This window comes from Budorcas taxicolor, chromosome 24, assembly GCF_023091745.1.
Source record: "Budorcas taxicolor isolate Tak-1 chromosome 24, Takin1.1, whole genome shotgun sequence".
In the NCBI taxonomy this organism is placed as follows: Eukaryota; Metazoa; Chordata; class Mammalia; order Artiodactyla; family Bovidae; genus Budorcas; species Budorcas taxicolor.
This window is the reverse complement of record NC_068933.1, coordinates 13,288,739-13,360,478: the sequence shown is the minus strand read 5'-3', so window position 1 is coordinate 13,360,478 and position 71,740 is coordinate 13,288,739. Positions and strand designations below refer to the sequence as shown.

Here is a 71,740-nt window from a genome sequence, read left to right as displayed (position 1 = left end):
AGAGCATTTCCGTGAACTTCTGTCTTTGTCTTGAGGAAGGGAAAGGACTCTTCAGGGTTTTAAAATGCAAGATAAAGGAAGACTCCGTTAACGGTAGGAGGAAAGCCATGCATTTAGGTCACTCACTAACACACTTAGAGGAAAATGTCTCCAGTGACCATAAATAATTGGATTTCTTACAGGGGCACACAATGCTTCAGATAACTCCTTTCCCCTTTATCTGGGTTTTTGATACCTGGTAGGAGGGAGTGGGGGAGAGACACTTCATAGTGAATGGAGGCAGATAAAAGGGGGAGATCTGACAGTTGCGATTACTACGCTGCCGTATTATTTACCTCAGCCAGGAGTCACTAACGCGCTGGGTCACCCCCGAGGTCGGGGGCAAGATGGGGAGTTTACGTGGCCAAGCAGGGTAGCTTGCAGGCCGGGGGCACACATCAAAGTCTGACAACAAACATGAGAAGAAGATTTGTTCAGGTGCAGAGATCGAGCTGACAGTGCTTTCCTTGCAGTATTCAACCACTTTGGTGGAAGGGGTGCTTTAAATTTCAGCATCAGTTCTTTCTGATCTTTTGAGAAGGAGCAAACACAATTAAGGGTTTAGTGAAAGACCCTGTTGCTTTAGAAGCGGTCTCTTGCTAATAATGTATTGTTTCACTAACATCTTCCTCTGCACCGACTCCATTTTTGAAGTAGGAATCTCCCCCCCTTTATTTAACGTGGTAAAATACACATAACATAAAGTTGACCACTTGTAAGAGTACAGTTCAGCGGTATCAAGTACATTCTCATTGTTTTGCAGTCGTTGCTACCATCCCTTTCAAGCAATTTTCATTGTTTTCAGCTGAAACTCTGTACCCATTAAATGCCAACTCCACATTCCTCTCATCACCTCATAACCCCCCAGCCCCTGATGATCACTACTTTACGTTCTATTTCTATAAATTTGACTGACCTACTTATCTCATAAAAGTGGACTCATACAACACGTGCCCTTCTGTGTCTGGCTTTTTTCCCTAGCACAATGCCCTCTGGGTTCTTCCATCTTGTATCGTGTGTCAGAATTGCATTCCCTTAAAAAAATATTTATTTTTATGTATTTATTTATTTGGCTGCTCTGGGTCTTAGTTGCAGCAAACAGGATCGTTAGTTAGGGCATGCAAAGTCTTAGTTGTGGCATGTGGGATTTAGTTCCCTGACCAAGGATTGAACCCAAGTCCCCTACATTGGGAGAGTTTAGTCTTAGCCACTCACCAGCAGGGAAGTTCTTCCTTTTTTTTTTTTTTTTTTACAAGTGATTAATATTCCATTGTTGGAAAAGGCAATGGCACCCCACTCTGGTACTCTTGCCTGGAAAGAGTACTCCTCCCATGGATGGAGGAGCCTGGTAGGCTGCAGTCCATGGGGTTGCTAAGAGTCAGACACGACTGAGCGACTTCACTTTCACTTTTCACTTTCATGCATTGGAGAAGGAAATGGCAACCCACTCCAGTGTTCTTGCCTGGAGAATCTCAGGGACGGGGGAGTCTGGTGGGCTTCTGTCTATGGGGTCACACAGAGTTGGACACGACTGAAGCGACTTAGCAGCAGCCTCAGCAATATTCCATTGTATGTATAGACCACATTTTGTTTATCCAGTCATCTGCTGATGGACACTTGGATTCTTTCCATCCTTTGTCTATTGGGAATAATGCTGCTGAACCTGGGTGTATAAGTATCTGAGCCTCTGCTTTTGTCCTTTCGTGTGTAAACTCAGATGTGGAATAGCTGGATCACATGGTAATTCTGTTTAATTTTTTCAGGAACTACCATGCTGTTTTTCTCCACCGTCTCCATTGTTTTGCACCTTAAGCCTCTGTTTAAAGTTTATTTGTTTGTTGGGCATTCAGCGAAAGGGTTTCCTGACAGTAAATGGCTCTGTACACTAGAGAGTTTGAAATAGGTTGTATTTTCCACAGCGGCATTGGTGGCTTGTGTGTAGTCTCCAGACAGTAGGTCTCTGGACCATCAGGTAGCCGGTGAGAGATACCCAGTGAGCGTGGTTTCCCAGGAGACACTATTTCAGTGAGATAAGTGCTCAGTGTCAAATCAACAACAGCAGAGCAGATACCACTAACCCAGGGTGGCCGTTCTCCACTTGAGACCTGGGGTTTGCAGCCATGTAAGAAATGCCGTGAGCTCTGAATTCAGCTCACCAGTCCCCAGTCACAGAGTAGCGGCCGTTCAGGGAGATTTGGGAGACCTGGCTGCTCATTCTAATCCTCAGTTTGGTTCAGCTGCTCAGTTATGTCTGACTCTTTGCGACCCCATGAACTGCAGCACACCAGGCCTCCCTGTCCATTGCCAGCTCCTGGAGCTTACTCAAATTCACGTCCATCGAGTCAGTGATGCCATCCAACGATTTCATCCTCTGCTGTCCCCTTCTCTTCCCGCCTTCAATCTTTCCCAGCATCAGGGTCTTTCCCATGGAGTCAGTTCTTTGCATCAGGTGGCCAAAGGATTGGAGTTTCAGCTTCAGCCTCTGTCCTTCCAATGAATATTCAGGACTGATTTCCTTTAGGATGGACTGGTTGGATCTCCTTGCAGTCCAAGGGACTCTCAAGAGTCTTCTCCTACACCACAGTTCAAAAGCATCAGTTCTTCATCACTCAGCTTTCTTTATAGTCCAACTCTCACATCCATACATACATTATAATCCTGCCGTAAACAATATCTGACCTTGAAAAATACCCACAGCCTCTCAGACCTGTAGCTTCCCTGAAGACATTTGAGTTCAATGATCCCTAAGTTACTTGGAGTTTTTAAATCCTGTGATATAACAGTTACTTTAATACTGTGCTGATGAACAAACACTGGTGATTCCTTTTGAATCTGCCTTTTTTAATGAATCTGATAATTTTCAAACAATGTGTAATAATTCTTCACTTTTTGTTCCTGGTTATCGAAAGCATTCTGCTTGGTTATGGAGTATTTCTGGTAGCAGCTGCATTTCAGCAGCTCCGTTGGGTGTTTTGGTTTTGCCTGTTTGCTCAGCAGTTGTGAGTGTCCCTGGTGTCACCTCGCTCAACATTATGAGGCCTGAAAAACACCGCTGGGAAGAGGAAGATATCTGGGCCTCCTGAAGGCGGGCCGGGGCCAGCGAGTGTCTGTAATTGCCTGTACGAAGATACCAATTTCCCTGCAGTTGAAGTAAAATTAAGTGCAGAAAATAAGATTGTTTATCTGTACAGAGTCATAGGTTATTTTCCTCTCAAAGGCTACGATGAGATAAACGTGATTTCCCAGGTTTTCATGAAAAGGTGATTTGAATATTGGGCTTGGAGTTCCAAGTTCAAACTACTTGTGTATTATAGTTCTTCTTATAGCAGTGCTTGAAGTCTGACCAAAATGTCTAGGGCCATTGGGAAAACCTGCTGATAGGAGTTTTTGGTTTGCAAGAACGACAGACAATACCAACTTAGAGTGCACTTTCTTATTAGCTAAAATGTTGGTCACACTTGGAGAAGAAAGCCTGGAAAATCCCATAGACGGGGAACCTGGTGGGCTACAGCCCATGGGGTCAGAAAGAGTCAGATACAGCTGAACAACTAAGCACACGCAAGACATCCAGGAGAATGTTGAATAGACCTGGTGAAAGAGGACATCTTTGCCTGGTTACTAAAAAGGGGGCAAGTCTTCAGTCTTTTGCTAATAAGTATATTAGTGGTAATGTTTTTATAGATGTCGGGCCAAATAGAAAACCCATTCTATGGCATTGAAACATGTATAATATCATATATGAAACGAGTCGCCAGCCCAGGTTCGATGCATGATACTAGATGCTTGGGGCTGGTGCACTGAGACGACCCAGAGAGATGGTACGGGGAGGGAGGAGGGAGGGGCGTTCAGGATGGGGAACATGTGTATACCTGTGGTGGATTCATGTTGATGTATGGCAGAACCAATACAATATTGTAAAGTAATTAGCCTCCAATTAAATAAATTTATATTTAAAAAAAAAAGAAAACCCATTCTAGAGTTTTCCGTGTGGGGGAACTAGCGGTTGAATAACAGGACTTTACTAAGCCTTCTTAGTTGTATATACTGATGCTCACATTAATAGGAAGGGTATGGAGTTCTCACTTCAGAGTGAGGGTTGCATCATTCTTGTCAAATCTTTTCAAACATTACAAGATTGTAGAATGACTCTGATATCTTGTTATATAGAGACCTCTGGGCTAAGAGGATCCTGTCTGAACATCATGGGAAAGATTTTGATGATTAGCAAAGCAGCCCCAGTTACAAATTTATTCAGCTGTAGCCTCTCATGGCTCAGTGGTAAAGAATCCAACTGCTAATGCAGGAATGAGAGTTCAGTCCCTGGGTCGGGAAGATCCCCTGGAGAAGGAAATGGCACCCCACTCCAATATTCTTGCCTGGAGAATTCCAAGGACATTCCATGGACTGGTGGGCTACAGTCCGTGGAATTGCAAAAGAGTCTGACACGACTTACTGACTAAACAACAACAATAACAAAGCCACTCATACTTTGGCCTATAAATGCTATGTGTTCATTTGTTTTCACTCTTCTCTTCTTGGGCTTAATTTTTAACTTAACAGTGGGTTTCTGGTATGACTAACTAAAGACTATCTTTACAGTTCATGCACTTCACATATTACGTTTAAGACCAAATCTAGATCTTAAAAGAACAGTGTTAGTGTTGATAGACGTTATAAAAATTATTTCCTATACGTAATTTCCTTAAAACCCTAAAATAAAAACCAACAAAGCGGGGACTTCCCTGGCGGTCCAGTGGTTGAGACTTAGCCTTCCAGTGCAGGGGATATAGGTTCGATCCCTGGTCAGGAAGCTAAGATCCCACATGCCTCTTGGCTAAGAAACCAAACGTAAAAAACAAAAGCAATATTGTAGCAAATTAAATAAAGACTTTAAAAATGGTCTGGGTCCAAAAAAAAAAAAAAAAATCTTAGGGCCTCCGTGGTGGCTCAGTGGTTAAGAACCTACCTGCCAATGCAGCAGACACAGGTTTGATCCCTGGTCCGGGAAGATCCCATATGCCACAGAGCAGCTAAACCTGCGTACTACAGCTATCAAGTCTGTGCGCCCAGGAGCCAGAACTACTGAGCCACGTGGCAGCTGCTGAAGCACATGCAGTCTAGAGCCTTGCTCCACAACTGGAGAAGCCACTGCGATCAGACAGCCAAGCACTGCAACCAGAGGGGGTAGTCCCCGCTTGCTGCAAATAGAGAAAAGCCTGCGTGCCGCGGGGAAGGCCCAGCTCGGTCCAAAAACAAGTCTTAAAAAAGAAAACCAACAAAGCTCTAAGATGCATGACTTTTCCAATTATTCTTCATTTATTGTGGAAACTAGATTGAGTTTTGCTTTTAGCCAGGATATATGTAACATGTGTCCAGTGGATACAATATCACTTACCTTTATTGTGCTTATAGATCTTGGTTAGACAAAATAACTGGATTTATTGAATGTTACACAGAAGAGGAAATTATTAAATTATTGCTTGCCAGGGTTCTTCTTTCATACCTCTTCTGGAGGAAAATCGTCAATTCAGAATTTCTCTTATGGGTCTCAGAGGCTAGTAACTTATTGAATACAGAAAATGTCTTGTTTTAAACTTATATGCATGTGAAAAATCACCTCTTAAAAAGTCTCCAGTGTGATATAGTAGAGCTTATGCAATAGCTGTAGGTAGATTTAACTATATTTATAGAGATGCATAGATATATTTTCTCGGGCTTCTCCACACGTCTTTGAGGATTTTTCTTCTGAGGCTCATTCCCAGGGCTTTTTGTTTAGATGAAAGGAAAGATGACTCTCTAGCTTTCACTGACAGTCCCCATTATTTATGAATTTCAGTCTAAAATTTTGTCTAAAAAGCAAAACGTGCCTCCTTCACACATGAGCATTAGAAAACGCCTTTTGCTCTCAGGCGTTGAATATGTTTTAAGTTTTCAGAACTTGAACTGTATTTGTAGATTATTGCTTGAAACTGGTAAATTGAGAATTTAGTTTACCTTCATAATTTTGACGTATTTGATGGAATTCTACTGTCTGTGATAATGAATTCCTGATTCAAATTTCCTGTTTGTTTAGGGCACACAGGAAGAGGGGGAAAGATGGATCTTTGCTGTGTTTTTGATTTGCAGCCCTAAAGCTCTGCTGTGAAATTACAGAGTCAGGCATTCGTTTATGTAAAAACATGAATCTAGCAGGAACTAATCCCTCTCTAATGTCACCCTTTTCATGGAATATTAATATCAAGAAATATGATTGCATGTGGCTTTTGAAAAAAATCTGATTTTCTTTCTTTCTTTTTTTTTAAATCTGATTTTCTATCGGGGTGGCTCAGAGGATAAAGAATCTGCCTGCAATGTGGGAGACCCAGGTTCGACCCCTGGGTCAGGAAGATCCCCTCGAGAAGGGAATGGCAACCCACTCTGGTATTCTTGCCTGGAGAATCCATGGACAGTGGAGCTCGGCAGGCTACAGTCTGGTGTCATAGAGAGTCAAACACGGCTGAGCGAGTCTCTTGACTGTGTGTTAGCAGATTATTGATGTGATAGTTTTGGGTGAACAGCAAAGGGACTCAGCCATATACATACGTGTTGCATATTGCTTTATGTTGGATTCTGACTATCTAAGGCTTGCCTGCCAATGCAGGAGACCTGGGTTCGATCCCTGGATCAGTAAGATCCACTGGAGAAGGGAATAGCTACCCACTCCAGTATTCTTGCCTGGAGAATTCCTTGGACAGAGGAGCCTGGTGGGCTACAGTCCATAGAGTGCCAATGAGTTGGACACAACTGCGTAACTAATACTTTGACTTTTTTTGTACCTGCTATAGCAAAGCACGCACCCAGGAAAACATGGTGACTCATGCAAGATAGCAATTTAATTTTCATTCAGGTCATAGGGCACGTGTTCTGGGTTGGCAGGTGACTCTCCTCTACATGTATGTCCTTAGGGCACTCTGGCTGACGGTGGCTGTACCATCTTCAGGAGATGACTTCCAAGGTCAGGGTAGACTCTTCCATCTTAGCAGACGGGAATGATGGCATGCCACGTCCAAGGTTAGAGCCTGTCTTGTCTCTTAGGTAAAGAAAATGGTACCCAGTGCTCTGATCTCATTTCTTCAGCAAGACCTTGGGCACACCACACTAGGAGGGCTGGAAAACGCAGTCCCTGTCTCACACAGTCTTTTGAGAAAGTCCTTGTACTATATCTTAGATCTGTGTATGGAAGGGGTTTATGGAAGGTTGACTAAAACTGTGAAAGGTCTGAGGTGTTATGGACACACGCACACACCTTTCAAGGCATATCATCATGAAATGCCATATTTCCTCCTTTTTGTACAATTATTGTTATATTTATGAATATCACAACCCCAACAATACATGGTTAGAATTATTAATGTATATAGCTGTATATATTTTAAAGAAGCTGATTGAAGAAAGACCAAGTTTGTGATTATAGCATTTTCCATCTTACCATTCCTGGTTCTGTCAACTTGTTTTTGTGGATTGGAGTTGCCATCTGGTGTCATTTCCTTGGGCTTTCCCAAGTGGTAAGGAGTCTGCCTGCAATGTGGGAGATGTGGCTTCAATCTTTGGGTCAGGAAGATCCCCTGGGGAAGGAGATGGTAGCCCACCCAGTATTCTGGCCTGGAGAATCCCATGGACAAAGGAACCTGGCATGCTACACAGTCCATGGGGTTGTGTAGAGTTGGACACGACAGTGACTTTCACTTTCCTGGTGGTGCTAGTGGTAAAGAACTTGCCTGCCAATGCAGGGGACATAAAAGACTCAGGTTCGATCCCTGGGTGGGGAAGATCCCCTGGAGGAGGGCATGGCAACCCACTCTAGTCTTCTTGCCTGGAGAATCCCATGGGCCGAGGAGCCTTGTGGGCTACAGTCCATGGGGTCACAAAGAGTTGGACAGGACTGAAGCGACTTAGCACGCACACACCTCACTTTCTTAGTTTGATGTAGCCTTGCTCAGACACCTCCTTTGTTCTATTATTGGGAAATATACTGTATTTCTGTATGTTTTTGGCCCAACAATACATTAAGTACATTTGTTTTTGAAAACATATAATTGTTTTTGAAGTTAGTTTTTAAAAAAGAGAAGAAAGAAGAAAAATGCTTTTACAGTATCTTTCATAATTATACAATTAACGTTGCTGGTGCTTTTTGTCTTTTCATGTAGATTAGAATTACTGCCTGGGTCAGTTGCTTTCAGTCTGAAGAGCTTCTTTCTTGAAAGGCGGATCTACTTGCAGTGAAGTCACTCAGTTTTTGTTTATCTGGGAATGAGGCTGCTCTGCTTTCCTGTTTGAAGGCTAGTTTTGCTGTGTATAGGATTGTCGTTTGATACGGTTTGGGTTTTTTTTTGTTGTTGTTGTTAGGAGGGGTTTTGAGAACTTTGGATGTATCTTCCCACTGCATTTGGCTTCCATTGTTTCTGATAAGAAGTAGCTGTTAATCTTCTTGAGATTTCCTTGTGACAAGCTGATTTTCAGTTGCTGCTCTGCAGAGAATCTGTCTTTTTCCGCACTTTTACTAAACTATACCTGGGAGTGGCCCTCTCTGCCTTGATCCTGCGTGGAGTTTATGGAGATTTCTGAGTGAGCAGATTTACATTTTTCATTAAATTTGGAGACTCTCCAGCCACTGTTTCTTTGACGCTTTCCTGCTCTCTCCTGTCTCCGTTCTTCCTCTGGGGCTCCCATCGTGTGTGTCCTGGGACTTGGTGCTGTTCTGCGTGCTTCCGCGGCTCTGTTCATCTCTTTCTCTGTGTTTTTGCTGCACTCATCTGGGGATAGATTTCCTCATGCTGAGCTGGAAATGAGGCCAAAGGAAGAGATCTGTGGTTCACATGCCATAGACTCTTGCTGTTCTTGCTGAATTTGGGTAATTTTCTTAAATTTTCTTCACTTGCCTTTAGTACAAGTTTTAAAGACTTTACACTTTTTAATTTTCACCAGTTAGGCTTGGTTCACTAAGAAATGGGTCTGTAGAGCTCTTCACATTGCCATTTGGAAAGCAGAATTCTTATGATATACTTTTTTATAAATTTATTTTTTGAATTGCAGTATCGTATGCATGGGCCTCCCAAGTGGCTCAGTGGTAAAGAACCTGCCTGCCAAAGCAGGAGACACGAGTTCGATCCTTGGGTCGGGAAGATCCTCTGGAGAAGGAAATGGGGACCCACTCCACTGTTCTTGCCTGGAAAATCCTGTGGACAGAGGAGCCTGCAGTAGGCTACATAGAGACATACACTGACAGCAGGCTACAATATATGAGGTTGCAAAAGAGTTGGACTAAACCACTTTGTGACTGAACAACATAGTGTGCGTAACGTGAAATTTGCCATTCACACCATCTGTAAGTGTACAGTTCAGTGGCACCGAGTACACCTCAGTACAATGATGAAACCATCACTGCACACACCTCCAGAACACTGTTCATCTTGCAAAACAAACGCTATGCCCGTTACACAATAACCCCTCAGTCTTTCCTCCCTTTAACCCCTGGTAACTGTCCTTCTGCTTCCTGTCTCAATGTATTTGACTATGCTAGATGACTCAGATGAGTGAAATCATGTAATTTATGTTCTTTTGCCTCTACTAATTTCACCTTACAGCAGCTTAAAAAATTTAAAGGTTTTTTTAAAAATTACTTTTTTGTTTTTTAGGAATGAACCAACTTTTAAAGGTTGAATCTGCATACCTAAAGCAATGAAAAGATGACAGATGTCAAGGGTCTCCACTTCTGCTCTAACATTCAGACACAATGATAATTGAGAATTATCTCATATGAAGTTTCTTATCCTCCTTCCTCATTTTTTGAACTCTGTGTTACTTTTCAAATTTGCAAATTGCTGCTAAGCACATGCTAGCATTAAGTACATTAACATTCCTCAGAACAAATGTCACAGTGAATACAAAACCTGTCCTCTTACCTAGAACATATGGGTTTAACAACAGTGATAATTTTTCATGAACCAGAGTGAACAGTTTGGCTTGTGCCTTTTTTATGAATTCAATCTGTTCTGGTCCCCAGCTTGTAGTATGTCTCTTTCTCTCTGAATGGCTCTCAAAAATGAGATGACAATCTGTAGATGTTTCCCTTTACCACCAAGGGTCCTAATCTTTTGGAAGACACGGGAACAGATGAAAGTATTTGGTTCTGGGAATGGAAATTACAGATGGATAGAATCCCATCACAATGAGCTTCGCTGGCATTTTCTGTTGAGCAATTAGCTTTGTCCGAGAAGAGGCTTCCTGCCATGTCCAGAAGGAAATGCATAAGGCAAGGTGGGTTTTTATTTATTCCAGAAAAGCAAATACTCTTTATTTCTAGCTTCTTTAAATTCCAGGTAAATGCATTCTTTTGCCAAGAGGATGATTTTCCACACAAAGCCTAAGACTCTGTGTGTGTGTGTCTGTGTGTGCATAGTATGAATCACTCATCTTGTGACTGGAATATAAATGTAACTAAATAAAAGGTGTATTATAGGTACTTACTTATTCCATTAATTTGTTTTACACATATTTTAAAAATCTAATTAATTTTTAAAAGTAGAAGCTAAAGCCATAATGTTGCATGACATAGATGCTATCAATGATATAATAACTCACTGAAAGCAAGCTTTTGTCAAAATAACACAAGCACAGTAAAAAACCACCTCGTGTCTCTTAGTCGGGTAGACGCTGTCATTAGTCACAAGTAAGCACAAATGCAAGGAAAAATACTAAGAAAAACTGTTTTCTAGAACTGACCAAAACATTGACACACACCTCTTTTCTGTGGGTACTCTCAGACCTTTTAGAATAGAGCATGTCGAAACACCGCCCGTTATTCTGTGTACTTCTGTTACTAGTTTTTCCCAGTCTCTAAAAGGCTGTGTACTAGGACTCCGATGTGCCAGGAACGCGTGGCTTATTCCACTAGTCGATAGAATCTTGTTTCAGACCTTCAGTCTTTCAGACTCTTCAGGGGGAAGACGAAGGGCTTGCCAATGCGTGCTTTCTCTTCTGGTTTAAATCCACTTCTCCAGGCAGAGGCTCAGGTGTTCCTTGCTTTCTCCTCCTGCAGATGTTGGGCGTGTAGACAAGCCTCAGTGTCCTGCTGGTGGTCGGGGGAGAAGGCCGCAAGCCCTCAAGGTGAGGCCCTCCTGCCGCCCGCGGAGGTTGACGTCCCCATCGCCTGCCGCCTGAGCGTGGCCGCCCGCGGTCCCTGATGACCCCTGCGGTTGATGAGCGCGTGCTTTCTTGTCCTGTGGTCAGGGCGCTCCTGTCGTCCCTTGCTGCCTCGATCCTGCCTCCGATCTTGCTGCCGTTACCGACGCTGTGACTCTTGCTTCCACCTGGTGCCTCTGCTGCCTCCCTTCCCTCCTTCCTTTCTGCCCTTCTCCCTCCTCGCTCCCTCCTTCCCTTCTCTCTTTTCCTCCGCGAGTATTTGTTGAGTACCTGCCACGTGTCAGGCAGCTAGTCATTAGGCACGTGGAGTCCAGGAATGACCCTAAGACCCCTGATTCCTTGGAGCCTGCATCTAAGTGGAGGGGATCAGACAATAAACCACAAGCAGTGAATCGAGTAGAATGTTCAAAGGTGATGAGGGCAGCGGGGAGAAGAAAAGAAAAACTAAAGCAGCGTAAATGAGACCACGAAGGGCAGTGAAGTGAAACAGGGACTTCTCTGGTGGCCCAGTGACTAAGAGACTCCAAGTCCCCAATGCAAGTGGCCCAGGTTCAATCCCTGGTTGGGGAACTAGATCCCACAGGCAGCAACGAACAAAGATCCTGTGTCCCTCAGCTAAGACCTGGCACAGCGAAATAAATAAATAAACACAATATTTTTTAAAAAAGCAGATGCCGTTTTTAAAAAAAGTAGTGTAACAGTGGTTGGAAGAGGTGGGGACAGCCAGGTTTTGTGGTACTGAAAGCTTGTAAAGTTGGAGCCGGGGATCCACCTTAAGAAACAAATGCAAAATTGGGAATTAAAACTTAGTCCCCAAAGCGAATATCTATGGAATGAGAAAAGGTTACAAGAAATTATGGTCACATCGTAGTTATAGGTCCCTATCTCTTGATGAAGCCAATTACCAGAAATGTTGACATAGAAATACTACCTAATTGTAAACCCACATCCTTTTTTCCACACTCAAAGCAGTTTCCAGCCCATGCAGGGGATTGCGCGAGTGATGTGCCGGGCGACTTAAACGTCACTAGCCTCACACATCACTCCACCTCTGCAGGTGTGTCTAACTGAGAAGAAAATATTTGTCCAGGACTTGAAGGAGGGGAGTGCGTACGCCAAGGACATAGAAATCTGCAAAAGACTGCTCCAGGAAGAGGAAACAGCCAGAGCAAATTCCATAACAGTCTCCATCTGTGCCGCCTGGCTGTTTTGTTCACGAGCACTTTTGCAAGCACTGGGATGGCAAGGATAGAGGCTGGCTAACATCAGCTGGATGAGCCGTACCATCTGCCTGCTTGTTTAATGCCTTGCTTGTGGCAGAAGCTCTCTGATAGACACCATCGTGCCGTGGAAAGATTCTCGCGCTTTGTGTCCACTTCCGTAGGTTCATCCATATGTCTCTTCCCTAGACCTCCTTGTCCCCTTCCAGACCTACCTTTCTGATGCCCATAACAGACATGCCAAAACCATTCACCACTGCCCCAGAGCCCATATACATACTTACCTTGAGCCAGTTCTCTCTCGATATACAGGGATCACTAGGTACAGTGCCCACTGCTTTGCCCAGTGCAATCGCTGCCACCCAGGGGCACCTCTGAGCGGATTTGCAGGGTAGCAGCAGTCCACTGTAGCTAACTTCAGCGTACCCCATTGACTCATATTTGAACCAGGGCTTTTTTTTTTTTTTTTTTTTGACTGCGCTGGGTCTTGTTGCAGCTTGCGGGCTTTCTCTAGTTGCGGAGCATGGGCTCTGGAGCGAGGGTGAGGCATGCGGGCTTGGTTGCCCTGCAGCATGTGGGGTCTTAGTTCCCATCCACGGATCAAAGCCGCATCCCCTGTGCTGGAAGGCAAATTCTCAACCACTGGACCACCAGGGAAGTCCCTGGCCATTTTTTAAATTCTCAGTGAACTGGACATAGGTGCGAGACGATAGTTGATGGCACATGAATTCAAGTTCTAGGGCTGTTGTAAAGAGTATTGCAAACCAAGTGGCTATAAACAACAGAAGCTGTGTGCTGGGCATTGGTGTCTGGCGATGGTGAGAACAGAGACTGAAATGCACACTGATTTGGGGGCTGCCTCTACCCAAAGGGAGGACCTTTTTCTAGGTGCACAAAAGCTAGCTGCGGTTCCATGGGAGAAGTTTATGGTGTGCTGACGTCACGTAATTCAGCCCTGTTTTATCAAGGGCAGAGCCAAGGTTAAGCTGATTTGAAGGTTAAAAGATTTTATATCTTTCACATCCCAATTACTGTGTATCTTCTGGAGTCACAGTGGGATCCAAGAAACTAAGCAACATATCCAACTCAAAAATTAGGAAGGAATTTGGAGGACAAGTATCACTCAGTTCAGTTGCTCAGTCGTGTCTGACTCTTTGCGACCCCATGTACCGCAGCACGCCAGGCCTCCCTGTCCATCACCAACTCCCGGAGTTCACTCAAACTCATGTCCGTTGAGTCGGTCATGCCATCTAACCATCTCATCCTCTGTCATCCCCTTCTCCTCCTGCCTTCAATCTTTCCCAACATCAGGGTCTTTTCAAATGTATCACTAGCAGCCAGGAAATTCTTTATTATGTATTTGTCTAACAAAAAAAAACAAATTCCAAAGCACATCTGGAAAAAGGAAGAGGAAGTACCTGAAAAATTCCCAGTGTATTATAGCTGGAAAATGAGAATAATTCATAGTAATTATCATTACTAGTTACATATGTATGTACATTTTATGATGTTTCCTTAATTGATCGCTATTTCTTACCTAATATTTATTATTTTATGGATAGAAAATTACTCAGAGGGGTCTCAGTATTTATTGTTTTATTTTTCTGAACATAAAAATTCACAAGACTTCCATAAATTTGGGTACAATCGTTGCCTCCACAATTCTGTTTTTCTTTTTTCCCCCCTATAAGGTTTTAAGTTATTCAGCTATGTATCTTCTGCTGTGGACCTTTTCAGGATCCTAACTTTCCTCTTCAAGAAGATAATACTGTAGATCATGTATTATTTATGTGAGCTTTTTTGTCAGTGGCAGTTACAGTGTGGCTCCTGTCTCAAAACTGATTCCCTTTTTCCCTGTAGAAATCAAAATTCCACTTACTCTGACATTTTTTCACTCTTAACACTGAAGATTCTTCTTTTACAACATCTCTTACAAGTATGGCTTTCCGCTTCCCCAGTATCACCACCCTAGTTGATACTTAGATTCTTTCAATAGCCTCCTAAGCAGTCTTCCTAACTTCAACATCTACTCTTTCCCATCTAATCCCTATACTTCTCTTAGATTGTTCCCCCCGACCCCGCCTTTCAACATGTCATTCCCCTGGCCAAAATTTTCAGTAGTGCCTCATCATCTCTAGGAGCACTCTCAAAACTCATTTGATTGTGTACATACTAGTAAAGGTATTTTGAGCATGCACCCCGAATATATACATATGTATGTATGTTTACTTATAAATTATACATCAGTACTCACGTCTGTTCATCTACTTAATGCTAACTAAGCTGAACTTTACAATTTTTAAAATAAAAATAATTAGAAATGAAGTTATAATATTTTTCTCCTGGCATCCCAGAGGAACATTTAGTGCAACTCACTTTGGGTAATGATATGTAAGTAGAATATTTTAAAAAATCAGAGATGGGCCAGTGAGTGCTGTCCCACTGTCCATGGTGCTGAACTATGATCGCTATTACCGCATAATTGTATATATCTTTCTACCTACAGATACTGGGGATTCCTGTCTATTTTCCCCCTTATTTTTGAAACAGAAGGAAATGTTATAGGCTATCATCTCAATAAGATCCTAGTTCTTGACATGAGATTCCAGAGGAGTAAACATTCTCTTTCCTCCATATTGAGGAACAAAGTTATCATTTTTTTCCTTGAAAAGATGCAGACTGACATTAAAAAGAAATGGAGGGTTTAAGTAAGTCTCCATATTAGCTGAATAATTGCACTTTTCTGTTGAAAAAACAAAGACAAGAAAGATGTTGAAAGAAGATTCTAATACTGATGTTTTCTTAATTTTATAGCTTCATAACCGAGAATGATTGAAAACAGGAGAAAGCATTGCTGTCAAAGATTATACAGTACAATGAAGTTGTACAGTGGGGCTCAAGAATATAAATGTTAGCAGGTACATGAATACTTCTGTGACTGTTGGCTATTGGAAACAAGACTGTAAATTTCTGCCTTGAGGAAGATTCTGATGATCTATAAAATGTCAACTGATGTTGTCACAAATCAGTGGTTCATATGAAACTCATAAAGATTATAGAACCTGCAGCACTTGTTATATAAATGATGAAAGAGTATTTCCTCTCTAAATCTCCAGCTAGCTATAGTTCAGCTGAATGCAAATTAGAAAGCTTAAGAGAGATCCAAAGTATTGAAAAATGTTAGGTTTCTCATAAAAGTAAAAATATACTGAGAAGTTAGAAAAACAGAACAATATCTGTTATTAATGGGTCTACTGCAATGCCACTAGAGAATTTATAGCCATTATAGCAACTTCTAGTAGACCATCTTAAAACTTGCTTTTTCCTTTCTATTGCAGCAAATTTCTGGCCACTTGATAATGAGAAAAACTAGTGTTTGAATGTGGATATCACCACCAATGTTCCACTTCAATACTGACTATAATACTTGAATGACTCAATGCATTGAAACTCTTTTTTGATGAAAGTTTTAAATGTATATTTCCATTTAATAAATATTTGTTTGAGAATGTTATGTGCCAGGCCATGTGGATATAGAGATTAAAAAGAGACTGATATTTAGGACACCAGACCACCTTACCTGCCTCCTGAGAAATCTGTAAGCTGGTCCAGAAGCAACAGTTAGAACCAGACATGAAACAACGGATTGGTTTCAAATTGAGAAAGGAGTAGGTCAAGGCTGTATATGGTCACCCTGCCTATTTAACTTCTACACAGAGGACATCATGCGAAACTCTGGCTGGATGAAGCACAAGCTGGAATCAAGATTCCTGGGAGAAATATAACCTCAGATATGCAGATGACACCACCTTTATGGCAGAAAGTGAAGAGGAACTGAAGAGCCTCTTGATGAAAGTGAAAGAGGAGAGTGAAAAAGATGGCTTAAAACTCAATGCTCAGAAAACTAAGATCATGGCATCTGGTTCCATCACTTCCTTACAAATAGATGGGGAAACAGTGGAAACAGTGAGAGGCTTTGTTTTCTTGGGCTCTAAAATCACTGCAGATGGTGACTGCAGCCATGAAATTAAAGGACACTTGCTCCTTGGAAGAAAAGCTATGACAAACCTAGACAGTATATTAAAAAGCAGAGACATTACTTTGCCAAAAAGGTCTGTCTAGTCAAAGCTATGGTTTTTTCAGTAGTCATGTATGGATGTGAGAGTTGGAGCATAAAGAAAGCTGAGTGCCTAAGAATTGATGCTTTTAAACTGTGCTGTTGGAGAAGACCCTTGAGAGTCCCTTGGACTGCAAGGGTATCCAACCAGTCAGTCCTAAAGGGAATCAGTCCTGAATAGTCACTGGAAGGACTGATGCTAAAGCTGAAACTCCAATCCTCTGGCTATCTGATGCAAAGAACTGACATCTTAGAAAAGACTCTGATGCTGGGAAAGATTGAAGACAGGAGGAGAAGAGGACAACAGAGGATGAGATGGTTGGATGGCATCACAGAGTCGATGGACATGAGTGTGAGCAAGCTCTGGGAGTTGGTGATGGACAGAGAAGCCTGGCGTGCTGAGTCCATGGGGTTGACTGAGCGACTGAACTGAACTGATACTTAGGAATTTAATGATCCAGTGAAGGAATGGACAAGAAGATAAACTAATATCACTGTATTATATTTCTTGATAGTTATATAAACAGAATAGCCTGCCAGCACACAGAGAACTACCTAATCAGACTGGGACAGCTTTCCCAGATGAGATGATGCCTGAGCTCGCTCTTTCAAGGGCAGTAGGAGTCAGCTAGGAAAACAAACAAAAGAAAGTCATTCCAGAGAAAGAAAGCAGTGTGTGCAGAGGTGCAAGGCAATCAAGTAAGATTTTGAAATTAAATGCACTCACCATGGTGGCACAGTGGATATGAATGGACAAAAAACAAGATCAGAAAGAGCTATGGAGAGGATTCTAAGGACTTTAGATGTTCCCTGAGAATAAAGGGGAGATAAAGGAAAAAAGGATTCTGAACAGTGAAGGGACGTGATGCTGTTTTCATATTTTAAAAAGTCCTTCTGACAGTAATGTAAGGAGTAGATTCAGAAGTAGTGTCTAAAAGAGGGAGACGATTTTGGAATATGACAGAAATGCTGAGTTATCGGTCATTGAAAGGAAAGATGGAGAATAAGAGAACATTTTAAAGATATTTAAGCTGTAGTTTCAACAGGATATATTGAGCAATTACATTTAGGGAAAGAAAGAAGAGTCACAGATAACCCCAAAGTTTGGTGTGGGAAAAGGCTGTTTCATGCAGGAAAAGGATGTCACTTGCTGAGCACAAGGTTACAGAAGGGGGAACATGTCTCGGGGAGAGAGGTCCAGCAGGAAGAAATAGACTCGATTTTGAGGTTCCGAAGAAGAGTGCTGGCTCAAAGGAGATATTGGAGAGCCATCAGTGGTAGGTGAAACCCTGTGTAGGATCCTCAGAGTGTGTAGAGTGAAGAGAAAGCCAGATAAAGTCTGCAGGGAAAGATAATATTTAAGCAGTGACTTAAGGAAGAGGAACTATCAAAGGAAGAATAAATTTGAGTGAACTGAGAGGTCAGAAGAAAACAAGGAGAATGTGTATCATGGAAGCCAGTGGAGGGGCGGTTTCCAACAGGGGAAACAGTGAGTAAGACTGAAGTCTCTACGTGACTCACCCTTGTTGGTCATTTTTTTGACCAGTTGACCAATTGAAATTTATATTATTGGTACTGAGTTACTGAAGTCGAGAAACCTGTAGTAGGTTGCATGCAAAGTTCAGTCATGTCCGACTCTTTGCAACCCTGTGGACTGCAGCCCGCCAGGCTCCTCTGTCCATGAGATTCTCCAGGCAAGAATACTGGAATGGGTTGCCACTTCCTCTTCCAGGGGATCTTCCTGATCCAGGGGCCGAACCCGCATCTCTTATGTCTCCTGCATTGGCAGGCAGGTTCTTTACCACTAGTGCCATTCTATTCATACTAGATACTAAATATATTAATAAAATACTAGAAATTTAAATAAATTACTTAAAATATACATGTCAGATTATAGATATACAGCTAACAATCATGGCCAGGTCCGTGTATCTTCCCTCTTACATTCTTATGATTATGCCAGAGGTGTCATTTCTTATTGTGCTTGAAGCCAAGCCTGGAACCATATAGAGCAACTCTTCCTGAGATCCCCCAGTGTAAAAATGAAATTTTATGTTCTAGAAATGAACTCTAGTATACGGCTGAATGGATCCTTTTGAGAGATTCTTTATAAATGCCGTAATATAACTACTTTGCACTCGTAAGCTCAGCCATTCAGGCTTTTATATTTGTCATAATGTCAGAAATTACCCTGAGGTGTCCAGAGAATAGAAATACCTTGAATATGAGGGAAACGTACTCAGAGTTCTCAACACTGTCACGTAGATGTTCAGCCTAAATAGCTGAGTGAGAAAAATACATTTAGTAAGATTTATTCCAAGAGTTAGAGTCATAACAATTTATAATAATCTCAAAAAAGAATTCCCTGGTGGTTCAGATGGTAAAGCGTCTGCCTACAATGTGGGAGATGGGGGTTCAATCCCTGGGTGGGGAAGATCTCCTGGAGAAGAAAATGGCAACCCACTCCAGTATTCTTGCCTGGAAAATCCCATGGATGGAGGAACCTGGTTAGGCTACAGTCCATGGGGTCACAAAGAATCGGACACGACTGAGCGACTTCACTCTTCACTCAAAAAAGAATGCTGAAATCTAAATCTGGGATGCTCATCTTTAGGGCTAAAATACAAATTAGTTGCAAGTCAGTGCATCGGGTTTAAGGGATGTCTGTGCAAAGACACATCTAGAGTCAAGATTGCCTAAGAGGTGGGATGGCATAGATGAGTAGGAGCTGGTGCACACTTCCCAAAGGGATACACATTTTAGATGGGTCATCTGCTCAGTTTTCGCCTAGTTTCTCAAAGGAGATGCAGTCTTATATGTCTTAACATCTGCCCGCTTAACCAGGATGTGGATTGAACAAAAGTCGACCAGTTTGTTTACAACTAGTTACTTCGTTAGAAAAGAAGTGCAGGTATCATCTGTGTGAAGCAGTATTGGTTGCCATAAACCACCACCCACAAAAAATACAATAATTCCTTCAACTTACCACCTTGAAAATTTTCAGAACTAAAGAAAAGTTGAAAGAGTAGTGCATTTATTTACGTTTCATCCAGAATCACCAGTTGGTAACGTTTGGCTCCATTTGCTTGGGCAGTCTTTGTGTGGGGATGTGTGTGTGTGTGTGTGTGTGTGTGTGTGTAATGGTTTTATTTGAACCATTTGAAAATGAGTTGTAGACATCAAGAAACATTTTCCCCCCAAAGTGAAGAAATCTCCTGTATAACTATAGCAGCACTAACAAACCCAGGAAGTTTAATATAATGGCTCAGCCTGCAAAGAATCTGCCTGCAATGCAGGAGACACAGGAGACATGGGTTCAAGTTCAATCCCTGGGTTGGGAAGACCCCCTGGAGGAGGAAATGGCAACCCACTCCAGTATTCTTGCCTGAAAAATCCCAAGGACAGAGGACCCTGGCAGGCTATAGTCCATGGGGTCTCGAAGAGTTGGACCTGACTGGGCACAAAAACATAATCTTTTGTATCCATATTCAGATTTCCCCAGTTGTCCTTTTAATAGCCAGGGCCTAATCAAGTCACACAGTACATCTAATTATCATGTCTCCTTAGTCTCCTTCACTCTAGGACAACGTCCCACCTATAGTGTGTGTGTGTGTTGGTGTTGTTTATAACATGGATTTTTAAAAAATTATTTATTTGCCTGTGCAGGGTCTTGCATGAGGCACGTGGGATCTAGTTCCCCGGCCAGGGATCGAACCCAGGCCCCCTGCATTGGGAGCGGGAGTCTTAGCCACGGGACAACCAAGGAAGTCTCAACATGAATATTTTTAAAGAATCCAACTAGTTGTCCTGTAGAATATCCCACAATCTGTGTTTTGCATTATCAGTTTACTAGGGCTGCTGTAACAAAGAACCACAAATAGGTGGCTGGAACCAACAGGAATGTGTTGATTCACAGTTCTGGAGGTTAGCGGTTCAAGATCAAGGAGTTGGCAGGGTCACACTCCTTCCAAAGGCTCCAAGAAAGTATTCTCTCTTGCCTCTGCCAGCTCCTGCTTTCCCTCGGCCTTGGCCAACATAACTCCAGTCTCGACCTTTGTCTTCATATGATGGTCTTATAAGAAATACCACTCGTTGGATTTAGGGTCCACCCTACTCCAGCACGACCTTATTTTGACCAATTAATTACACATACAAAGACTCTATTTCCAAATAAGGTCACATTCTGAAATACTGGGGATAAGGCCTTCAACATATGAATTTTGTGGGATATTCTACAGGACGACTAGCTTGATTCTTTAAAAATATTCATGTTGGCACTTCCTTGGTTGTCCAGTGGCTAAGACTCCTGCTCCCGATGCAGGGGGCTTGGGTTCGATCCCTGGCCGGGGAACTAGATCCCACATGCCTCATCTAAGACCCTGCACAGGCAAATTTTGGGGGAGACACAATTCGACACGAAACAGTGTGATTGTTTCCTTATGATTGAATTGAGCTTGAAGTTTTTTTGTCGAGAATACTTTGTAGGTAGGTGATGCTGTGTTCACTTCCCATTGAATCTGTTTGTCCCATCATTGAGGATGTTAAATTTGTCCATTTAGTTAAGATGTGGTCTGCCAGACTTCTTTTGTTATTAATAAGTAATCTGTAAGAGTGGAAACAAAATGGAGACCGGATTCAAGGCAAGTTTTTATTTGGAAACTCTTCTAAAAGCACAAGTAGCGGAGGGGAAAGTGAGGCAGGGCAGGAAAGCAGCCCATGTGGGGTGCACATCAAGCCAACCACAGCTGTGGCCATGGAGCTCAACCCTTCTTGGAAAGAACCCTTCCCTGTCTTGGGTTGTGGACCGCTGGGGTGGGGCTGAGTTGCTTTGTTTAGCCAACAGTCATATCTCAACTATTTTCAACCTGCAGCACACCAGGGCTCCCTGTCCCTCACTGTCTCCCAGAGTTTGCTCAAACGCATGTCCATCGAGTCAGTGATGCCATCCAACCATCTCATTCTCTGCTGCCTCCTTCTCCTCCTGCCTTGACTCTTTCCCAGCATCAGAGTCTTTTCCAATGTGTCGGCTCTTAGCATCAGGTGGCCAGGATATTGGAGCTTCAGCTTCAGCATCAGTCCTTCCAATGATTTCCTTTAGGATTGACTGGTTTGATCTCCTGGCCGTCCCTTGGACTCTCAAGAGTCTTCTCCTGCACCACAGTTCTCTGGAATTTCCACCCTCCTCTGCTTGCAGGCCGGGCTGGTGCTGGGACCCTAGAAAGCCCTTAGACCTTTGTCTGCTTGTGCTTCTGTTAAGGCTGGAGTTGGGGGGTGAGGAGGGTAGGTAAATTATTTCCTTCCTTTCTCACTGGTTCCATCCAGGATCAGCTGAGTTCTATGTCTGGAAGAACTTCTTCACCCTGACTCTCTCTCTCCTTTTCTGCATCTCTGCCTTCCTGTTGGCGTTCATCCCACCAGACTTTTCTGAGTGGTCAAGGGCATGGAGAATTGGGTTTTGCCTTGGAGGGTCTTGGGAAGCTGCTAGTACTCTGGATTAGAAGGATTAAATATTTCAGATACCTCTGGCTGGAGCATCTATAAGACAGACCCCTCTCTCTCTTGCTGAGATTGATAGCCTGCCATGTTTGACTCTGGGATCAGTCTCACTTTTCTGAAACTCGTCCCTGGTCTCCTTCTTCATATCAGCCTCTCACAGGCAGTCAGACTGGCAACGTGTCAAACGAAGCTCAGGGCCAGGAACTTCACCATCTGTAATGGTAAGCGGGAGGGCAGAGAGGTTGGCAGAGATTCCTGGAACCCTTCAAGAGACTCAGAGCCTCAAGATCTACACAGTTTACTTCTGTAAACCCTCTCCAGGGAAGTGACTGTCCAGACAGCATGTTTTAGTCCATTGCCCAGTAATACACAAAAGGCTGACGGACGATAGTCACTACCTGCAGGTGTACTGAGAGTGCATGCCCAGGGGCATGGGTGGTACTCAGCTTCCCATCGTTACCTGGACAACAGCCTCTACCCCGTCTCTCACCTATCTCAGGAACACATATGTGACAGTTGGCCCCTAGTGGGGTCATCTTTGTGACACTGGAGTCCCCTACAACTATTGCAAATGGTTTAGAGTGCATATAAGAGATCACCAATGTCACCAGGGTGTTCCCCATGCCAGGGCACCCTATCTCAACGTGAAAACATCGTCCATCCAGAGCACCTGGTTTCCAGCAGAGGCGATGCAGGTGCCATTCCTGTTCTCTTGGATGACCAACAAGGTCAGTACTCCAGGGCGAAGGGGGTCCTTGCACGAGGTCAGGCTGCAGCAGATGCGGCTGAGTCTGCTCTGTAATCATGACACTAGCTGGTTGATTCCCCTAAAAAGTGGTTCCACCACTCACCCTGAGTCGACCTTGCCTATATGCTGAGATGCTGAGAGGCTAAAAGACGGAAGATTCAGGGTTTTTGCTTGTTTTTAAGAAATGCGTGTGTGTCGCTCAGTCATGTCCGACTCTCTGCAACCCCATGGACTGTAGCCCACCAGGCTCCTTTGTCCATGGGATTATTCAGGCAAGAATACTGGACTGGGTTGCCATTTCCTTCTCCATTTAAGAAATGAGGGAAGGGAAAATTGAAGATGAAATAAGGGAAAACTAAGGAGCAAAGTACTTGAGAAGGAATCACTTTTCAAGCAGGGATGAGATCCGGAAAACACAGGAAGGATTGCCCTTGACAGGAAAGGAAGCTGTTTGCTCAGCTGCCAAAGGAAAGGAAAAATGGACAACGGCACTGCTGCTGCTGCTGCTCAGTCGCTTCAGTCGTGTCTGACTCTGTGCGACCCCATAGACGGCAGCCCATCAGGCTCCCCCGTCCCTGGGATTCTCCAGGCAAGCACACTGGAGTGGGTTGCCATTTCCTTCTCCAGTGCATGAAAGTGAAGAGTGAAAGTGAAGTCGCTCAGTCGTGTCCGACTCTTAGCGACCCCATGAACTGCAGCCCACCAGGCTCCTCTGTCCATGGGATCTTCCAGGCAAGAGTACTGGAGTGGGGTGCCATTGCCTTCTCCAGCCAATGGCACAGGGGAAGGTAAATTTGTGAAGCAGATAGTGTGAAGGTCTTTCTTTCTCAGTCAAGTAAAAGGTAAAGGATCAGTAATGGAAGATGTAAGGAAGGCACTAGGTTAGGTAGAAGGTTTGAGAGGACAGAAGAGACAGTTCTGCTGGAGACGAGGACAGTAATCTTACCAGCAGACAAGCATCGGCATGACACCCCACATCTGGGGTGTGGGATAAAGAAGTTCACAGTAAAAAGTGCAGCTGTTAGTCACTCATTCAGGTCTGACTCTTTGCGACCCTGTGGACTGCAGCCCACCAGGCTTCTCTGTCCATGGAATTCTCCAGGCAACAATACTCTGGAGGGTAGCCATTCTCTTCTGCAGGGGATCTTCCCGACCCAGGGATTGAACCCACGTCTTCTGCATGGCAGGCAGGTTCTTTACTGTCTGAGCCACCAGGGAAGCCCAGTGAAGTTCAATGTGAAGCCCATTTGCCCAGTGACTGCTAGGGGCAGGCGTGGGTCTGTTCAGGCAGGTGTGATGGAGGGAAAGACAGGCGAGGTGATTAAAGGCCAAGCTGTGGAGTCTCATCTGGAGAATAAATGCGAAAAAAGGAAATCAACGTTGAAATGTTTGCTGGCTTTGCCATCTACTAGCTGTGCAATCTTGGCCAAGATTCTTAAATCTCTGACTCAATTTCCACATTTTAAAAATGGAGTTACAGCAGTTTTTGTTTCCAAGAAGCCAAAATTGTTTAGAATTTGCTTCCTATTTTGCACCAGCCTTTAAACACTTTTCGTGAAGAAATTTTGCACAGTGGTTTAAATCTTTTGTTAACACTCCTCTGGAGTTTTTCAGGGGGTAAAAGTAACATCAGTGGAGGGTATTATTTTAAATAGATTTAAATTGAGTTTGTTGCATTTTCAGTAAATTTTAAAACATTTCTAGGTTTTACAGAGATTTTAACCTTTAAACAACAGATCTTTAAAAAACAGGTGAATTACAAGTGAGCTTAACTAAGAAACATTTAAAATAGATCTGAATGTAAGAACTACAGAACTGTTTCAGAAATGAAACATACTACCTTGATGTGAAATTGAAAAAATAAAAATAAAAAAAAGTGGAGTTAATATTAATAGTAGAATGAATTATATTAGCAGTTAATAGGATTAAAAGAAACAGTTGTATACATAGCAACTTAACCGCAATGTCTGGCATACAGTAAGTACTCCAGAGAAAAGTTTTCTCTTTTCTTTAAGATACGATGAGCATTTCTCAACTATTACATATTTTTTTCAAATATAGGGTTCTTTCTGCTTGGGTCATATTCTTTATATTTGTGAACTCAATACCCATCCCTTGTTGATGATGGTGCAATGTAGAAACCGGGACAGTATAGCACAGCCGCAGGCTCCAGAGTCAAACAAAATGCTTGGAATCGACTCCTAGCTTCATCACTTACTATCTGTGTGGAATTGAGCAAGTTACTCAACTTCTGCAGTCTCAGTTTCCTAATCTGTGAAATGGGTATACTTCTATCTGGGAAACGGGTATAATTCTATTTCTCCAGGAATGCTCAGCAAGTTTTAAGTGCTGCTGCTGACGGTGGTAGTGGTGTTTCCAAACATTTAACACGTTTCCAGAGTATGTTGATTGCATTACTGTTTTTATGATTTCTAGAAAGCGGGTTAACTGAAAGGGCAGAGCTTACCAGAAAGTGTAAATCTGACCTCTGGTTGGACAAATTCTTCAAAATTCTGAAAAGTGCAGGTATTGATAAAATAGAACTTGTGCAGTGACAACTAATACGTCATTTTTTTTTTTAAGTAAAACTGTTGAATGAAAGTAAAAGTTCAGCCACTTTAAGAGGTCATGCAATTTGATTATAAAATAATGGACTCCACGACAGTCAGTCTTATTATTTTTGAGTTATAGCTAGAATGCTTACTCTCTTTTGGATATAGGAAGCTTTGGTGAGCCTAGTGACTATGTCACTGGATATTAGTTTACGATAAAAGTACACACACATCTATTAATATGTTCTGTCTGGCTTCAAGACTTGATACTAAAAATATGACTTAGCATATGTCATACTGGTTTTCATATAATCACTAAACTCATTATTTTCCCCAGATATCATCCTCTGTTTGATAACTCAAGTACTAATGAATTCCATGCAATATTTGCTATTGTCGGAGAAGAATCCTGGTAGATTTTCAGGTATTATCTCAGTTGATGATATAGGTCTGAATTCAGAAATATAATTCAAATTCTTTCGAAGCTGTGTGAGATCTGTTTGCTTCATTTTCTGCTCCATGTGTGAAGCAATTAACCTTGGTTATATTAATATAATACTTTCCTGTACTAAAAGAAAAACTATTCCAACTTTTTTCAAGCAAACCACTGTGGTTATTTTTTTAATGTTAAAATCACAGGCCTAAGAATACCAAAACTGGAAGGTAGAACCTGGCCAAGAACAATCCAGCAAAAATACTGAAAATTGCTGTTTACTAGCCAAATGCTATTGCCAAATTAAAGAGAGGAATGTGGGTCATGACCCTTTCTCACCTTTCCTTTGATCGGTCTTTTGACAGAAGTACTGATGGAAAGGAGCCCCTGGTGGCTCGGACAGTAAAGAGTCTGCCCGCAATGCGGGAGACCTGGGTTCGATCCCTGTGTCGGGAAGATTCTCTGGAGAAGGAAATGGCAACCCACTCCAGTATTCCTGCCTGGAGAGTCCCATGGCCGTGGGGTCGCAGAGTCGGACACGACTGAGTGACTCCACTTTCACTTTCAGATGTTTCAGGTGAGTGGAATTGTATGGGATTCATCCTTCTGTGACTGGCTTATTTCACATAGCATAATGTCCCAGAAGCTCTGAATTTTTATTAAGTACTCTTCCATGTCTGATTTTTAAGAATTTTTTTCCTAACGCACGGTCAGTTCAGTTCAGTTCAGTCGCTCAGTCGTGTCTGACTCTTTGTGACACCATGAATCAAAGCATGCCAGGCCTCCCTGTCCATCACCAACTCCCGGAGTTTACCCAAACTCATATCCATCAAGTTGGTGATGCCATCCAGCCATCTCATCCTCTGTCGTCCCCTTCTCCTCCTGCCCTCAATCCCTCCCAGCATCAGGGTCTTTTCCAATGAGTCAACTCTTTGCATGAGGTGGCCAAAGTATTGGAGTTTCAGCTTCAGCATTGGTCCTTCCAGTGAACACCCAAGACTGATCACCTTTAGGATGGACTGGTTGGATCTTTTTGCAGTCGAAGGGACTCTCAAAAGTCTTCTCCAACACCACAGTTCAAAAGCATCAGTTCTTTGGTGCTCAGCTTTCTTCACAGTCCAACTCTCACATCCATACATGACCACAGGAAAAACCACAGCCTTGACTGACGGACCTTAGTCGGCAAAGTAATGTCTCTGCTTTTGAATATGCTGTCTAAGTTGGTCATAACTTTCCTTCCAAGGAGTAAGTGTCTTTTAATTTCATGGCTGCAATCACCATCTGCAGTGATTTTAGAGCCCCCCAAAATAAAGTCTGACACTTTTTCCACTGTTTCCCCATCTATTTCCCATGAAGTGATGAGACCAGATGCCACGATCTTAGTTTTCTGAATGTTGAGATTTAAGCCAACTTTTTCACTCTCCACTTTCACTTTCCTCAAGAGGCTTTTTAGTTCCTCTTCACTTTCTGCCATAAGGGTGGTGTCATCTGCATATCTGAGGTTATTGATATTTCTCCCGGCAATCTTGATTCCAGCTTGGGCTTCTTCCACCCCAGCATTTCTCATGATGTACTCTGCATAGAAGTTAAATAAGCAGGGTGACAATATACACCCTTGATGTACTCCTCGTCCTATTTGGAACCAGTCTGTTGTTCCATGTCCAGTTCTGACTGTTGCTTCCTGACCTGCATACAGGTTTCTCAAGAGGCAGGTCAGATGATCTAGGATTCCCATCTCTTTCAGAATTTTCCAGTTTCTTGTGATCCACACAGTCAAAGGCTTTGGCATAGTCAATAAAGCAGAAATAGATGTTTTTCTGGAACTCTTGCTTTATCGATGATCCAGTGGATGTTGGCAATTTGATCTGTGGTTCCTCTGCCTTTTCTAAAACCAGCTTGAACATCAGGGAGTTCATGGTTCACATATTGCTGAAGCCTGGCTTGGAGAATTTTGAGCATTACTTTTACTAGCATCTGAGGTGAGTGCAATTGTGTGGTAGTTTGGGCATTCTTTGGCATTGCTTTTCTTTGGGATTGGAATGAAAACTGACTTTTCCAGTCCTGTGGCCGCTGCTGAGTTTTCCAAATTTGCTGGCATATTGAGTGCAGTACTTTCACAGCATCATCTTTCAAGATTTGAAACAGCTAAACTGGAATTCTATCACCTCCACTCTCTAAGGCCCACTTGACTTCACATTCCAGGATGTCTGGCTCTAGGTGAGTGATCACACCATCGTGATTATCTGGGTTGTGAAGCTCTTTTTTGTACAGTTCTTCTGTGTATTCTTGCCACCTCTTCTTAATACCTTCTGCTTCTGTTAGGTCTATACCATTTCTGTCCTTTATCGAGCTCATCTTTGCATGGAATGTTCCCTTGGTATCTCTAATTTTCTTAAAGAGATCTCTCGTCTTTCCCATTCTGTTGTTCTCCATTTTTTTGCATTGATCGCTGAGGAAGGCTTTCTTATCTCTCCTTGCTATTCTTTGGAACTCTGCATTCAGACACTTACATCTTTCCTTTTCTCCTTTGCTTTTCGCTTCTCTTCTTTTCACAGCCATTTGTAAGGCCTCCTCAGACAGCCATTTTGCCTTTTTTTTTTTAATTTTTATTTTTACTTTATTTTACTTTACAATACTGTATTGGTTTTGCCATACATTGACTTGAATCCACCATGGGTGTCATTTTGCTTTTTTGCATTTCTTTTTCTTGGGGATGGTCTTGATCCCTGTCTCCTGTACAATGTCACAAACCTCTGTCCATAGTTCATCAGGCACTCTGTCTATCAGATCTAGTCCTTTAAATCTGTTTCTCACTTCCACTGTATAATCATAAGAGATTTGATTTAGGTCATACCTGAATGGTCTAGTGGTTTTCTCCATTTTCTTCAATTTAAGCCTGAGTTTGGCAATAAAGAGTTCATGTTCTGAGCCATAGTCAGCTCCCGGTCTTGCTTTTGCTGACTGTATAGAGCTTCTCCATCTTTGGCTGCAAAGAATATAATCAATCTGATTTCAGTGTTGACCATCTGGTGATATCCATGTGTAGAGTCTTCTCTTGTGTTGTTGGAAGAGGGTGTTTGCTATGACCAGTGCATTGTCTTGGCAAAACTCTATTAGCCTTTGCCCTGCTTCATTCTGTATTCCAAGGCCAAATCTGTCTGTCACTCCAGGTGTTTCTTGACTTTCTACTTTTGCATTCCAGTCCCCTATAATGAAAAGGACATCTTTTTTTGGTGTTGGTTCTAAAAAGTCTTGTAGGTCTTCATAGAACCATTCAACTTCAGCTTCTTCAGCATTACTGGTTGGGGCATAGGCTTGGATCGCTGTGATATTGAATGGTTTGCCTTTAAACGAACAGAGATCATTCTGTCGTTTTTGAGATTGCATCCATGTACTGCATTTCAGACTCTTTTGATGACCATGATGGCTACTCCATTTCTTCTAAGGGATTCCTGCCCACAGCAGTAGATATTAATGGTCATCTGAGTTAAATTCACACATTCCAGACCATTTTAGTTTGCTGATTCCTAGAATGTCGACGTTCACTCTTGCCATCTCCTGTTTAACCACTTCCAATTTGCCTGGATTCATGGACCTAACATTCCAGGTTCCTATGCAATATTACTCTTTACAGCATCGGACCTTGCTTCTATTACCAGTCACATCCACAACTGGGTATTGTTTTTGCTTTGGCTCCATCCCTTCATTCTTTCTGGAGTTATTTCTCCACTGATCTCCAGTAGCATATTGGGCACCTACTGACCTGGGGAGTTCCTCTTTCATTATCCTATCATTTTGCCTTTTCCTACTGTCCATGGGGTTCTCAAGGCAAGAATACTGAAGTGGTTTGCCACTGAATGGCAAACCATCCTGACCCATGGTCAGGAAAGTATTATCTTGAATTTTCCTCCAAATCTGTGCCGATGTTGCAGTAGCCACTGGCCATGTGTGACGTGCATGCATGCTAGGTCGTTTCAGTCATGTCTGACTCTTGAGACCCTATGAACCCCACCAGGCTCCTCTGTCCTTGGCAAGAATACTGGAATGGGTTGCCATGCCCTCCTCCAAGGGATCTTCCCCACCCAGGGAACTAACCTGGATCTCTTTTATCTCCCGCATTGGCAGGCATGTTCTTTTCCCACTAATGCCACCTGGGAAGCCACTGGCCATTTACAGCTCAGCTGATAAAGAATCTGCCTGCAATGTGGGAGACCTGGGTTTGATTCCTGGGTTGGGAAGATCCCCTGGAGAAGGAAAAGGCTACCCACTCCAGTATTCTGGCCTGGAGAATTCCATGGGCTGTATAAGCCATGGGGACGCAAAGAGTCAGACATAACTGAGTGACTTTCACTTTCACTTTTCAAACTTAAATTAACTAAAATTTAATTTAATTTAAAAGACAGTTTCTCAGTTGCAGTAGCCACATTTCAGGGGCTCAATAAGCACACGTAACTAGTGGCTAATGTATTGGGCAGTGCAGAATTATAGAACATTCTACCATCATAGAAAGTCCTCTTGGACAGCACTGATCTCCAAGTTTTATTGTTTACTTTTCACATTTGGATCTGCAGTCCACCTGGAATTAATTTTTGTGTTCATGTTTGGTAGTGGTCAAGTTTTAATTTTGTCCATATGGGCCTCCAACTATTCTGGTACTATGGATTTCCACCCCCACTGCTCTGCAGTTGCTAACATGGTAATTTATAAAGTCTCCGTTCATAAGTGAGCTTGTTTATGGATTCTCTTTTCTGTTCCAGTAACATATTTCTCTACCTTTGTGCTGATAAAGTGTGATTGTCTTACTTATTTATGTATGATTTTTAACTTGAAAAGACCAAGTCTACATTTCTTTTGCTAGACAGCATTATAGCCCAAAGTAAAAGTTAAATCTAAACTCTAGAAAAGATAAGAAATTTTTGTGTGTGTGTGCCTGGGTATTCTGACTTGAAATTCTTCAGACTACAAGTGAGTTAATGCCTGACACGCTTTTTTTTTTTTTTTAGACAATTGCTAGTCTTTTTTTTTTGTCTGCTCTGGATCTTAGTTGCAGCGTGAGAAGTCTTAGTTGTGGCTTGTGGGCTATATTTCCCTGACCTGGAATAGAACCAGGGCTTTCTGCATTGGGAGCTCAGAGGCTTAGCTCCTGGGCTACCAGGGAAGACCCGCCTGACACTTGAAAGTAGGAGGCCTGGGTTCCCGGGAGGGCTGTCTCCTAGCAGCCCCTCTTGTCATGTGTTTTGCCCTCCAGCTAAAGGTGATTGGATAGACACTTGCAAATTTTAAAATGTGTTTTGATGATTTCCTCATATGCTCCTTCTATGATACCAAGTCTTTTGAATTCAAGGGCTGTGCCTTCCATCTGATTTAGAAATCTCCACAACATCTTGGTCTTCCAGGAAGGGCGCTGTGCGTCACTCTTAATGCTTAATTGGCTACCTTCAGTGCTTGTTTTCTTTTCCCCTGTCTTTGTCTTGGCTCTTTCTGGAGAAGTTCTCTTTTGAATTTTCTCTTTCGTAACAAATAAAAACCAAATTTACTCCGATGCTGAAAGCAGGAGCGGGAGGAGGTCTGATGTACTAGAAATGAAGGCCCAGCTTGTGACGCACAATTCAGCCGGGACCACAGTCAGGCTGGCTTGACTGCCGATGCCACCACTTACAGAATTGTGGACTGAGATTCAGTTTTCTTATCGCAGGACTCAGCAAACTCTGGCTGGTGGCCACTACAGCCCACTGTTTTTGTACAGCTTTGTTACCTATTTTTGTATGGCCCATGAGACAGGAATGGTTTTTACATTGTTAAATGGCTGAAACCAAACCAAAAGAAGAACAGTATTTGGAGACATGCGAAAGTTACATGAAATTCACATTTCATTGCCCACAAATAAAGTTTTTTTTGGGATACAGCTTCTCCCATTTGTTTGTCTATCGTCCTTAACTGTATTCACGCTGTAACTGCAGAGTTCAGTGGATACACAGAGGTGACAGAGGCCAGGTGGCCCTCAAAGCCTGAAATATTTACTCACTGGTCCTTTCCAGGAAAAGTTTGTCAACCTCCACCTTATCTCTGGAAAAAAGAAAAATCCAGACAGTGATTCCTCCATCAGAGGAGTCTTTGTGAGGATTAAACAAAGGTGCTAGTGGTAAAGAATCCACCTGCCGATGCAGGAGACACAGGAGAGTTGGGTTTGATCCTTGGGTTGGGAAGATCCCCTGGAGGAGGAAATGCAATTCGCTCCAGTATTCTTGCCTGGAAAATTCCACGGGCAGAGGAACCTGGCAGGCTACAGTCCATGGGGTCGCAAAGAGTCAGACACGACTGAACAACTGAGCATGCACACAGAGATAAAATATGGGACTGTGCTTGGAATATACAGGTGCTGAGAAATGATTTTCTTTCAGCCAAGCCCGACGCCTAACCTCATCACATTCCCTAAAACAGTGACTTACGCTTACGAAGCAGACCGCAATGACTCAGGCTTATGAAGCAGAGCAGAGAGCACTGGCACAGTCAGATAAATGGACAAGCTCAATGTACTTTGTATTCTGTTTCGACACAGCTTTCACTAATGAGCCCCCTACAAGTGCTTCCCCCTATGAATTTGATAAGCCTCTAGCACACAGTATAGAAATTATACTGCTGAGGGTAATGATTTATCGGTGTTTTACAGGTAGCAACACAGTCGTTGGAAATGGCAAGTTTGCTCATAAAAGGTTCCCACAGACCCAGGATAGAGGAGCCTGGTGGGCTACAGTCCATGCGGTCGCAAAGAGTCGGATGCGACTGAGCGTCCAGACCCAGGCGATGCAGACTGCGTTAGACAGCGTCTCCACCCTGCCGGTCCGAGACCTCTCCCTAGTTCTCAATCATCCCCCGAAGTGCTTTCCAAGTGTCAGATAATTTTCTGTTCCTCTGGCCACTAGAGAGCACTTTGAGACTAACAAACCTGGGTCTGAGCACCCAGGCCTCCGTTTGAACCCTGCTCGCCTGCGATCGCGGGGTGTGTGGTTGCTCACTGCGCCATCTAGCTACCAGCGGCGGCTTCCAAATGGCTATCCAGGCTGATGGATGCATGGTGTGAAGTTTACTGACCTGTGGTAATGATAATGAAGTATTCTGAAGTCCAGATCACATTTGATTCTGTCACTGTGGTTTTCTGCTTCTGGTGACATCACCTCATTTGGACTGCTTTACAGCGTATTTTCTAAGGCAAGTGTTTAGCCAGGGTCCCGGTTTCCTTACGGCTCCTTCTCTTTTCTGTCGGGTTGAATTTCTCTCAAAGAGAAAATACTGCTTGATATTGATTCCAGTGCACGAGATAATTTCAGGTTCTCACTCTGCAGTTCATCCAGAGCCCTGCTTAAAATCTCGAAGAGGTTTTCCAAGGCTAAGAGGCGCAGTTCAAAAGAACAGTTCTTAAATGGGTTTAAAAGACCCTTGGCTACATTTTCTGATGTTTCATCAGCAGTTTGCACTGATACAGTTTCTATTGTTATTACAACTGAACCATATCATAGGGAGTTGTACCAGCAAGACCAGCAAGTTTTCTCAAAAGCTATAAAGCTTTGATGTTTTCTGGCCTATTTCTTACTGTGCTCTTAAAAATGTTTAGCTTCTGCTGAGCCAAATGTGTACCTCTAAAGGCATACACGGTGAAAAAACTCTTCAAGCATCTTGGTTACTGCTGCAATCTCTGTATATACAGCAGGAGGATGTGATTCTGTTTGGATGAAGCAGGCGGGGGAAGAGCTTTGTCGTGTGCATTGTGAATGAATAACGCCAACCATCAACTGGGCTTCAGCGCATCAGCGCGGGGGTCTGGCTGGTAACATAGAAAAATCCACTTTCCTGACCACTGCTTATGAGCATTTCCCAAAGCCATTCCATCCTGTATTATGGTTTGCATCAAAGAGAAATCAAAGCCATCGGCTCTGGCCCTGATTGCTAAACTGATCGAGGCGTTTATGGCGATGGTTTTCGGGGGATTCCTTTGATGTTTTCAGAAATCCCAAATAATTTCTCCGTCTTTTGAAGGACACTTGACTTTCAAGTAGAGAATATGTCTGCATGTGAAATGTTGATTCTGTCTAGTACTAACCGGCTTAATGTGCCACTGAAATCAGTGATAGAATTTGCCCCCATTTTTAGAAAATGAAGTTCTTTCCTCTGTCCCAGAGCCTGGCGTACTGCATCTGGCTGGAACAGTGGCAGGCTGTTGCAAACAAAACGAATTGCTTCCTAGTGAAATTACACTCTAAAATGTAAACTTGCTATCTCACCTTTTGCCAGCACATAGCATTTGTGATGTTGCGTGAGAATAGCAAGGGAGTGAATAGGCTATTAACAAAGACTTTCAAGAAAGGGAATTCCTCTGGGTCTCACAGGGAGACATGCATACAAAAACATAAAGGAGTGGAAGGCAAAGATAAGGAGTTTACATGGGGGTCTCTGCATTATTGTGGAGATATTGTTGGTTTCCAGCAGCCAGACTTAGTTTTTTAAGCTATCAGCCTCCAAGCCAGATCCAGGCATCTTCTCCAATCCGCGAGGGTGTGCTCCCTGCCTGCTCTTATTTATGTATTTCATATGATGCTTTTTGTATAGGAGCAAAGATAGTGGGATTCTATCTAAAAAAGCAATGTTATCCCTGGAATTTCAACAAGGCTTGAATTAAATAGAACAAAGCGGAAAGACCTTGTATATGTGTGTTGTATACTTATTTGTCTGAAAGTCCATGGTTTTGGAGGGAGGGGGCTGTGAATATGTTAGGGACATAGTAACAGTTAATATTCAGTGAATACAAGAAGAGGGCATGCAGTCTTCCTTATCTGGGCTTAAGCACATGTCTAGTGGCTCAGATTGGAAAGAATCTGCCTGCAATGCTGAAGACCCAGGTTCGATCCTTGGGTCGGGAAGATCCCCTGGAGAAGGGAGTGGCAACCCACTCCAGTATTCTTGCCTGGAGAATCCCATGGACAGAGGAGCCTGGCTGTCTACAGTCCATAGGGTCACACAGAGTCCGACACGACTGAGCAACTCACACAGAAACACAAGACGATTCCCTAAGATGGGATCTTGTCCCCAGGTTGTGAATGGCTACAGTTAGGGCAACTTCTGGTACTGATGGTTGAGATGCGTGTGATCCTTATTATGTCGCAGGCTCTCATCCTTTGCATCTTGTGTATTTTGCCCTCCTTCTGAAAAAGGAACTGGGTTATAAACAGAATATTATATCTACTGGCAGTGATGACAAAGAGAGCAGGGGTAACTCTGTCTATAAACTACTTCCTGGGTGGGCAGAAAAGGCTATTTTTCTGTAGAAGACACACACCAAATCGTGTTCTACTCTGGACAGCTCACGAAAATTGTTTTTTTTTTCCCCCTAGCCATGCTGTGTGGAATGTGGGATCTTAGTTTCCCTGACCAGGGATCAAACCTGTGCTTCCTGAGTTAGGATGTGTAGCCGTCACCCCTGGACCGCCGGGGAAGTCCCCTGGACACCTTTTTGATCGTCACTTTACATTGCAACCTAACCATTGAAAGTTGGTTACCCGTCATGTGGTTTTACCTTCTCTCAGGCGCTGAGTTGGGAGAAACTGATTCCGCTTTCTTTATGCTCCTGGAAGGCTGAGCAGAGTGCCTTCCTTCGAGGCTCTAAATGAAGAGCTGTGTGCTTTTGTTCATAGGCTCTAACACTGGGGACGGGCCTTGTGACGCCTGGAGGAAATCTCACCAGGTCAGCTGGGTGAATGGGAGGAAGCCAAGTCATCTTTCTGGGCCTCTATTTCCTCATCTGTAAAGAGAAGGGGCTGGACTCGGTGATTGTTGAGGTCACTTTCAACTTTGTAAATTCTGTGCTTTTCAAAAAAAAAAAACAAACTTGGATCCTAAAAGAAGAGCATCGTCTTGAATTTGCGGACAAAAGAGCCCAGGTTGTATTTGTGCTTGAACTCCCTGCACATCCTGACTTCCTGCTCTAATGAATCCGAGTTTCTTCTTCAGTGACAGGGCTCGGCTCCAGGACCCCTTGGTGTGATTCTAACACTGTGGAGATATTGATTTTTCTAGCAGGCTAGTGGTTACTGTAACCACCAAACTATTAAATCTCTCCTGTTCTCATAAGGATGATTTCGCGAGGATCCTTCCACTCCTTTCGGTGGATATTTAACTCAACCCAGGGCTAATTCGAAGATAGCATGATTAGCAGAGTGTCTCGGAATGCTCCGTGGCTGGCACTGGGCGTCATCTCTGGGTTGTCAGTCACAAGCTGCAGCAGACAGAGGCTGATCCCAAAGGGGCGTGACCTTGTCATTGCCACGTGTTCTCCATCACCTCCTGCATCCAAGCTTAGAATTTCTTACTGTGAACAGTGTCAGTAGCAACTCAGACAGGAGAGGCTTCCTGCTCTATTTTGCTGGTTCATGCCTGTAGAAGCTGACTTTTCACCTCATGGCCTTGACTGTTGCTGTCATTAGCAAGACCACAGATGTTACCCTCACTACACACATATGGAGGGAGCTGCAATGGGCTGTCCTGGTGGCTCAGAGGTAAACAATCCCCCTGCCAATGCGGGAGACTCGAGTTTGATCCCTGGGTGGGGAAGATCCCCTGGAGAAGGAAATGGCAACCCACTCCAGTATTCTTGCCTGGGAAATCCCATGGACAGAGGAGCCTGGTGGGCTACAGTCCTTGGGATGCCAAAGAGTGAGACGAGAATTAGCAACTGAAGAATAAGTGAACTGCAGTACTAAAACATTAATTTGATCCTTGCTTTCATTTTAGACGTTTACCCCTAGTGAGCGATCTGGTGAGCTGATGGAAGGCACAACACTCCAAGCAGATTATGATAGCCATTAACTTCCCAGTACAGTTTAACAGGGCCTCTCATTTATGCTGATTCTTGGGCACTCACCTTGTTACATCAGTTAAAAACACACTACAAAATGAGTGGTGACTTTGATGTCAGTAAAGATTTCTGTATCCAGAACTGTAATACCTTGTTGATTACCTTTCCATGATGACCCCAGAGCTGAGGGGATCATTTAATGAGGTCATTAATATTTTTCCCAAACCAACAATCTGCTAAATTCTCTTTTGGTAGGCAGGCACATCTGCAGAACTAATATAAGTGACTGTTTCACATGAAGCATTATCTTTTCTTGTACAACATTGAAAGCCTGCGTGCTGCTCGACAAATTTGAATTTTAAAAAAGTAAGAATGACTGGCACTTGGTAACTTACACAGAAATATAAAGTGGTACAAGAAAATTGCCCATTTCTTTTAGATTTACATTTTCTATATATTTTTTTCTTTTAAGAAGTGATAAGACATGTAATTTCCATCAACATCAACCAGTTATGTGTGAAAGAGGCTGCAAGTGCAGCTCTGTGAAGGAAAAGCAAGTTGTGGGGAGAACTGATATGCTACAGACAGCCTCCCAGCTGCCTGCAGCTCTGGCCCTGGAGATGGCTGGTTACTTAAAGGCCAAGACTCGGATCCTAAGACTAAGATACTTCAAGTCTTGAGAACAACTCAACTCCCCCTTGGCTCCTCAGCCACTTGCTCCAGGGTCTTACTTATTAATGTCTTTCCAGGTCCATCAAGCACAAGGAGAAAAAGGAAGCAGATAGAGGCGTATAATAAGAGTTTACAGAGGAAGACTTCCCCTTCTTTCTTTAAGCTACTAAATCTTCCTGTGCTCCCAGGGTTGCGACAAAACCCTCCTCATTTTCTTCCTTTCCTTTTAATATATTTATTTATGTAGGCTGCGCCGGGTCTTAGTGGCAACATGTGGGATCTTTAGTTGCAGCATGCAAATTCTGACTCGAGGCATGTGGGATCTAGTTCCCTGACCAGCAATTGAACTTGGGGCCCCTGTGTTGGGATCTTGGAGTCTTAGTCGCTGGACCTCCATAGTAGTCTCAAGGAATACTTGACACATGGGATAGATGTGCCGAAAAGTTTGGCATAAAGCAATTATTGTCTATTAATTCCTTTATTTAGGCTTCCCTGGTGGCTCAGTGGGCTTCCCTGGTAGCTCAGCTGGCAAAGAAACAGCCTGCAAAGCAGGAGACCCGGTTTGATTCCTGGGTTGGGAAGATCTGGAGAAGGGAAGGGATAGGCTACCCACTCCAGTATTCTTGGGCTTCCCTGGTGGCTCAGGTGGTAAAGAATCCACCTGCAATGTGGGAGACCTGGGTTCAATCCCTGGGTTGGGAAGACCCCTGGAGAAGGGAAAGGCTACCCACTCCAGCTCAGTGGCAAAGAATCTGCCTGCCAGTACGGGAGACGTGGGTTTGATCCCCGGGTCAGAAAGATCCCTTGGACAAGGAAATGGCAACCCACTCCAGTATTCTTGCCTGGTGAATCCCATGGACAGAGGAGCCTGACTACTGTCCAGGGGGTTGCAAAGAATCAGACATGACTAAGTGACTAAACAAAACAACAAAATTCCTTTATTTAGTCCACAAACATTTACTGATACACAATAGCAAAGCACCCAGCTTTGTGCACATGACAAGTTAACACTTCTTCACTGATCTTTGTTATCATTCTGAAGCTCTGTCATGATAAAAATAATTGGGGACCTCAACTCATAAACCCACATCTTGTTTAGGAATCTTGAAGTCAGTTTGCAGTCGGTCTGCCTTTCATTAACCAAGAACAACCGACTTCCTGCTCTAACACATGTATACAAATGTATATATTGACAAGAGCATATACTTAATTTTAATTTCCTATAATTTACATTGACTTCTCTTCTGGTCCACGCATCCCCTTACTTAAGGTTTAAACAGCTCTCTCTAGTGGTCCTTTGTGTCTAAGGGTTGTGGTTGAGCTATGGAAAGAAGTTTTTGGTCCTGACAATGACTGGATAAAGAACAAAAATATTCCGATGGGCGTGTTACCTAATAATAGCATTTGTTGCATTAACTGAGCCAGCAATGAGAGTCATTTATTTAGTATTTATTTTGGGGGGTGGCGGGTAAGCTCTGTGAAGGCAAGAATGGGTTTATCTTGTTTGTCACTGAGATTCACAGCACTTAATGCATGGGCTTCCCCTGTGGCTCAGCTGGTAAAGAATCTGCCTGCAACGCGGGAGACCTGGGTTTGATCCTTGGGTTGGGAAAGTTCCCTGGAGAAGGGGAACGACTACCCACTCCAGCATTCTGGCCCGGAGAATTCCATGGACTGTAGAGTCCAGGGGGTTGCAAAGAGTCGGACATGACTGAGTGACTTTCACTTCACCTAATGCATAGAGAATTACTTAAAAATGATTGAATGCATGAATGTTGTTGATTTTACAGATGAGGAAACAAAAGACTCTTGAAGATCACATGGTAAGAAGTGGAATTGGAGGTCACAGTCTCGTTAGACGCCAAGGCAGGTGCCCTTTTCCCATGACAAACTTGATTCCCCTAGATTGGTGACTTTCCTCACTTCCTGCCTCTGTTTCTGGGTTGCGAATCACCTCCTTTTCTGGGTAGCTGAGAAGTGGTGAGCAGTGTCTTGATAGAGCCGACATCTATGAATGCCATCAAAGCCCCATCTCAGGCTGCCTTTTAACCTGGATCCACCACCTTCAAGGTACTGAAATATATTCCAGATTGTGCTACAGATCAGACATAGATAACCCACAGGCCTGTAAATAGAGGCACTAAGCCAAAGCCCGTGGCCATAATCCTTCAAACAGCTGATTGTGTTTACCGCGTGTGAAACCTCCTCACACTTGATGTGGCTGAAAATAGTGAGCCCCTGTGTCTGTGGTGGGTGGAGGAAGATCTTCAATTATAAACCAAAATGCAAGGTATTAACAGGAGAGCTTTAACACCTACAGTCACACTTGGAGTTACAGGGTGTTAATGAGCAAGATAACCAAGGAAGGCATTTTTTTTTCCTCCTGGGCTGCCTGGGTTCACTGTGTGTGTAGAATAATTGAAACCTCAGGTTGTGAAACCATGAATCAGGAGGGTTTCCTGTATTATGAATGATGTCATCTAATAAGATGAGAGACTTTCAGTGAAATGCAGGAACACTGAGGGTAATGTGTTTGCAGCAAGCAGGATCCTGAATTTATTGCAGAGGGGAGTGTGAGAGTTGACCAAAATGGAGAATGATGAGAAGTAACTAAATTATGTATGACAGTCTTTACAGAGCAGAGGAAGGAAGAAAGCTTAATGATGTTATGGTTGAAAGACCAGCAGCAATGGGTGATGTATAGGTTGGAGGTTGGTAAGAAGAGAAATGGATCTATGAAGACGCAAAGACTGTAGATAAGGGTGACATGGACCAAGCAGTGGATTTGGGAGAGGGGAGGGGAACCAGGGGCTCAGCATATAATATATTTTAGTTGCAACAAGACAGCCGAGTAAAGTTAACTTGACATTAAAAATCATCATTTAATCTATGTAGCTCTTTCCAGCCTGAGTCTTATTAAAAAAAAAAAAATCTATAGTTAACGATGAAGTATTTTCCCCCTTCGCTTTCCCAGCATTCACTGAACGCAGTACATAATTTAATTATTGAATCTACAGGCTGGACCATGGAGATGAAGAATGATGTGTCTGCTGTAGTGAGAAATTAGATAGAACCAACTGTTTATTCTCATCATTCTTCCTCTGTGAGGCTAAATTAATATAGTTAACACGCTTTTGTTTGGATTAGAGGCTCAGATCTGGGAGGTGCTGATCAGAACTCATGATTACTACACTAGCTGTTATTTATGGAGTGCTGACAGTATCCTCAAGCCCCATATGTGAGACAGAAAGGGGTTCCTTTGTCATTCTCTGTTGTGGAACCAGTGTTCCATCAGACTTAGGGGCTAGATGTCTGAATAGAACACCAAAGTTAAAATAAGATTTAGTCCCTCGGAGCATATGACTCAGAAATGTCACCCAAGGGCTTTCCTATTGACCTGTACTGTGTGTTGCTGATCTTTTTAACAATTGTAACAAAATATGCACAATTTTATAGCCAGCAAACCTTTCATGGGGAATACCAGGAGGGGGTGTGCACAGGGCTGGGGGCCGGGAAGGGGTAGCAGGCTACTTCAGCACACGTGTCAGGCCCTTCCGCAGAATCTGAGTAGGAACTGGAAGCTGGCCAAGCAAAGCGCCTATGCAAATACAGCTTCGAGGCATTTGTGCCTCGAGGCAGAGCTTCTGCGCGCTGCCTCGGACTAACCCTTCCTGCCAGAAACCGAAGCTGCTACTGCGACACGGGAGGCCCACTCCAGAGGCCAAAACCAGTTCTTCCTTTCTGCCCTTTTCGGTTTGATTGCTATGGACTCTCTCGGGCCTTTTACTCTCATAGTTCTATCTATCTATCACATTGCTTTATAGCGAGAGCTTTAAGTAGCTGACGGTAGACCCAAGCGGTGGTGGTGGTGGGGAAACACCCCAAACCTGCACCATCAACAACAAAAACTACCCTCAGATCCAGAGTTCTGAAAAAAAGCAGCGGTTGTCTTGAAGTCGGAGCCCGGCGGGGAGCGGCTGCCGGTGGTCCCTCGGGAGGACCCAGGGCGGCTGGGCGACCGCGCAGGTCGCAGCCACCCGATCAAAGTCACGGCGAACCCCAAACCACACCCCCCACAACAAAGTGGGGACAGGGGCCCCGGGAGGAGTCGTTCCCGCGCCGGGCCCAGAGGCCGCCGGCCGGACCTTCGGGTGGGCTGGCCGGGCTCCCAGCGTGCCGGGACGCGGAGGCGCCCGCGACCCCCCCCGGGGACCCCTTCCCGCCGCGCGCCCGCCCGGGCCTCCGCCGCCTTCCGGCCGCGCGGCGGGCCCGCCCCCTCGGCCGACTTCCTCCCCGGGCGCGCGGCGGGAAGGCGGCGGCGGCGGGACGGCGGGGACTGGCGCTGGCCTGCAGGTCGCCGGCCGGGGCCGGAGGGGGCGCGGGGGCGGCGGTGCGGGCCACGTGGCGCGGCCCGGGCGCGCGGAGCCCCGGGGCCTCCCCCTCCCGGTTACACCTGCTGCCGGGGGAACGCGTGCGGGGTCGGCGGCGCTCGGTGCTTTTCGCGGCGGGCCCCGCGGCCTCCGAGACGCCTTCTCCGCGCTGCGGGAGCCGAGGGCGCGCGCCGGGGCCCCGGGGGCGGGGGCTCTGGAAGTCACGTCCAGCGGCCACGTCTGCAGCGGGGCGGCGGGCTCCGGCCCGGGATCTGGGCGGGAGGAGGGCGGGTTGTGACCCTGCCGGTTGACCAGCGGCATCTCCCCGGACCTGTGGTCCTCTTGTGCTTCTAAACCGGCGGCGAGCGCTAGACCAAACCGGGGTATTAAGTTCCCCTCTCTTTCCCGTCTTCGCCTTCTTGTTTGGCAAGCACTCATTCCGGGGCCCCCGCAGCGAGTTTGGGTGCTAACCTTTAAACTTTGAATGAACGAGTTCGGGGACATCTCCGGTGGCTCAATGGTAAAGAGTCCCCCTGCCAATGCAGGAGACACGGGTTCGATCCCTGGGTAGGGAAGATCCCCTGGAGAAGGAAATGGCAAGCCGCTCCAGTATTCTTGCCTGGGAAATCCCATGGACAGAGGAGCCTGGAGCCCTGCAGCCCACGAGGTTGCAAAGAGTGGGAGGTGACTGAGCGACTGGCGACTAAACAACAAATCGGATGGTTCCCAGTGGGTGGTACCCAGTCGTAGGCACCCTCTGGCGCTGCTCCTAGCTGTAAGCGTCACAGCTGGATCCCGAAGCGGAGCTGCGGGGAAATGCTCACCTTTCTTAAGCCGGGATGCCTAGGCTTTCTCCAGACTCACTGAAGTCGGTTCCTGTGTTGCTCTGCTTTTTTGCTCGTTTTCCTCTCCCTTGAAAGGGCCCCTCCCCCTTACTGGCAGTTTTAGCCCACTTTAGGGGCTCTGTCCCCATTGTGGAGACAGTATCTTTTCCTGAGTGTAGCCCAGTGTTACTGAAATCTTGCCATAATCATAGCAAGAGTCTAAATAGTTTCTCTTCGTTTGAGTCACTACTCAGGGTGGATAATTTCTGTCCCATCTGGGGAAACTAAGGGAAGGGAAAGGATAGGGATCCAGGAATATCACAGCTAGGACGGAGTCATATGGAATCCTTCTGGCATGGATAGTAATCCCACCTGATTTAGGGCGAGTTACCTAAGTTCTTTGAGTCTCTGTAAGAGGGGTGTGAGTTAACTTAATTCAGAAGGAGCCTTCATTGAGTTGATATGTACAACCTTTAAGAGTATCTGAAATAGGTTGTACTCGGTAGATCCGGCTGCCTGGGTGGCCCTATTGGTAAGAAATGTGCCCGCCAGTGCTGGAGACATAAGAGACATGGGTTCGATCCCTGAGTGGGGAAGATCCCCTGGAGAAGGAAACGATAACCCACTCCAGTGTTCTTGCCTAGAGAATCCCCGTGGACAGAGGAGCCTGGTGGGTTACAGTCTATAGAGTCACGAAGAGTTGGACGCAACTGGAGTGACTTAGCATGCACGTGCGCAGATGGTCAAAAAATGTTCTCTTTTCTCCTGCCCTCTTGTGCTGACATCCTTTGATAACGGAGAGAGGTGAAAGATGAGAATGATTTGTAGTTCAGGCATGTGTAGTAACTTGCAAAAAAAAAAAAAGATCCTATGAGAAAGTAGTAAATAGATACAATATTTGGGAAGGTGCAGCCGCACAGCAAACTTTTGAAATAGTTAACTTAATTTTTTTTTCTTAAGACCACAGAATGTCCAGGGTTAATGTGCTGTGATGTCTGATTGATAAATGTCAATAGAAATTGTTTTAAGTTTGGAGAGCCAAAGCTGACATGTGCTTGGGTCGAATTGGAAAGCAGATTGACCAAAATGTGTTTGTCGACTGCTGTTTTGTTGTGTGTTTGCCTTCTAGACCCAGCATGAGCGAAGTTCCCTGCAGAAAACGTGATGACTATCTCGAATGGCCTGAGTATTTCATGGCGGTGGCCTTCTTATCAGCACAGAGGAGCAAAGATCCAAATTCCCAGGTAAGCGAGTTCTGCAGGAGAATGTGTGGACACTGGCAGACAGACACAGAGATGCCCACAAGTGAGCAAATTACAAAAGGAAGAGGCTTCGGGGACCCCTGCCAACTTAGAAAAGCAGAGTCAATCTACTGCCTTTTGCTCAGCATTCCTGCCTGCTCACATTTTCCTGTGAGAGAGTAAATTGTCACACACCCCTGTTCACTGTCTCTCGTACCCCAAGGAGACAGAGCTCTTGGCCTGCCCGTTCTGGAGCTCCGCAGGCCTCTGGTCTCATTTGCTGCCTCTGCAGTGGCAGACCGGCCCCTCGAAGTCATCAAGCCTTTGGGCATGTTTCCCCGCAGGTCGGTGCCTGCATCGTGAATGCAGAAAATAAAATCGTGGGCATCGGGTACAATGGGATGCCAAATGGGTGCAGCGATGACCTCTTGCCGTGGAGGAGGACAGCAGAGAACATCCTGGATACCAAGTACCCTTACGGTAGGGCACGTTGTGTGTTCTGTCCTGCTCGTGGCATGGCCTCGGTGAGGGCTCACATACCAGGGATGGCCAGAAAGCATCGTCTTCCTTTCCAGTTAAAAAAACAAATCCTGTTAAACTAGCCCAGCTTCCCACCCCCCTTCCCTTAAATTCCAAAGAGAGCCGAGGAGTGGAGGTGGGGCAGTGGCTGGGCTGGGCAGCGTTGCAGGTGGCGGGCGTCTCTGCAGAGTGTGGCAGCCCTGGGGCGGTGACTGTGAAGTGGGCACGGTGGCCCCTGCCTTTTGTGTCTTGGCGACTCATGAATGGAGCCAGTTAACCAAGTACCATCCTGGGCTTCGCTCTGATGAGGAGCGGCATGTATTTCCACCTACCGAGGACCTCTGGCTCAGGCTCACCTCTGGGGGGCAGGACACAAACTGTGAGCTGGGAGTTGGGCGAGGGATGACGCGGTCACTTCCTCCTGTTCTCTGGGGCGCTGCACTGCCAGAGTGGACGGGGGTCAGACCACAAGCCAGATGTGTGGAGCCGACCCTGGGCCTGGCCATCTCTGGTTTTTATCGTTAAATTGGGGAAGGATGCTTGTGGCCCATCTGAGCCCCAGGGAGACTCCCTTCAGAGATAAGCTGGGAGAGCCCAGCAAGCATCCTTTTCTTCCTTGAATTCCTTGGAGAATATGAAGCTAATGCTGGGAAGAGGTGCCTTGGGCTTCATATGCTGCTGAATTTCTTTTAAGGTGTGGACCTGTGTTTATGAACAGATCGCCTCTGCTGGGAGTCACGTAGATGGGGGCCACCCAAATGGGAAAGATGTGCTTGCGGGAAACGAGTGCAGGGAGGCAGTGAGTTCAGGTGTGATGTGAGCCCTTTCTGTTAAAGTTGGCTCTTGGCTGTGAGGTTTTCCTCTGGAGTTTTCCCTCACGAAGAGCTCCAAGTCTCCATTTAGCTGACTTCACGTATTTTTTACTAACATTCCTGGACCTTAATCATGTTAAATATGCCCCATAACTTTCGTCTAAGCTGTTTCAGGGCAAGAAGAAAAACGTGCCCGGAGGTGGAGAAGGAATTTAGGAATGAGACTGGGGAGAACTACGGAGCACTCTGGGTTCTCAGGGAATCAGACACAGTTTGGTGCTGCAGGGGGTTTCATAGTCGGGTTAGTTCATTTCACTCCCACCCCTCTGGAGGAGTAGAAAGGGCAGGGTCCCAGGGAAAAGGGTAAAACTGCCTTTTCCGCCTCAGCTGAGAAGAGTGAAGTGCGGGAAAGATGGGCCTACATGTTTTAGAAACTTTTGGTCTTCTTGCTTGTGATTCTGTGTACTCTCAATAAGAAAGCAGGGAAATGGTTCGTTGTCTGTAGGCACATGCAAAGGTGATTTCTCATGGGACAGTCCAAGGTCCCATATAAAGATCGGAGAAATGAGTCAGTGAATTCAGAGTCTGCACTGAAGGGTGTGAGTACCCCAGCCCTTATTCACTGAGTCGGGACAGTGCTGAATTCCTGATAGAGGAATTCTTGGGAGGTGTCTCTGGTGCTGAGGCTGGTTACACAAAGAGATGCCAGTGGTCGCCTGGGTGTAGAGGGCTCCTCATGGGTTACTGAGCTCAGTTACTCATGAGCTCAGCTTACTCATAGTAAGCTCAGTTACTTCCTAAAATGCAGATTCTTTTTTCATTTTATGCCTTAAAACAGTTAATGGCAAAGTTAAGTGACAGTGTCTGGAATTGTGTGGGCTTTACCTGGTGGACAGATTGCTATTTCAGGAAGGAAAGACAATGTGTCCATCCCTATAAAGGAGCCATAGAGATGATCTAGATTCTAGACCACTGATTTCCTAGTTCTTCTGATTATGTAGTGAAGGGCAGAGGAGCCTGGCATGCTGCAGTCCACAGGGTCACAAAGAGTCAGACACGACTCAGCAACTGAAGGACAACAACTGATTATATGGGACCCTTTTTTAAATGTCAAAAAAACTTCCAAGACCCCTTTATAATTCTAGTTAAACTATGAATAACCTCATGGGTTACTCCCAGTGGGACCTGTGCCTCCTTCAATCACCGGGAGCCCCAGGCACGTTTCTGGCAGTGACCTAGAAAGCCCAAGTCTTTGTAACACACTTACTGCCCCCTGTCCCCAACTCCCCACTTCCAGAACCTCTCCAGTAGCTGATTGTGTTTGTTCTGAGACACTTGCCTTTTGTCCAAGTTCAGAGCTCCTTTCCAGGAGGAATTGGAAAGAAAGAGAACCCATACAAGCATTTGTCCAGCTTCTGTGATTGCTTTTTATTGAATGCTTGCTGAGTTTCACGGTACCAGTTGTCTGTCTGCATTATTTTTTACTATTCCTGTGATACCTCTAGGTTTTCTAAGCACTTTGCCCCTTACTTATCAATTATTCATTTTTACATGGAGCTGTGTTAGAATGTAGACTGTTTTCTTTCAGGAGAGTGAGCTTGTAATTCGATGTACCATAAAAGTTGGAGAAGGTATTTAATGGTTTTTAAGAGGCATTTAGTATTACTACATCATAATACAGGCGGAGATGGGCTTTAAGTCTAAATAACTGTGACTGGCTGGAAACCATACACTCAGTTCCCGTCTTTTTCAGGGTTTTCGGGCCACAGAGAAGTAAAAGTTTAGGTAGCCTTGGATGTAATAGAAATGTTTGGTGATAACTGACTAAACTGCAGATTCTTTTTTTCCATTTTATGATTTAAAAAAATTAATGACAAAATAAATGACAATGTCTGAAATTGTGTGGGATTAACCTGGTGGACTGCTATTTCAGGAAGGATAGACGATGTGTCCATCCCTATAAAGGAGCCATGGAGATGATCTAGATTCTAGACCACTGATTTCCTAGTTCTTCTGATTATGTAGTGAAGGACAGAGGGGCCTGGCATGCTGCAGTCCACGGGGTCACAAAGAGTCAGACACGACTCAGCAACTGGAGGACAACAACTGATTGTATGGGACCTGCTTTTAAATGTAAAAAAAAAAAACAACCCAAACTTCCAAGACCCCTATATAATGCTAGTTAAACTATTAGGATCTTTTTAAAAAAGTTGAGGTATAATTGACATACACACTTAGGTTAGTTGCAAGTATATGACATGATGATTCATACATACCGATATTTGATAATGTTTACAGAAAATTGTTTTTTCTTATGATGAGGACTTATAAGATCTACTCTCTTAGCGACTTTTAAGTGTGAAGTACGGTAGTATTAACTGCAGTCACCATGCTGTACATCACAGTCTTGGGACTTATTTTATAACGGAAAGTTTGTACCTTTGACCCCCTTTGCCTGTTTCTCTGCCCCACCTCCCGCCTCTGGCAACCATCCATCTGTTCTGTGTACCTGTGACCTTGTTTTTATTTTTTCGATTCCATATATAAGTGAGGTCATACTTTTTCGCAGTATCGTTTGAGTCAGGAAATCCATGATGACAAAGAGTTGTTTATCAGTAATACTTTGCATTAATCTGAACGTTACTGAACAGCATTTGTACATGTTTGGAAAAAGTGTAGGTAAGTGCTGGATGTCTGTTTGCCAGCCTGTGGTCCTGTACCCCTGGAAGAACCTCACTGGTGCCTTGGGGTTCATGCCCACAGGGTCTAAGCTGCCCACATCATTCATGGTTAGGAATCTGCAGGCCCAGAAACGTTAAGTCACTAATACAACGCCACACAGGCAGGTGACATCATCTAATGCTGGGGCTGGTGCTCTGTGTTTCCTGCAGGGAGGCACAGGAGTTCAGCTTTGCCGAAGTGGGTGGATCGAGACACAGCGGGCCTCCCATTTTCATCTTCTCACTATGCACTTGAACAAATAGAGATTTCCATGAAACGACCTGCCAGAGGTGGAATGCTCAGGTGGTTGGTGGCCTGTATCTAGGACCGGGTAGGAAGCCATATACACCTGGCGTGCCTTCACGTTACTGCAAAGGGGAGCTTGGGAATTGTGTAAGTTTAAGTTTACCAGTAAATTATACAACTTCGTAATTCTCCTTATTAATGCTGTAAATTTGGAAGTCACCAGTCTTGACTGACACTTTGTGGACAGGAGGTAAGCACAGAATACGTGTGTCAGAATAGGAAGACGGGGCTTCTTCTGGGCCAGGTCTCTGGAGAGGCATTTTTAAAGGGTGTTTCTGTTCTTCCAGGCTTAGGATCAAAACTTCAGGAAATGATTTGATGATAATGTAGTATTAATATGGAAAATGAAAATTCCCCCTGCCAAGGAAACTGCCTTTTATCTCATCTCTTTCCCAAAAAATCCAAAAGATAGTATGATGTCAGTTAACAGTGTCAGGAAGAAATCAGCATTATTATAGTGACACCTTTTCACATGAATGACAATGAAAAAAAAAAAAAAAAACCCAGGAAGGAGCAGATTTATCTAATTTACCAGGTTAAAACCTTCGGAAGGCTTTGATTTTCATGAGGGGGTGGTTGCTAACCCCAAGATGAAGAATTCAGCTGACATTTTCCATTCGTTTCTCTTTGTGGAATTCATCAGAGTGAAGCACATTTAATCAAAATACCAATTTTATAAAATGGAGGTGAAATACTTGTGGTAATGCAGAGATCGCTCTTTCTGTGGGTTTTCATAAGCGATTTTGATGACATGGTTTACAGACCGAGTGTTGGCATGAAATCAGCTTCTTTCTTTCTTAGGAGCTGTTGTTAAACTTCATGTTTGTAAAGGAGCTCCTCATGCACATCGAGCTTGCCTGGGTTTTCTTGCCATGCTGGTTCTCACTGGAGAAGGGATTCGTGGGGAAGCACGTGTCTTTGCTTGGCCTCCTCTTCCCATCCCGGTCAATCACGAAGCCAGGATTGCTTTGCCTGTTGCTTTGCCCGTTTCATCATGGAAGGGACCATAGTCTTGATGTCCCAAGAGGGTGGGTAGCCCTGTTCTCTGATGCATCAGCTAAACATGGCAATGTGGGGCTTTTTCCAGAGTCAGTTTGTATTTCTGCAGAAAAACTCTAAAAAGGGTATAATGCTGAGAAGGAAAGTGCTGGAATTAATTAAGGCAAGAGTTGAACATGGCAGCTTGAAACAGTTTTGCCAGTATGTGGCAGTTCTTTCAATTTTATATTTAAATGTAATCTTTATTTTTCAGATTTAGCATATTGTTAAGCATGCATAGATGTCATTTTCGTGATTTCCTTAGCCGTTTACCTTACCCCCTTGAACACTGACATTTTCCTGACTGCCACGCACGTGATATATTTCTTTGGCATCCAAAAGGTTAGTCTTGAGAAACTAATTTATCAAGAACTTAGGAGGCTGATGCTTCTTAAGCTGTGGCTTCCTCACATCTTGTAGGAGCTTCTTAGTAATTAAGATCAAATTTGTTCCCTCAGCTGGTTGAAATTGAATGCCCTCTGGTTCTGTTAGGCAGATCCATGGATTTGATGACTTGCTGTTTCTTTTCCTGCAGAATTCTAATTTCACTGGTGGCAGCCCCCAATCCCCCAACCCCTGGCCCTGGCCATCCGGCACTCGTATCCTGACAGTGGGTCTAATTAGGGACTTTGTACAAAATAACTAGTGTGATCAATGGAAAACCTTGAAGCAAGTTTACAGTAAAGAAGTAAAGGAGATTGTTCTTATGAAAAGAGGGGCAAACTTGGGTTTCAACCATGTACAGTCTTAGACAAACAGGGAAACACAATGGCTTATGTATGAGGCTCCCCCTGAAGTTTAACCAGCTTAACATAAGTGTATTTCATTTTCAGGTATAAATGTTTATAAACATTTATAAAATGTCCTTAGGAAAGAACAAATCATGATTTTATTCATTTATTTGACTTTTATCTGTACACTTTTTAAAAGTTTTTTGATGTGGACCATTTTTAAAGTCTTTATTGAATTTGTTGCATGCAATTTGTTACAATAGTGCTTCTGTTTTTATGTTTCTGTGAGATCTTAGCTTCTCCACGAGGGGTTGAACCTGCACTTCCTGCAGTGGCAGGCTAAGTCTAAACCACGGGACTGCCAGGGAAGTCTCATTACCTATACATTTTAATCTATAATTCAGGGCTAATTATTTTCAGTGAGCAGGAGATTACTATTTCACCATGAGTATCTGGAAAGGATATATAGTAACAATGTATGCTAATACCTGGCTCTGTGGAGGCAATGTAGGAACAGCTCAAATGCTCATCTAGGAGATCAAACCTACCCATGAAAATACACATATTGGCCTTCAGTTATAAAGAGTCTGTTTACTTCATGGAAGTTTATAGTAAAACTTAAAATAATTCAAGGTTAGTGATTTCCAAATTGATGACCAGGAAGCAGGCTAAAGTTTGCACTGTCTCTAAATAAAAGGTTTGCTGAGAGATTAATAGCCTCTATAAAACTTCAGGGCCACATTCAGCCTCGTTCAGGTTGTGTCAAGTGTGCCAGCCCATTAATTATCTGAATGATAAATATAACTTCTTTAATTCTCTACACTGATAAGCTTTTGCTTAGAAACTCTGTGTGACCAGGCAGTGTGCTGACAGGGAGCAGCTGACTCCGATGAACCTTGGGGTCTTTATCGATCTATTCTGTGTCAGTTATGCTGATTTTGTGTGATCTGTTCTGAAACTGGCCTGAATTGTTAAGGTTTTGTTTTGAGTTTTTTTTTCATCAAGACTCCATCTTTCATAAACTGTGTTAATGCTGTCACTGATACATATTTTCTCCCAGAAATACACACCAAAATTTGGTTCCTAGAGATTTTTGCGAATATTTGTATTGTTTTTTGCTTCTGCTTCTTAAGGGACTATTGTTTTATATTTGCATAGGACTGTGCAAACCTTTAATATGCATACTGGCTAAGAAAAGCTGCACAGCGCTTAAGATGACAATTATCAGGTTCAAACGAGAGAATCCTCCTAGACTGACTGTCCAGAGCCTGGGCTCCGGGTGTGGTGTGTGTGAACCCAGGGACTGTGGGCTGTCAGATATACAACTTGACTTTCATGTCCCAATATCTTTATGAAATAAGTGATTACTGAGGACTCCGCCAGTTCTAGACTTCTCCAGAAAAATTAAACAATATAGCTTTGATTGTATTCAATCAGGGTGCAGTTTCTCTGCTTAGGGTTTTTTTTTTTTTAAGGCATTCTGGAAGCATCTGGGGTGAGAGCTACAGCAAACGGCTGCTGATGGCAGCAACACAGAAGGAATAGGCATCTGTGCGTGTGGACAAATTAATAGAGAACAGGCTTTATACCTTCCCCTCCTTCCAGCGATTCAAGTCTGCTCCAGTTCTGAGATGTATAAACCAGATGGAGATGGTACACACAGGCAGGCGAGGACAGTTAAAGAGTGTTTCATCCATAAACAGATGAAAAAAAGGTTGGCAGACAGCAATGAAGAAGACCCCGTGTGGGTGTGCGTGCTTGAGTCGCTCAGTCATGTCCAGCTCTTTGTGACCCCATGGACTGTAGCCTGCCAGGCTCCTCTGTCCGTGGAATTCTGCAGGCAAGAACACTGGAGGGGGTTGCCATTTCCTACTCCAGCCCATATATAAGTACAAGAAAATATATGAAGAGAGGAGACATGCTTAGTCAAGAGGTGATTCTAAGACCAAAGAGAAAGAAGGGACTGGGGAGTCCTGTGAGTCAGTCCATCTGGTGGTGTTTATGGAAACACGGATACTGGCCCGGCTTCAGGAGATCCCATGATAACTGGAGAATTTGGGGGTTAGAACGTGCCCGTCTTCTCCCTGCTCATGTCGTCTAACCATCTGATGCACAGGTCCTGGCCAGTTAGTGGAGGTGTAAAATTTCATCTCTGTGCTTCTTTCAAATGATAGATGCCACAGTAACTTTAAAATATTGAATAAGATAACCGAGCATGAATTTTTAAATTCTGCAATTAAAAGACTTTTGTTCAAAATGCCATTAATTTTGAGTTTAGGTGGGAAAAAGAAGCAGAATTCCTCCATGTCCTTTTTCCCTCTGCAAGTGAATTATAACTTTTTAGAAGTTGAAATAAGTTCTAATGAGCCCTCTAGCCTTGTATCACTTTGAGTGGTCTGTTGCTGAGCTCTTGAGGCTTCTTGCTTCCTTTTTTAAAAGTTGTAACTGTGTTTTATAATACATGATGTCTTCCCACGTATGTTCACCTATAGTTATTCATTTACTCAGCAAATACTTACGGGAGATCTGTGATACGTACTCTGTGCTGGGCACTCAACAGCAGTAAACAATGACTCTGGTCTCTGTGCTCAAGGAGCTTGCAGACTAGTAGTAGAGCAGGTGGGTGGGACTGGGATGAACAGATGTTGCTGAGTGTTCTTTTTGAGGAAGTGAGCATTACCTGGAGATCTGAAGGATTCATTGGGCCCCATCAGGTAAGGATGGGGTGGTGGGGTGGTGCTGGGGGATGGGAAGAGCTCTGGTCCCAGGACCTAGGTCTGGGGTCAGAGCGAGGGAAATCTGGAGCCGTGAGGTTGGAGGCATCTGTGGGAGCTCCCCGAGAGGGTGTGAGGTCTGTAGGCTGGGTGTGAGAGCAGAGGGTGATGTCCGCGTGGCCTGTTGGCCTGGGGTGACTTCATGGGGCTGGGTGAGGTGACACAGGGAGAGCACGCAGAGGCCGGGCCCTGGCCGTGTCCCTGGGAGCCACAGGTGCTGAGGCTGATGGAAGCGGAAGGGGCTGCAGGGAAGGACTGTGATGTTAGGGAGCTCACAGAGCAGTGTTCCCAGAAGGAGCGAGGGGCAGCCACACCAAAGGCTGCCCAGAGGTCCAGGGAGGTGGGAAAATGCCCATGCGGTTCAGCACCACGGGGTCATGCCCACACTGCAGAGAGCAGCTCCGGGCAGCAGGGAGGGTTGAAGGTACACTGGAGGCAGGTGGAGGGCACACACCAGGTGAGGCAGTGGGCAGAGCGGATGGAGATCCGGTTTTGAGATGTCTGGGAAGAGAGCAGGATGAGCCAGCTGGGGGGCTGGGGCATGGCAAGGGAGAGGTTTATGTTGTCTGACCAAGGGGGAGGGTCTGGTGTCTGTCTGTTTTTGCAGCACATAGTTGCTTGCAGATGGGAATACTCCAGGAGAGAGAGAGAGATTGATGAGGGATGTGAGAGGGCTGGTCCCCAAGCTCGTCGCTTAGTGATGGGGGAGGATGTTGTGTGAGGATAGAGCCTGTGACAGCCGCCCTTCAGTTCCTGGAGTTACAGGTGGGGATGTGATTTTCCTGGGCTCCAAAATCACTGTAGACAGTGACTGCAGCCATGAAATTAAAAGATGCTTGCTCCTTGAAAGAAAACCTGTGACTAACCTAGACAGTGTATTAAAAAGCAGAGACATCACGCTGCCAACAAAGGTCCATATAGTCCAGGATATATGGTTTTTCCAGCAGTCAAGTATGGATGTGAGAGTTGGACTATAAAGAGGGCTGAGTGCTGAAGAATCGATGCTTTTGAATTGTGGTGTTGGAGAAGACTCTTGAGAGGCCTTGGACAGCAGAGAGATCAAACCAGTCCATCCTAAAGGAAATCAATCCTGAATATTCACTGGAAGGACTGATGTTGAAGCTGAAGCTCCAATCCTTTGGCCACCTTTGATGTGAAGAGTTGAGTCACTGGAAAAGACCCCAATTCTGGGAAAGACTGAAGACGGGAGGAGAAGGAGAAGGAAGAGGATGAGATGGTTGGATGGCATCACTGACTCAGTGACCATGAGTTTGAGCAAGCTCCAGGAGATAGTGCAGGACAGGGAAGCCTGGCGTGCTGCAGTCCATGGGGTCACAAAGAGTCGGACGCGATTGAGCGACTGAACAACAGCAATGTGATCAATTGCCTATTTCGGTGAAGGACGGGGGAGGCCGTGGCGGGAAAGGGGAGGGAGGAGGCGTGGGAGTGGCACGGATACTGGGGAGTAGGGAGAGGCATGGTTGTCGGGAGGGGCTGAGAGCTGCCCGGGAAGTGTGGGGCAGGGACAGGAGCTTGGATCTCACCCGGGAACCTCGAATGATCAGTTCCGCCCGCTTTCCTCCGGCTGAGTCAGGATCAGCATGTCACCCGAGGAGGCATGCTGGTGGAGCTGGGGTCGGACAGAACCCACGTCCTGACTCCTGGTCCAGTGCCCCCTGGTCAGTCCCAGTTCACCCTTAAAAGCTGTTAACCCTGGAGGGGAGCGGGGGAGCTTGACTGTTTGCATCACGGCACTGTCCAGTGGTGATGCGCGTCCCCCTTCTCTCTGCTGCTTCAGTACCTTTTCAGCATCAGAGGAGTCTGCATCGCACGTGCACGGTGAGAAGGGAGCTGGACATGGCTCGCCCCGTGGTGAAGTGCAGCGTTTCCAGCTCCTCCTCCCTCTGACCTGATTGTGTGCCCTTAGCACACAGGGAGGCAGCGAAATTAGAGTTCCGGGGGCTGTGTTGTCAGTAATGGAGACACCACAGTCAGAAGTCTCTTTAGCCCTAAGCACTACCACTGGGGCTAAGTGGCTCCCCTGGGTGCCCTGAGCTGCTTGCCAGCAGCTTCAGCAAGAGGAAGGGGGCAAGGGACAGGGACCAGGGCAGGGGACGGAGGGGGAAGAGATGTCTCCCCTCCTGCCCACCCTGCTGAGCAGCTGGGGCCACAGGGTCTCAGGTGGGCAGTGACGGGTCTCAGGAGGGTCAGCAGGCGCCGACGTTCACCAAGTCCACCTTTGGGGCTGCACACATTACATGCATGACGGTCTCAGAGGCAGGTCCTTTTCTTTCAGTTTCATAGGCCAGGAGGCTAAGCTTCACGGGATGCAGAGGGTCACAGAACTCGCAGGTTGGGGTGGGGGGCAGAGTCCCTGAGAAGGGGGCTCAGATGGTAAAGAATCCTCCTGCAATGCAGGAGACCTGGGTTCGATCCCTGGATCGGGAAGATTCCCCTGGAGGAGGGAATGGCAACCCACTCCAATATTCTTGCCTGGAGAGTTCCGTCGACAGAGGAGCCTGGGGGCTCCTGTATTTCATGAGATCGCAGAGTCGGACATGACTGAGCGACACTTTCTTCTAAAGAAGCGATATAACTGCAGGTTTCTAAGTTGGCCCTCCCTTTCCCCTATCCGCCTTAACCTCCAGTCTGATAACAACTCCAGTTGAAACTCTGATAACAAATCCAGTCGCTGCTTTGCAGATGTGGGAACTTCACGGACGCGAGATGAGACACAAGAGTGATGAGGAGTGATGCTGAGAGCCAAATTGTAGCTATGTTTGCTGTGGATTTGCGGGATAACGAACAGTTTATAACCTTTGTGAGGGTGCTGGGGGGTGGTCAGGCAGGGAGGGATTCACTTTTTGTTTTTGTTTTTTACTTTTTCTTTTGTATTGGAATATAGCCGATTAACAATGTTGTGATGGTCTCAGGTGGACCGTGGAAGGACACAGCCATGCATACACATGTATCCATTCTCCCCTAAACTCCCCTCCTATCCAGGCTGGCACATCGCATTGAGCAGAGTTCCCTGTGCTGTCCAGTAGGTCCTTGTTGGCACTCCGTTTTAAATACAGCAGTGTGAACCTGTCCAAGGGAGGGCTACGCCTTGCAGGCTCCCCTACTGTTCAATTACTGACTTGAAGGACGGGTCCTTTGGAGGCTGGTGGTGATGGATGAAGCCCTGTCAGGATATCCTTCAATAATTAAGAAACAGGTAGTGGAAATTCCGTCTTAACTCCTGAAGCAGGGAAGCAGCCCCTGCATGGATCTGTTGGAGGAATGGACACACGTCCACCCCTCAGCGGAAGCCCCCCGTCAGGTGTCCAAGGGGGTCAGCGGGTGCTTCTGTGGCAAGAGACGGACCCAGGTGAACCGCTCGCTTCCCTCTATGACTCCAGCAGTGAAAACACAGACCCTGCTTTCCAGAAGGAATGCCAAAAAAGCTCTGTCATTAGAAGAGAAGTGGAGTATCTTGAAAGAATTAACACTGAGTTATTTTTTTTTAACGCACGGATCAGCCTTGAACTCCGGCACCGCATTTTGTGTCAGTTATTAATTGCAGGGTGAAGCTTCCCACCTATTTCCGGCCCCGAGCGCACCCTTCTTGGCTCTGAGTCCTGACCCTCTGTCTTGGCAGCGAGACAGACTGTCCCTACTTTAATCCTGGGTGGCCTCACTGCCCCAAGAAATGTCACGGCCATCAGTCAGGGGCCCAGGAGGGTCCCCAGAGACGCCGAGGCCTGTCCAGTGCAGCTTGGGGAGTGCTGGCAGAAGGCAGGGCGGGCCAGGCTGAGTTCAACAGGTGCCCTGCGTCTGGACCGTTCACTCGCCCGGACACTGCTTGCTCCCCAGCCTGTCCCGCTTTCTAGGTCAGCCTCGGCAGAATAGCCCTCAGGCCCTTGAAAGTCATTTTCTTCAAGTAAAATCCTGTACTGCTAACGAGAAGGAATCTTAAATAACCTGGAGAGTTTAACTGGAATAGAAACTTCATTTTCCTGACCCCAAATTATATCAGGACCTGGTAGCTCCCCTCACGTCTTAGCAGCCACGTGATGATCAGTTTGGGCTAGAATCACATTATTAAATTATTTGTACAGCAATTAGCAGTTGTTTAGCCTTTATTCTGAGGCTTCTTTTTTTTTTTAAAAACCTATTTAAGTAAACCTTAATAATGCTACTGTCTAAAATAGATATTGTATTAGTCTTACATCAAATGAGATGAAAGTTAAATCTATAAAATGTTGAGTCCCTTAAATCTAACGAAGGATGGAATATATCCTGTTAATTTGTCAAACTTCCAGAGAAACGCCTACACGAGACAGTAAGGATTAATCAAGCCCTAGTAAGAGGGAATTTGAAAAATACAGTTTTCTAATTATACAGTCTCTTTTCAGTGGGCCAAGGTTAATGCGTTCTGAATTCTGACAGTCGGTAATATAAAAGAAAAAAGACCAAAGCATATGAATTGTCTTATAATTACCTGAAACAGAGGTTCTCTTTCTAGCAATCAAAAACTTTTGGAAGCATCAATCTGACATTTTCAGCATTTGATTCTTTTCCTTTTTAGCAGTGTTGAGAATCAGTGACAGTTTCTGTGTCCCTCTTTGTGCTTAGCAAATATACATGTAGTATTGGGAGACTTCTTTTGCTTTTTGCTCAGCCACAGGTGAGTAATTCTGGGTAAACAGAAAATGAGTCTTGTGTGTGTGTAACAATTTAACTGTCTTCTGAATACTTCCTAGACACTGTGTTTCTTTGGACTACTGGGTCCTGATTCCTGCAGTGAATGTGGAAACCAGGCTCATCTTGAGATCAGTAACAGAATCATCCTCCTTGCTTGGTTTTTGTGCTCAGGCCTGTTTGTAGTTCCAGCTGAAGCTCTTCTTAAGCTACATCATAGAAATGCTAACACTCAAAAAGATAAAGAAAGAAAGAAAGTAGCTCAGTCGTGTCTGACTCTTTGCAACCCTTTGGGCTGTAGCCCACCAGGCTCCTCCATCCATGGGATTCTCCAGGCAAGAATACTGGAGTGGACTGCCATTTCCTTCTCCAGGGGATCTTCCCTACCCAGGGATCGAACCCGTGTCTCCTGCATTGCAGGCAGATGCTTTAACCTCTGAGCCACCGGGGAAGCTTCAAAAACAAACAAACAAAAAAGATAAAGGCATCCTTTAACTTAGTGTCATCAGATATCTGCAGAGTGTCTATCATAGTGGACTCAGCCCCCCGCCCCCACGCCAACCCCCAAAGAAGAAGCCTGCGGAGAATATGGGAAATTGGGGTTAGAAATGTAGATTTCAGGGTTTTGCAAGTAGATCTGCTCTCTGAGAATCTATGAATGGATGAATTCTCAAAGTCGACCATTGTGGGAGGAAAACCGAAGAGCAGGATTGCACCTTGGGAAATGCCCAGAAGCCTGAGAGCAGGGCAGAGACAGGGTCTGGTGATGCTGAGAGGGCTGGTGCGGGGAGAGGGGTCGAGAATTAGGGCCAGGAGAGCAGGGAACCCAGAGACTGAAGCCAGAAAGGGACTGGATTCAGGTAAGGAGGAGGCTGCCTGGCGGGGTGTGGGCGCAGCCTCCTCCATGCATCTCTCTGCAATGATAATCACTTTGGGAGCTTGGAATTGGCCCTGGGGGAGTATTTCTACCACAGAAATTGGCAGATGCTACCCCCTAGGGCTTAGGTGTTGTTTTGTTGTTGTTGTTTTTTTAATAGTTGGTTATATACAGGTCCCTTGGACTGCAAAGAGATCAAACCAGTCAATCCTAAAGGAAATCAGTCCTGAATATTCTTTGGAAGGACTGACGCTGAAGCTGAAACTCCAATCACTTTGGCCACCTGATGCAAAGAACTGACTCATTTGAAAAGACCCTGATGCTGGGAAAGATTGAAGGCAGCAGGGAGAAGGGGATGACAGAGGATGAGTTGGTTGGATGGCATCACCGACTCAATGGACATGAGTTTGAGCAAGCTCTGGGAGCTGGTGATGGACAGGGAAGCCTGGCGTGCTGCAGTCCATGGGGTCACAAAGAGTCGGACACGACTGAGCAACTGAACTGAACTGTGTACATGCACTGGCACGTTACAGAGGTCAGCAGGTTTCCATGAACTAGTATTTCTTAAACTTTTTACATGGCGATCCAGCAAATAAAGGTTATACCCAGAACAGTTTTTAGGAACTTACTTAACTTTGCCAGGGCAGTTTTGGAGGGGAAGCGAGGGTCAGGGCCACCAAGACTGGAGGCGGCAGAGCTAAAAGGTCAGCCAGGCCGGGAGACTTTCAGACCCTGGGACCCAGGCTGATAGCACAGGGGGGCCCCTGAGTGTCAGGCGTTTCCAGGGGCGGGGATGGGGGGCTTCTCCCCTCAACCCTCAGATGCAGGCTCGAGAAGCAGGTGTTAGAGTTCGGTGGCTGGGGCAGGTGTTGGATACATCTGGATTTGGAGGGGTGCACGGGTTGGGTTAGCAAGGGCAGCGAAGCGCAGGTGGGACGCCTGGGTTTCGCTTTTGTTTTGTCTGGTTTTGAACATGCAGGATGGTGGATTGTGACTTGTTCCTTTACTCACGTGTGCCGAGCACTCAACTGCTTAAATGCCCGGGAGACCTCTTGTTTCTCTAACAAGAAGCTCTGTGTTCTCCATTCTGTGATTTTTGTAGTTAAGAGACAGGAAGTCTGTTTTATAGTCCTGTGTATTACTTCTATAAACTACCCTTGATACAGGGATGTCAGATGCTACCCAAGAGAATCTGTTTCATGTGATAATTTTCATTAATGAGTCCAGACATAATGTTAAATTTTGCCCCAGACTACCTCCAATGAATTAGAGGAAGGTAGTTTCAATGTGACTGTTTTTAAGAGAGGCAAAAGAAGACCATATCCTAGTGTTTCCTAACAGATTCAGAAACTGTAGTTCTGAATATTAATACCAGCACCATCAAAAAACTGTCATTAGAGGGGAAAGCATATTTTTGATATTTGAATTTAAGAGGACCTTCTGTGTTTTCCCCAATGTCCCCATCAATAATTGGAATCTGAATTCCCTCCTTTATTCATTCAGTAAATATTTAACACCCATTATGTTCATGGCATAACATTGGGCTCTGGGGGAGTTATCGAGAACCTGAAAGGCTGGGCTCTTCCCCCAAGGGGGAAGTAAAAGAAACAATTACATCTAATTGTTTTTAACACTGAGCAGTGTTAATACCAGCTAGGGAACATCTTGGTCACCCGGAAGGGAAATGAGGCTACAGGGCCCCTCCCAGGCCAGTGCCCTGAGGGCCCGGAGCATCCCCCCACCCTGGGGTTTACAGCACAGAGCCTGGGGAGCTCTGCAGTCAGCGAGGATTCTTCTCTCACTGGCTGTGATCTGATGAAACACAGCTTTTTTTCCCCCCTTTAGATTTTATTAACAATGCCAGAGACTGTTCATTTCCACATGCGGCTAAATCGTGGTTATTCATAGGCTAAAATGAGCGCCCCTCAACATCTCCCGAGAGGCCCTTGGTCAGCTTTCTGCCTGCAGCATTGCAGAGTTGCTGCGGAGTTTGCAGGGACACGTAGGACGTCCCCCCAAAACTGGAGACCTGGGGAGGAAGCGGAGCGGGGTCTGTGTCTTGTCCGAACCAGAGTAAAAGTGCATTGATTAAAAAAAAAAGTGCATTGATCGAGCACACCCTGGCTCAAATACATGAGCGCCATGAGTTCCGGCCTCTCTTGTTTTAAGGCCTTGTCGACTGAGAGGAAAACTGAGATCCTAAGAGCTCTTATTCAGAGCTTATTCAGGGCTTTACTAAGGACTGTAGCCCAGGATTCAGCCTCTCGGGTAGGTCAGAGGAGCGGCTCTGAAGAGACAGCGAGGTATACGTGATTTTGGCTAAGGAGTTTGTGCCATCAGTATAAGCCAGTCGCGAGGAACAGGTATCTCAGTTAATGAGTTTAGTGCTTTCCTAAGTCCTGAATATTTATTGGAAGGGCTGACGCTGAAGCTGGAACTCCAGTACTTTGGCCACTGATGCGAAGAACTGACTCGTTGGAATGGACCCTGATGCTGGAAAAGACTGAAGGCAGGAGGAGAAGGGGATGACAGAGGATGAGATGGTTGGATGGCATCACCAACTCATTGGACATGAGTTTGAGCAAGCCCCGGCAGTTGTTGATGGACAGGGAGGCCTGGCTGTGCTGCAGTCCATGGGGTTGCAAAGAGTCAGACATGACTGAGTGACTGAACTGAACTGAACTGAACTGAAGTATGGGAAGATTCATGAATTTGGGTTCATCTTGGAATCGGTACCTGGTTTTTTCCTGAAAGATGTCTCCAACTGTCTAAGGGCCTGTTCTGCCTGCTTTCCCAGAACCCAGAGTGCCTGCGCCTGTGCTGTGTTCTGAATTCCTTTCGGGTGCACGGCTGCTGACCTGATCTTGTAGAACCGGTTGGTAAGCAGCATTTTTAGTTTTACAGCCTCAGTGCTCCTGGAAGAAGATGCTCAGGGTAGAAGGTGGATGAGTTGGAGACGGAGGGAGAGACCTTGGAAGCCCCTATATTAAGAATTAGGACTTTTGTATGATTTGGACCAGGGCCAGATGGTAATTCATTCAATAAACATTTATCTAACACTGGTGTGCCTGGAATGTGTTGGGTCCCCCTGCAGATAATGAGACGATTCTATAAGGCAGTGTTTCCTCAACATGTCTGCAGAGAGAATCTCAAAAATTCCAAAGCCCTGACCACACCCCAGACCGTCAGTGTTCAGGTGTGGGTGTGTCCTCCCTGGGGGATTCCAACCGGGCAGACCAGTCTGCAAATCACAAGCACAAGGAGAACAATTTTAGATAATGCAGCCAGAAACTTAAGGGATGTTATTAGAAAGCAATACAGCAGCCTGACAAAGCAGGTCGAAGATTCTGGCGTAGAGCCCAGTGGGGAAGGACTCTAGCTCCTTCCCAGGAGTGCCCTGTGGGTTAGGTGATGGGAACAGTTCATCAGGTAGCTGGGAAGATGGGTGGGCTGCAACAGGTACAGAACAGGAGAGGACGGGGCCTCCTTAACCTTGGACTTAGTCAAGCCTGGGGATGCCCTTAGATCACCGACTGGGGTCACTGACCTTTATAGCAAGAACTCGACTTTGCATGGTCATTAAGTGGATGGATGTTTTTCGTTCGGGTGACAAACTCGTGGTTATCCGCTGATCTTTTTCTTGGGGGTGTGTGGACTGAGAACCATATGGAGCAGCAGATCCCTGGGGACAGAAATGCTTAGCTTCACTTCCTGATTCTTTTGCTCTTAAAATTGCTCTTTGCCCTTTTAAGGGCTCCGGCAAATATCCCCATGTGTGTTTATCAACACACAAATGGTGCTGGCAGTTCCATCCCCAGGGTCTGCTGGAGCCGTGAGCTCTTGCTCTGCATGGGGTGGGCGAAGACACTTGACCTTGGTCCCTCCTGGCTGTTCTAGGTTCCGACAGGCCCAGGGCTGCTGCGGTCAACAGTTTCGCTGCTCATCGCCAACCCGTCAGTCCAGGCGGCGCTTGTTTTTCAGTACTTTCCATCTCTAATCAATTTTTGAAAAATCGAGTCTATCGTCTGTGTGATTTCAGAGGGGCAAGCGGAATGCCTCAACACTATCAGCAAATTCTTCATGAGCTTGCAGTCTTAAGTTTTTCTTTTTCCTTCAAATCTACAGTGTGCCATGCCGAGCTGAATGCCATTATGAACAAAAACTCAGCAGACGTGAAAGGCTGTACCATGTACGTCGCCTTGTTCCCGTGTAATGAATGTGCTAAGCTCATCATCCAGGCAGGTAGGACCCGGGCCGTCCCATTTGTCGCATTTGCATCTCTGCCTGCTCAATGCAGATGTGCTTGATCTTAAATCGCTATTGTTTAGATCTGAATTAATTGCACCATCAACTTTGCAAGGTGTTTCCCGTTTTATTTTTGAACTGTGCCAGGTATTCTAAGACTAATTGCATCCTCTGTGATTCTTAGCATGTTTTTAATTTAGTTTGCAACTTCTTAAACTGCGGCTGCCAAAAAACAACATAGGCGTTGCATATAATTACTGTCAAGTTACCATTTTCTGACATATTGTGCATAGATTAGGGGGGAGGGAGAGAAGTGAACTTCTGTCAGAAACAAGGTCAGCTGGGAGTCTCTACGTGAAATTTTAATTTGCCTCTAATATATGGTAGATACTTGGGACGTAAACATCTTTCTACATATAAACGTTGTTAAGACTCAAATGGTCCGACTTCAGGTTTTTCTCACGTTACAGTTACCACAAATCTGCACCATTGTGTGCTGAATATTTCACGTTTTTCAAACTGTCACATCTCAGATTCAGCTACACTTTATCTCCATAAAGCTCTCGGCTTGAGATTTAAAGACTTATCATGTTAGCCAGATGTGTGCTTTAACGGGGCTGTTTATCACAAGCCCGTGGATCTCTGAGCAGAAGGGGTCTGGGGGATTCAGGATCGAGAGTCTCCGTTAAGGAACGTCGTGGGCTTCCTCACTGGCAGCGCACCGTCCTCTGCGAGTTTTCCTCGCCATACTCAAGCTCAGAGGTGACGGCGGGTGCACGGGAAGAGCAGCTTCCGAGGCTGCTGGAGGAGTGGGTGATGTGTCACGTGCCGTTCAGACTCTTGGCCCTTGTGCTCTAACCACCCGGTGAGACAGGGAAGGAAACCAGATGGGCCCTTTGTCTTGGACTGGTCTGCTGGCTTGAACTGGTCTACAGAGTCTTACTTGGCAGCATGCTGGTCCTCATCTCTTGATTGTGCCAGCCTTCTCTACCATCCCCACTAGCCTCTTGAGTTAAGGAGTCATTGCCTTGTGAGAAAAAGAATATTCGATTGCCGGCAGTAAAGAAAATTTGTTAATCAGATCAAGGCTTGACTTTTTGACATGTTTTCACTTTGCATTTATTAAAAAAAAAATCCATAAAGACTGGAGGGCAGATGACATATAATCCGTCCACTGCTGTATTTGACAGCAGCAGACACAGGTGTCAGTAACTGGACGGAGTGTGCCGGTCCACTCAGGAAGCGTGACTCGTCAGACTCGCCCAGGGCCCCTGTCCGCATGCCTGTTGCAGTGTCTCTGCATGCCCATAATGAGATTTCTTCCATCGTTGCCTTTTAAGGTATAAAAGAAGTTATCTTCATGTCTGATAAATACCACGACAGCAATGAGACAACAGCTGCGAGGCTCATGTTTGAAATGGCCGGGATCTCCTTCAGGTGAGTGAGGGACACTGGGGGAGAAGGCGCTGGGAAAAGCCTGAGGAAGACTGCACGTTTGACCTTGTCTGCGGTTTGATTTCTGCCTGGGAGGCCTGACTGCCACACTTGGGAGCCTCTTTTATTTTTTTTAATTGACGCGTAGTTGACTTGCAATGCTGTGCTAATTTCTGCTGTACAGCAAAGTGATTCAGTTATACATATATATATACACACACACACATTCTTTTTTTTAATATTCCCTTATGGTTTATCATAGGATACTGACTATGGTTCTCTGTGCTACACAGTAGGACCTTGTTGTTTATCCATTCCATGTATGAAAGCTTACATCTGCGAACCCCGCACTCCCACTCCGTCTCTTCCCCAGCACCATCCCCCTTGGCAACCACAAGACTGTTCTGTATGTTTGTGAATCTGTTTCTCCTTCATAGATATTTGTGTCATATTTTAGGCTGCACATATAAGTGATACCATGTGGTATTTGTCTTTCTTTTTTCTGACTTGCTTCACATAGTTTGATCATCTCTAGTTGCATCCATGTGGCATCATTTCATTCTTTTTTATGGCCGAGTAGTACTTCATTTGGAGAAGGCGATGGCACCCCACTCCAGAATCAGACACGACTGAGCGACTTCCCTTTCACTTTTCACTTTCATGCATTGGAGAAGGAGATGGCAACCCACTCCAGTGTTCTTGCCTGGAGAATCCCAGGGATGGTGGAGCCTGGTGGGCTGCCGTCTATGGGGTCGCACAGAGTCGGAGACGCCTGAAGCGACTTAGCAGCAGCAGCAGCAGCACTCCACTGTGTATGTCTACCCCATCTTTTCTATTCATTCACCTGTCGATGGACATTTAGGCTGCTTCCATGTGCTGCCTGTTGTGAATAGTCCTGCTGTGGACATAGGGGTATGTGTATCTTTTTGGGGTTAGAGTTTTGTCTGGATACAGGAAGCACCTTTTTAAACATGATGAGTTACGGCTGTAAAGATTATCCTCAGGGTCGATTTTAATGGGTAGTGACAGAAGTATCGGAAGATGGTGTAATGATTACACTTTAATGTTAATGGCTTCCCAGGGCTTGCACTAATTATTCTGGTAGTGACAAATTTTAAAATTCACGTGTTTTATTATATTAACATTAAACCTTTCTAAATTTTGCAGATGTAACATAACAACTCTGGCATAAAAAAATTTAAGGTGCAAGTAGCCTGCTAGGTTGGAGCGCTGGGAATTCTTTTTACAGGAATAGTTTAAGTTGGGATTTAAAGTTGTTGAGATTTGTATGCTTTTTTTTTGCTATGCAGATATTGGGAGATACATGTTACTTGCAAGTCAGTCCAACCACCTTTGGTTTCTGGTAGAAACTTCTTTTAGACTGAAAACTCTTGAAGATGTTCCTTTATAGTATCTGTGGTCCACAACTAGAGTCCTTATAATTGGTAACATGGCTAACCTTTTGGATTCTTTAGGGATGTAGGTTATGTGTAATGAATCTCTTAGACTATTGTGCCTTATGAGACACAAATTATTTACAAGTAGTAAAGAGTCTGTTGGGTTGGGAAGATCCCCTGGAGGAGGGCATGGCAGTCCACTCCAGTATCTTGCCTGGAGAATGCCATGGACAGAGGAACCTGGTAGGCTATAGTCCATGGGGTCGCATGGTAGGACATGACTGAAGCAACTAAATAAGCAGCAGCAACAGCAGAGAATCTGCCTGCCAATGCGGAAGACACAGGTTTGATCCCTGGGTTGAGAACATCCCCTGGAGAAGAAAATGGCAACCCTCTTCAGTATTCTTGCCTGGAGAATTCCTTGGACAGAGGAGCCTGGCGGGCTGTAGTCCATGGGGTTGCTAAAGAATCAGATACGACTTAGCGACTAAACAACAATAATTAGATATATTTACTGTTTACTGATTTTTTAAGAATATGTTTAGTTCTCAAGTATGTTCTTTTTACCTTTTTGAGAAGATATATTAATGAGAAAAAAAAATCTTGAGTTTATTTTACTTCTGCATTTATAGAACATGGTTTTTAAAATGACTCTTCATTAGAGCTGGCTGACTTTGGCTATGCACAAGAGCAAAAGAAAATGTACTCTTTTTTTTTTTTTTTTTTTTTGCTTTAGAGCGATTACAGGTTGGCTGCAGAAATTTCCTAAACAATAAGATAAATCTGGTGGGGAAACTAGTCATCGGATGTCATGCCGGGCAGCTAAGCTGTTAGAAATCCTCTGATTCCCCAGTAATTCCTGAACTCAGCCAGCTGATGAACACACAAACCAAGCCACCCCATGCATCTTTTTTTGTCTTTAGTCTTTTCCTGTCCGTGTTTCTCTAGGTATGGTGCACTCTAATTGGCTCCTATAGAGACAAAATATCAAGTGAATCCCAGGGAATTTTTTATTTCCCCTCCCTGCAGAAAATGTAGGTTAAGCCAAAGTAAACAAATGGCTCTAACTCCTCACTGGATAATGTCTTTCTATGTTTTGTTTCTTACTTTTAGGAAATTCACACCAAAGTGCAGCCAGATTGTCATTGACTTTGATTCAATTAACAGCAGACCGAGTCAGAAGCTGCAGTGAGTGCCATCTCATTAAATCTCCCGAAGATTGGGATTATCCTCTTCTAAGAAGCTGCTAATGCATCTCATCTTGAAGTTACACATAACTTTTTAATAGCTGGGACGGCCAAAGTCGACATCTAAAGAATATAAAACCTCAAGTCTTCCCGACTCCCTCTCCGGTCTCATGGAATCTGCATCTGTTGAAACTCTTGATTTAGGATTTAAAGTAAAGGCGCCGCCCCCTCCGGTCTCCGGTTTCCTGGTTCACCGGTGGCTCTGCAGAAGGGGGTCAGCCGTGTGTTATCCACTGTTTCACAGCCACTCTTCAACACCACGTATGCTGGCAACAAACAAATAATTGCGGTTGTGTTCCTTCCGGGATGAGCAGACACCCTGCCTGAACATCTGGCCTCGGAGGGAAGAGAGAGACCCATAGGACAGTAGCATTTAGGCATTTGCTCTGGAGAGTTGAGGGGACGCCCCCACCCACCCAGAAATCCTGCAAGGGGTGCACCTTCATCCTGACGGGTGATGAGCATCGCTGAGGTGGGGGGTTCTTTCTCCACTTCTGCGGTCCTGCCACCCCCGGGGTGGTGGCACCCTGTCCCTCTAGGGGCTGGGGACCCCTGTTGTTCCAGCTTCTGACTCTTGGTTTGTGGGGGATGCAGAGCTCTTACCTTAGCGTCTCTGAGTAACGAGTTGCTCCCGGAGGAGGCAGCCTGTCTCCCTGCCTCACCCCAGGTCCACACCCTGCCGGGCAGTGTGTTATGTGGGTAGGCATGCACCTGCCACCCACGTGCCACCAGGGTCCATTTCCAAGGCTGTCCTCTTCTCGCCTATCAGTGAAATGGGAGCAGGTTTCCGTTTCGTCCAGGTCTGTTGGTGACGCGAGCTCCCATGTATGCCTGCCGCCTTGCCTTCATCATCGACATGAATCTCACCTTCCTAATCACCACCATTTGGGGAATGGGTCACAGTGCACCTTGTCTTTAATCTCATTTAATTCTTATTAAATGCGCTCAGTACCTTCGTTGAGAAAATGGTTTCTTTATCCTAAAGATTATGACCGTTTTAAAAGACTCTCCTATTTTTATGAGTTTTTATTTTGTCTCTGAGGTTCTGGACTCCAGATTCTGGGGCATTTGTAATTTGGCTCCTTGCCAACATTATTAAAATTGTATTAGAATCTGCCATGCTGAGGTATGTTCATTTTTATATTATAATGATGTGATCGACTCTGTTTCTGTCGTCTCCGGGTTGTCTGTGAAGCACGCTGCGTGTATTTTCTTTTATTTATTTATTTTCCATCTAGCATAACCTGGCAAACAACATAAAAACCTGACCATAATGCGTTATCTGAACCCCAGGAAACTCTTGGGAGAAAACTCCCACAGGAGGTGGTGGTGGTGGTTTAGCCTCTAAGTCATGTCCAACTCTTGTGACCCCATGGACAGAGGAGCCTGCTTCTCTGACCCTGGGGTTCTCCAGGCAAGAATACTGGAGTGGGTTGCCTTTTCCTTTTTCAGAGACACTGCATGTGCTTTAATGTTCAGAGAACAGATTGAGGGACCGATGCTGTGTGCCTTCCCCAGGGCTGATGGGTGATGCGTCTCCATGGATCAGAAATGAGATACGCAGGAAGGCTCTCTTCCCCCTCTGTCTCCCTAGCACGTCCTGCTCCCGTCTCAGGTGTGGCTGTCTGACAGGTCATCTCAGCAACCTGACCAGTCCCAGGCCCTCCTCCCTCCCAGAATCCTCCAGCCTCCAGTCTGGTTTTCCTGCTGTTCTCCTGTCGCATTCTTTCTCTAAATCTCCTTTACTCTCCTCAGTTTTTTTCCTCTATTATCTCCTCCAACCCCTGCCCCCCGCTGTAAAATGCATAGAACAAAAAGTAGGTAGACAAAAACGTCAGTACAGATAGTTAGAGATGGACAATATAGGTTAAGATTTTTATGTTGCTGTAAATGAGTTGTGAGCCCTTTTGGCAAGGATGGCGCCAGTGGTAAAGAACCCGCCTGTCAGTGCAAGGAGATGTAAGAGACGCGGGTTCGATCCCTGGGTTGGGAGGATCCGCTGGAGAAGGGCATGGCAACCCACTCCAGTATCCTCGCGTGGAGAATCTCACGGACAGAGGAGCCGGGCAGGCTACAGTCCATAGAGTCAGGCAGTCGGGCACGAGTGAAGCGACAGCGTACGCACATGTCATTGTTACGTCACATCTGTGAGTATGCCTAGGGGTTAGTATCCTGGGCAGTCAGCCCTCGGTGATCACGGATTCCACATATGTAGGTTTAACCAACCTCAGATGAAAAATATTCGAGGAAAAAATACAGAAAGTTCTTAAAAGCAAAAGTTGAATTTACCATGTCCGTTTATTTCCGGGCAGATCCCTATTTACTGTGTTCTGCAGATACTACGTTTCTTACGTATGGAAGGTTTGGGCAATGCTTGTTGGAGCAAGTCTATCAGCACCATTTTTTCAATGGCACCTGCTCACTTCATATTTCTGTGTCACGTTTTGATAATTCTCACAATATATTAAGCTTTATTAATGTTTATTATGGTGATCTGTGATCTTTGAGGTTACTGTTGCAAAAAGAATATAACTCACTGAAGATTCTGATGATGGTTAGCATTTTTAGCGGTTAAGTATTTTTTGATTAAGGTATATGCATTTTTTGGCATAATGCTGTTGCACACAATAAACTGTAGTATAGTGTAAACATAACTTCTATATGCACATAGAAACTCAAAAATGCACATGACTTGATTTATTGTGATACTTGCTTTATTGCAGTGGTGTGGGACAAACCCTAAATACCTCTGAGGTCTTGCCTATATGTAGGTTTATATTGAATTTACAACTATTTACTTAGGTATGATAAGTGATCTAGAGAGGACTTAAAATATACAGAGGATATTCATGGGTTATATGCAAATACTGTGCCATTTTATTTAAGGGACTTGAGCACCCATGGATTTGGGATCTGTGGGGGTCCTGGGACCAATCCCCTAGGGTACCAAGGAATGACTGTAGTGCATATAATTTACTTAATTTTGATACTGTCTTATATTTTGTCCCATTTTATTACATTTTTAGTGAAAATAATTTTTTTTTTTCATTTCCTTCCTGGGAGGAGATTAACAGGGAGGATCCTTGCTAGAAAGGAAGCACGTCTTTTGACAGTCTGGTGGGTTGTGTTTGTGGTGGTGATCACCCATGGGTGGGTATATAAAGTGTCCACATGTAGACCACGTTGCTGAACTTCCTGGTGACTGGAATGCACGTAATTCCATGTTAGTTTCCCACATCACTGTAGGAACGGTGGAATCTTCTGTCCAGAGAGCTCGGCAGGTATCAGCACTCCAGTTAATAGGCGTGTGCTTTGAGCTGTTGCCTTTGGGAATGGCGCTCCAGAAGGAAGGCGTCTCGAGCCTTCTCTTGCCTTGCAGGCTCGGCTGGGTAATTGTGAATGGAGGCTGATTTGGAGGCAGTGTTGCTGCCTGTCATGGGTAATAAATGACAATAGGGAAACCATCTTTCACGGAACTGTTGGTAGGAGAACTCCATTTAAAAGGCAAAATTTCTCAGGGAAATGATAGGAACTCCATTTCCCTGACACATTTTGTGCTCTCTCTTCCTTTTTCAAAGAGTCTATCCTTAGAGACTTATGAAGCCCAACAAGATCCAGCAGTGGAAGTGATCGGAGATATTAGCCATTTCCTTCTTAATTAAAAATGAGGCAAAATAAGGAAACAAGCATAAAAAGAAAGGTTGAGAAGAGCTTGAATAAAAATGTAGGCTTGTATGACCAGTATCTACACTTCCTCTGTGCCTCTAGAGGAAGCAGGGTTTTGGGGGGGGGGGTTTGTGGGGTTTTTTGAACATGCTTATTTCTTGCATTTAATTTTTTTTTTTTTTTTTCCAAGCAATGCAGCACGCAGGATCTTAGTTCCCTGGCCAGGAATCAAACCTGCACCCTTTACAGTGGAAGCAGGGAGTGTTAACCACTGGACCACCAGGGAAGTCCCGAGGCATAAGTTTTGATCTTCTAACGTCCATATCCACCTGAGGATTAAAAATATTTGGGTTGGAGAATTGACTGTTGTAATAGGAAAGCCCGAGAGTGCAAGGCAGGTAGTTTTCCTCTTGGTGATGCTGGTGAGACGTTTTCACACTCACAGTTCACTTGTTGTTGTTGTTGTTGTTGTTTTTTAAACTAAGGTTACTCTGAAAGTGGTAGATTCTGCAAATCATCAGTCAGGAGGGCGGCCTTTAAACTCTGTGGGAGGACCAGGCTCTCTCTCAATGAGAAGGTCTGTGCTCTGCTCAGTTCTGGGAACCATGGTGATGAGAGGTTAGCATTGGCAGAAGCTGGCAAAGCAACTCTGGGCCACAGTCTTTTGGAGTTGGGATCACATTTATCCCATGAAGGGTTCCCAAGAATTCTGGAAAGACCTGGAGCTGGTTCCATTTTTCAGAATTGTTGTTCAGTTCAGTTCAGTCACTCAGTCATGTCCGACTCTTTTTGACCCCATGAATCGAAGCACGCCAGGCCTCCCTGTCCATCACCAACTCCCAGAGTCCACCCAAACTCATGTCCATCGAGTCGGTGATGCCATCCAACCATCTTATCCTCTGTCATCCCCTTCTCCTTCTGCCCTCAATCTTACCTAGCATCAGGGTCTTTTCCAATGAGTCATCTCTTCACATCAGGTGGCCAAAACATTGGAGTTTCAGCTTCAACATCAGTCTTTCCAATGAACACCCAGGACTGATCTTTAGGATGGACTGGTTGGATCTCCTTGCAGTCCAAGGGACTCTCAAGAGTCTTCTTCAACACCACAGTTCAAAAGCATCGATTCTTCGGTGCTCAGCTTTCTTCACACTCCAACTCTCACATCCATGCATGACCAGTGGAAAAACCATAGCCTTGACTAGATGGACCTTTGTTGGCAAAGTAATGTCTCTGCTTTTTAATATGCTGTCTAGGTTGGTCATAACTTGCCTTCCAAGGAGTAAGCATCTTTCATGACTGCAATCACCATCTGCAGAATTGTTGGAAGGGGGCTAAAAGCCATTGATTTGTAAGACTAGATCAATCTCCAAATCATTATTGAGGTGCCTAACCAAATATCAGGGCTTATCAGGTAGCTCAATTGTAAAGAATCCTACCAATGTAGGAGACTCAGGTTCAGTCCCTGGGTCAGGAAGATCCCCTGGAGAAGGGCATGGCTACCCACTCCAGTATTCTTGCCTGGGAAGTCCCACGGGCAGAGGAGACTGGTGG

The 71,740-nt window shown here is 45.0% G+C and overlaps 1 protein-coding gene across 2 annotated transcripts; it reads left to right on the top strand.

Annotated features, from left to right (window-relative positions):
• Window positions 1-41,624: 41,624 nt before the first annotated feature.
• DCTD (dCMP deaminase) lies at window positions 41,625-67,573 on the top strand. Of its 2 annotated transcripts, none has more exons than XM_052661441.1 (6): window positions 41,625-41,657; window positions 43,628-43,742; window positions 44,084-44,219; window positions 62,326-62,442; window positions 63,786-63,882; window positions 66,390-67,573. In XM_052661441.1, the coding sequence occupies exons 2-6, from the start codon at window positions 43,635-43,637 to the stop codon at window positions 66,466-66,468; spliced, it is 537 nt and encodes a 178-aa protein (XP_052517401.1). In that variant the 5' UTR covers window positions 41,625-41,657; window positions 43,628-43,634; the 3' UTR covers window positions 66,469-67,573. The 2 variants fall into 2 exon arrangements, with proteins under 2 accessions (XP_052517401.1, XP_052517402.1); XM_052661442.1 differs by lacking the exon at window positions 41,625-41,657 and adding an exon at window positions 42,103-42,194.
• Window positions 67,574-71,740: the final 4,167 nt, after the last annotated feature.

Excerpts from the sequence above, each read along its gene's own strand:
- DCTD (XM_052661441.1), top strand. The coding sequence starts at position 43,635 with ATGAGCGAAGTTCCCTGCAGAAAACGTGATGACTATCTCGAATGGCCT. Across the intron at positions 43,743-44,083 it reads GCAAAGATCCAAATTCCCAG|GTCGGTGCCTGCATCGTGAA; the intron begins GTAAGCGAGTTC and ends GTTTCCCCGCAG. Across the intron at positions 62,443-63,785 it reads TAAGCTCATCATCCAGGCAG|GTATAAAAGAAGTTATCTTC; the intron begins GTAGGACCCGGG and ends TTGCCTTTTAAG.